Raw genomic sequence first — 72,089 nt, forward strand, 5'->3', positions numbered from 1 at the left:
ACAGGCCTATCTCAAGAAACAAGAAAACTCCCAAATAAATAACCTCATGTTACACCTTAAAGAACTAGAAAAAGAAGAACAAGTAAAACCCAAGGTCAGCAGAAGAAAGGAAATAACAAAAATTAGAGCAGAACTAAATGAAATAGAGAACAAAAAGACAATAGAAAAAATTAATGTGACAAAGAGCTGGTTCAGGGCCTGACTCCAGTGTCGCCTCCCCAGTGAGGTCCTCAGGAGCAACGCGTGGGGATTGTCAGCTCCCCTCCTCTTACTCCTTGGCTCACCATCCTATTTTTTATAGCACTTATCACCATCTGCAGTGATCTTATTCATTAATTCACGTATTGATTTTCCATCTGCTCCCAAAGAATATGTTTGAGTCGGGCAGAGGTTGTGCCTTTCTTGCTTACCCCTCTATCACCAGAATCTTCCAATCCACCCATCACTTCATCAGAGGTCTCCATAAAGATTTATGGATGAAATTATTGAATACGTTCAGCTAAGAGTATGTGCTTTTTAAAATAGTTAGATTGATACGGCTTTCAGTCTGCTGTTCTGCCACTTACTTGATCCGAGACCCTTACTTTTAGCCAATGACTTAACTTCTCTGTGACTCAGTTTCTTATATTTAAAATGAGGACAAGTGCTGCTGTGCATCTTTAAAAACTTATTTACTTTTCTGTTGTGCACTTTAAAAGGAACAGTGTGCTGGAAAGTGCTTCGTACTGCATCTAGCAAGGAGTAAACCTTCAATAGGAGTTATATATACAGTAAATAGCATTGTCATTATGTCATCTCCTTATAACTCTCAGCTGTGATCAATGGGACATCTTGTTCAGCGTTGTAAACAACCATAGTTGACATACAACGTATAATTTTGCCAAATGTCCATCTAAAGGCTTGTAAACATGATTCGATGATTAAATCAAATGCATATTGAACTATTAGATTGTGTGTTTACTAATTGGCTTTATCGAACTTTTTTAACACTTAAAATTTTTCAGCTTGGAATAAATCTCTGAGATCAGACCCATGCAAAGATAGTGATAAATACCTTTTAACATATGGTTGTTTAGTTGTACATAGTTTTAATACTTGAAATATTCCTTGGAAGGAAATGTGATATGGGAGACAGAAATTCACATTAGCACTTGCATTAATCATTTCCCTCTAATAAATAACGGAGAGGAGGTAATATATGCGCAGAAGAGAATCAAGTTGCTGCGAATAAAAAAAGGAAATGAAAGAGACGACAAGTGGGACCTACCCAGGAGATTTGTCTGGGTGGAATCAGATTCACGTTCAACACCAGGGAGACCTATAGGTTGCTGAAAGGAGAATAGACAGGATATCAAAGGACGTGTATCTGCTTTGTTACCAGCTGGCTTGTGACCTTGGGCACTAAATAACTTCTCTGTCATAGTTTTCTCATATTAAATAGGCTCAATGCTACCTACTTTATCTACTTCATGGGGTTGTGATGATAAAATAGTAATTAAAGGACTTGAGAAAAGGTAATGCACTTCATAGATACAAAATACACCTACTACAGGTTCTAATATTTGGAATGAAACTAACATTTATTGATTTAAAGTTGATTTATGCTAATTTAATCTCTATACAATCCTGTGAGATAGGCGTGATTGTTTCCCTTTTACAGATGGCAAAACTGAGGCCAGGCTGAAAAAGCAACCTTTAGCAGCTACTAAATGGCTGAGTCAGAGTTTAAGCCTAGATCTGTCTGAGCTCAAGGCCCGTGCACTTTCCATATCAGTCAGCCTTACAAAAGGAAACATCAGTGATGTGGAGTTGTACCATCTGTCTCAGATCTCCAGTCCTGCGTGGGTGGGCATCACGGCCACGTTCTTCAGGGAACGTACATTCTCCTCGTTATGAATTTATTTTCCACATGGATATTTAAAAAAACATTAGCATCAATGATCTGATTATTGACAATTTAATAAAATTACCTTCTAGTTTTCTCAGGGCTCATACCAAATGTAGCTGGATTCTGGGGGATTGTATCAAGGGGGGATAATATCACGCCTTTATTTCTAAACACCTTTATTTCTAAACGCCTTGTGATGCTGCCTAGAAATTGCCCACCTTTTGGGCTTTGTTGGTAATTTTTTTTTTTTTTCCTACACGATGATGAAAGCATCTTCCATTTCTCAGGTGTTACATTTGTGCCTCTCCTCTGAGCTTCTTTCCCTAAGTTATTCAAGAATCTATGGATCGTGGTTATGCTTTGTACTTGGATAAAGAATCCTATATTGAGTGACAGTACCCTCAGGCGAGGAGGTCCTACTTCACCCAGCAGGGAGTAAATGTTAAGAATTCAATAACAAGGCCACACAAAAATAGAAATGTGGGAAATTCTTGAATGCAGATATGGGAAACATGTTATTAACAGAACACTAAGGAAAAGGAGAGATACCGGAGATGTGCCCAGCTCAGGTGGCTGTCAAGGGAACATAACACCTTTATTCAGAGGTTGCAAACCTATTGGGCCCAGAGTAGAATTTCTTACTCTCTTTACTAATCACAGTGAGTGCAAGAATAAATATGAATCAGCAAGGCAGCGTGTGTGTAAAAGCCCGCAGGAACTTGGGTAGGAAATAGAAGGTATAGAGATATGATGGGAAATGTCCTGTATTTGGAATCAAAAGACAGGGTTTAAGCCTTTGTTGCTGCCTATTGATCTTGGCAGGTTACTTAATTTCTCCAAGTTCTCATTTGTAAAATAAATGTGATAAGAACTCTCCTTTATGTAGTCCTTACTATACGGTAGGTACTGTGCAAAGTTCTCATAAGAGCCCTATGAAGCCAATACTATTATCATCCCCATTTTACAGATGGAGAAAATGAGGCTCGGAGAGGTTAAGTACTTTCAGTAAGATACTCAGTTCATAGGCAGGCACGCAAAGAATCTAGCCCAGCTTTTATTTTTGCTCTTTTTACTTTACTATTCTACCCTGCCCCACAGGGTTGAAGACAAATTTTTATAATTGTATATGAAAGATGTTTAGATCTGAAATTCAAACTCTTATTCACTTTAGTGCCCAACCCCATATGAGTAAAAATTGTGAAAGTATTAAGAAATAAAGTTCCCAATCAGTAACTTCTGGTATTGGTTTGAATGGCATCAGCTTGCAGGAAAGAAAACTCTCCAGGGAGGGGACAGAGCCTTTGTAAATGGGCATCATGCTCAGGTCAAACCGCTCCCCATGGGTGCTTGGTAAATAGGAATCATAAATATTCATGGCACCGGGAACCTCAGCGTGTCCGGGGCGGTGTGGCTCACTCAGTGCAGGACCGTAAGGCACAGCGGCCTCTTTCAAGGGCAGACTGCAGCTTCTGCAGCCACGGGCAGGCAGCCACCAGAGCGTGCACACCCACAAGAGACCACACTGCTTTCCACCTTTTCCTCTGTGCAAGGCGCACACGCACAGAGGAGACAACTGGCGTTGTATTTGTAGAGTGAGAAGGTGACCCTGATTTTATTTCTCACCACTCTCTTTTCCTCTTGTGTTGGTGTACAACCTTCTTCTCTGACCAGCTATTCCATTCAACCCTGGGCCCAACACTTAACCCAATTTACATAGGAGCCAGCTGAACGGCAGGGAAAGATCAAGCCACACAGATAATGGGTCTCACCATTCAGATGATGCATTATCCTTAAAAAAGTCACTGAATTTATCCGAACCCCAGTTTTCTCGTCTGTAACATGGGCATTATAATACCTCGTCTTCTCGGGTGGTTGTGAGACTAGAGTGAAATGAGACACGCAAAGTATCTGGCACATGGGCCACACCCAATAGCTAGTCACAGGAGAGAATTGATATTTTTGGCCACTCAGAATTTTGTCCTTCTTTCAATTTTGGGAAATACCCCACCTACTTTATCTCTGTTCATGGAATCTAGAGGGAAAACTGTCCCTCTTTCCACCACCTGGTAGCCAGGGCTTGGGAAGGTAACCTAGTCTGAGCCACTCAGATGCTTCTGTCCAGTACTTTGAATTTGGAGCAAGGTCTATAAAGACCAGCACTTGGGGGCGACATCCAGGCTGTCATCACCATGAGTGGGAGAACAGACGATTCTTGCTGAGAGGTGTTTGTGTTCTTGATTCTGTGAAGCCTCCTTGTTTTCACAGGTTCAAGAAAAATTGTCCTGACACTTGTTGAAAGGAGAAGGAAGACGTTATTCAAGATTACTGCAATAGGGGTCGTGCCTATCACAACAGAAGAGATAATGCTCAGCCACGGATTGTAAGGACAGCTGGCGATTTACAGCCAAGAGCAGGGTCAGTGCGAGTCAGTGGGTAGAGACCTACTAAGAGGTGACATCAAGGGTAGGGAGTTTCTTGCTAAACTGACCTAATAGGGTTCTCGCTAACGGCGGCCAAAGGCGTAGTCATCAAAGGTGAGGGGTGAAGAACTTGGGGCATCCTCACAACCTGCCTTAGCAGGATTCTTGCCCACACTGGGCTAAGCAGGCCAAAGGCAGGCCAGGGACCAAGGTCCAGGCCTAGCTCATGAGCAGGCTCAGAGGGGCCGTAGAAAAGCTTGGTCAAGGAGAGCGTCTTTGTCACCTGCCACATCTGAAGTGTGGTTTTTAAGCCACTTTTCAATTCTGGGTTCCCCTGATAAACTTCTGATACATCAGTTTCTTTTGAAGCAGGCCAGTTGCTTCTGCTAAAAACGCAGATTCCGTGCACTCTACTCTCTTACAGTGTTATATTATGAGAGTGAACTGCAGCCCAACTAATGGCGATATTTAACGAATCAAAAAAATGTATTTTCTCCACTCTGTAGTCTGGTGCATTTTGAGGAAAGGATTAACTGATGATACAAGAATCCCTTTCCTTGATTTTCACTTAATCATTATTGTTATTTTTAATGAACTACCTTGGGGTAATGTTGATTTGAGCAGCCATTCAATGAAACAGCTCTTTGCTTGATATCTTCCAGTGTGTTTGCAATACACGTCTTAGGCTGAGGCCTATCCCAATTACATGAGATGTGTCCTCCCCTGATTATCTCGTTGTTGAGAGATGAGGTTCCAGAGCTCGAGTGATGGGTCCAGAATCAGGCAGTTTGTGGTGGAGCTAGGATTCAAGCCCAGGTTTCCCGATGGCAAAGTCCAACACTTCTAGTAATAGTTTTAATGCCAAATCTAGGCCTCTGCAAAATTGAAAACATAGCTTGAAATTTTAGAACATCACGACCATTCGTACCCCTCAGGAAGCTGGTTCATGGATATCCCTGTTTGTTTAATACTGTCTATGAGGAGTGTGTCTAGTGAATTATAAAGATTGCATGGAGGCTCAGATAAGAACCCCCAAAGACTGGAGTTCGGATGGGGTCCTTGTTCTATGCTGGGCCTGTCAGCTTAGACAAAATGAATCAGACCAGTGAGATGCCTGCTGAAGCTAATAGTTGACTGATGGCTTTCCACCCCACTTCCCCAACCATTAACCCTGCCTAGGGGAATTTGCTCATGAAGCTACGGATGAGAGGCAGGCCCAGGAATAAAATGGAGACATCCACAGAACCAGGCACCACCAGGTAATTTTTTCTCATCACGATAGGGCTCTGTGACAGGTGCAGAGTGGATATGTTTTTGTCTCAATAATTTCCTAGTGACATTCTGCTCTACAGAGGGAAAATGCCAGGCGTACACACTGCTCCTGTGGCAGGCATGCAGGGTTGTAAAACCAGGTTAACTGTTTCTGAGATTTTGGTATGAGGGTAACTCTGCTGTTCGGATCGATCTGGAAAGAAGTCCCTAGTGGTGCCCTTGTTAATTCCAGCTAATCCCTCTCCAGCAGGAGAACCAGAGGCAGGTTTGTTCCCTCGGTGGGTCTTGGATCCTTAAATGCTTGTGACTTCAAGTACTAATGAGCTAAAGGCAATCTTCCCCACACAGTTTAACCCACTGCTTCTTAAATTACAATCCTCAGGGTCTTTCCTTCACGTTCAATCTCTGATAAGCTATTTTATAATTTCCCGATGACAGTTAAATTGACTCTCCTCGTTAGTGTAGTTACCCAATTTGCTTCCAATAATTCTGCCTTAAGAAACTTCTGATGAGGAGGTTGCATCAGGCATGCCCCCTCCAGCAATTCCTTATGGGGAAGGTGTGTGTGTGTGTGCAAATGAAATAGTTTTTAAAACGAAAAGGAAAGAAGGAGGGAAATCATTTTTTCAAAGCCTGTCTGTAAGTGCAGGGACCCAGGATTTGATATGGTTAATAAAAAGTCAGACAGCAGATGACATTTACCCTGCTAAATGTTGATGATTAAGAAGGAAAAGGTTATACCCTGCTTTTTTCCTCTGGAGCTTCTGCACGAGGGGGTCAACACGAAAGTCTGCACAAAAGGAATTGCCTGTTTGTGAACAACCAGAGCCCAATTCCAGTGTTGTTGCAATTGCTCTTGATGATGGTAATTACATTGTGTCCCCCCACTACCCCCCCATTCCCTTTTCTGAATCTGGCCTGTTGAAAGCCTTACTCCGGCCTCCCAGCCTCCGATGGCCAGCTCCCTCCTGGACACATGCCAGCAGCCCATAATTAAAGTGTTTCTGGAGGGAGCGTCTCTGTGTACTACCCATTGTGAATGACGTCCTTGGAGTCTGATTATAGTAACTGAAAAGAAATGAGACTTTCCAATGTGTCCCTCTTTCTGCAGCCCCTGCCCCGCCCCTTTCCCAGGACACAAACGTTGTGAAATGCCACACAAGACAGAGGAATCCATTTCTGTGAATTTGAAAGCCAAAGCATAATACATCCCCTTCCTCCACCCCCAGGAGGGGATGTTTCAAATGTAACCTTCTTATTACAATTATTCTTGCATGATTCAATAGAAACTGTCCTCCTATTATGCTCTTTGTTGATAGATTAAATGTTCCAATGAGACATTAGGCTGTATTGTAATGAAGCATTTCTGGAACGTCAAATTATAAATTAGGTATGTCTTTGAAGATTAGTTTCAATGAGTCTTGATTATGTGACTGTTAATTCTAAATAGTAAATATTATCAGCATTTTTATATATATTATCTCATTTGATATTGTTAATAATTTTATGAGATAGTTAGCACTGGTATTATACATCCATTTTTCACTCTTGATAAAACTACAGCTCAGAGAAAAATAGCTTCCCCTAGGTCCTCCAGCTTGTCAGTGGAACTGAGACATGGATTTGTTCATTTCCAAAGTGAGGTGGTGCTTTCACCATACCATACAATTATTTATAAAGTCAACGTACGGAAAGTATATTTTGATTTTCACAAAATTCTACAAATGTATCTCCAAATGCTAAGGACATAAAATTGAAAAATTATAATGTTTTGCAGAAGATAGTTTTGATTGAGTTGTACTCTCTCCTGCCAAGTGGCCCAAATTCACAGTGGGAGAACAATTATATTACCAAACCCCATTCTGAACAATGCAACTCATATACAAAACTTGGAAGGAAATTAAAGAGGCTTGTTGGCTTCTGTTCCACAATAAACATGGGAAAAGCGATCAGTGTTTGCTTAATGGAAACCTTCATTCAAATTTCTAATTGGATATAATGAACAAAGGAGACTGTCCCAAATGCTTGAGAGCTGTAAACAGTACAGTAATCTTTGAATGATCATACAATGATTATCGTGGTGAATCTGAGTTACATGGGTTAAAATGCTGCTGTGGGAGGCATTGCTCCTTCTTTGTGATTCCAATAAACTCTGGGTTGTTTGGGGGAGGTAATGGGGGATGGGTGGTTCTTGCTGACTGGCATCGTGATAGAGTTGCCAGATAAGAGGACAATCATTTTGCAAAGAATTATAATACAGGAAAACCTGAGCCATGGCTTTGATTTAAGGATATAGGCTTTTGAAACTTGTATACTGGAAATAAGTATAGTTCATGTTTAAGCAAATTGTTTCTAGAGACTAAGCTACCAGTTCTAAAGATGCTCAAGATTATTTTTGGAACCTATACTAGGGATTGTGTTTAGAATTTATATCAACTTCCTTTAACTTCCTCAGTAGTTATAAATCATTGTCCATAGGACACAACTTGATTTTGGAAAAAAACACACAAAACAATGGTGGACTCAGACTAGGTCTGCAGAATTAAATGAAGGGTTAAATAGGGGACAAGGCCATTTTGGGCCAAAATAAAGTGTGACAGATTTAGGTGGCAGAGTTGGATGACTTAGGTTCAAATCCCAATTTTGCAATTTTCTGGCTCTGTGATTTTGGCTAAATTACCCAAACTCTCTCAATCTCTTGTTTTCTCATCTATAAAATGGAATTAAGAGTTGTACTAACCTAATTGGGTTGTTGCTCATTTATTTATTCAGTTGTACAAATGTTTCTTGAGCACCTATTACATACCTGGCTCTGTTTTAAGTCCTGGGAACAAAAAAGGAGTGAACACAGTAGGAATATACTAGAAAGGCGATGTAGACAAAAACCTTATAAATAATGAAAATATGTAATATATAAGGTGCTTGCGTGAGTCCCCGAGCCTTACTTCTTACAGGGCAATGTCAAGAGGGTCACATAATACCTGCACACAGTAGCTTTCATTATAAGAGAAATAGCATGAAGATGTCTGGGGAAATCCTAATCTTTTATAATGGACAGTAAGTTTGCCTGAACTTTCCTCTGGAGAGACACATTATCTTTCTTACCTTATGCAGGACAGTAAATAAACCTGCCTTTTCTAAAGCTTTGCACTATATAAACATCCTTGAACATTTGTGCAGAATCCAGGAAACCAGTGTCTCTACTTGCAAGGTGTGGAGAAATGCAAGAGACTCCTGGAGAGTTATCTCACAACACTTGTCACAAATGCAAATTCTTAGGCCCCATCCAGACCTACTGAATCTGAAACTCTGGGGGCAGAGCTGAGCAACTTGTGCTTTCATAGGCCGCTGGGTGATTCTGGTGTAGCTAAAGTTAGAGATCCACTGTCTGGGAACTGTCTGAAGACTGACTGAGGAATTGGGGTAGAATGGATGGAAAGTCAATGGGGCTGTCTCTGAGGGCAGTGCCTGCAGGTGACATACCAGGATGTACCTGGGCTCCTGGTCATGACACTACCAAAGGTGTAGAAGGGTTGGGGTAAGACCTAGAGGGATGGTATCAATAAATACAAACTGGTCTAGAAATCAGGATACTGGGTTTCCACCATTATCTTTGCCATGTAAATCTGAACAAAAAATCTACTTTTAAAGAATTTTGTAAACCTGAAAAAGATTTTAAATGTCCCCTAGTCCTGGGATTCTAATAGGAATTTCCTCTTGTTGACAACTCTAATCCTCTGATACACAGGCTTTAGAGGGTTGGCAGGAATCAGCCATGTGAAGAATGGGGACACCGTGACAGGTGACGTCCCTAATCTGCCCAAATGCCTACCTTTCCTTTAGGATGAGGGAGGACAAGTTACCTATCCTTTCATTTTGCTAGCCCTCTGTGCTCCGTGTTCTTTTCAGGAACCACCCCTCACCCCGAGCTCACTTTCATGTACAAGCTTAATTTCTGTCACAATTTTGCATGGCTTGGGTGAATCATCACTGAGGTGGCTGGAAAAGTGTGGAGCATTTGGATTCTTAGGCTGTGGCTTTGTACTAAAAATCAGCTCAGATGAACAACTTCAGAGGCAAAAGTCTTTCTCAGGTTACTTTCTTTGAAGTGTTGCTTGTTCCAAAACCAAATGGATGTTTTAGTGTGCCAGCAATCAGCAAAAACTAGAGAAAGGGAGAGAGAGAGAGAGAGAAACGTATTTTGAAGTACTTTCTTGGAAATCAGTTCAAAGGCTTTAGCAAGTCAGATATATTATTAACCACCATGTGAATTCTCAAAAACAGCTCTGGAACTCTTAGAATTTTTGCCTATTTTTACATGTTTTTAAATTAAATATTTTTAGTCAGCCAACCACATTGGAAAAAATAAAATTTGGATTTGAATAATAACAAGTTATTCAAGGTGAATCTTTAATTTTAAGTGCGACTAATACTCCAAAATGGAATTAAGCAACATTCATGGGTAATGATTTTGAGCTGTTTCCAAGAAAAAATAATTCACAGCTACAGATTTGTTATAGGATTAATTAGTTCTTGCACAAGAAAGCACAATATTCAGAAGCATGAGAAAATATGAAACAGTAATTGCAGTAGAGTAGGGAAGAAGAATAGAAAAGAGTAGATAGGACAGAAGAAGGAGGAGAAAAAAAGGAGTAAGGAGAGAAAAAGGAGAGAGGATGAGAGCAAGAGGGAGAGAGAGGAAGGAGAGTGAGGAAGAGATTGTGAAAAGCAGTTGTCAGCCTCTGCCCCCTTACCCCACCCTTGTTAAAATTACGTCATTTCAAGGGATGAGCGGCTACTTTTCAGTTTTAAGCTAATGCTTTCCCAGAAAATGTTTTCTTTGCTCCCTAAATTATTGATTGGGCTATTAAGGGTCTAAAATGAAATTTTAATTCATGGGTAGTCTTCCCAAAGTGTGACCTCCTGGAACATACTGATTGAGTTGCTAACCTGCCATCTGACTAATTGAAGAGAAGGGGAAGGTGCCTGAGAGCAGAAGTGTGTGCCCGTGGACCTCTGCAGGGTCCCCTCTGCTGGCCTGGTGCCATGGGGTTGGGGGAAACCAGTGGGAGGTTGGGAACTGTTCTTTATCGTCTTTCCTGAGAAAGAGTATAGGATCTTCCTGCCCGTCCCCATTGGCAAAGTTGACAGTTGTCACTGGACTCTGCCCAGGGGTCAATAACATCTTCCCCAACACATCTGTCACATCCGACCACCGAGGAACTGCTGACTCAGAGGCAGAGGGGACCCAGTCACGACCCATCAAGGCATGGAAACATTCTGAGAATCTGGGAGGCACAGGCACATAGCTATGGAGAGGCAGTATTTGGCATCACAGATCCCTGGATTTCAATTCTTTCACTGCCTCTTAAAGGCAGTAATCTTGGAAAAGATAATCAATGTCTCTACTTCTCAGTGTTTTCATCTGTCAAATGGAGATGATGATCAAACAGGGGCCAATATGTGGACAAAAGGATGTAATGTAAATAAAATGCTTCGCATCATGCCTAGTAAGCGTCTCCATATATCTTAACTGTCTCCATATGTTAACTGTCATTATTTAAATATCTCCATTTAAGGTTTTAAAAATTTTAATTGTCATTATTTTTACAATTACCTTCATGTTATCATCATTTCTCTCATTGTCAGAAACAAGATGGTAAGAGTCAGACAGGGGTGTTAGTTTGCTAGACCAGGAAAAAGTCAGAGGATCTGGGAACAGGATGGGTCTAAGGAGGAGAGAAATCAACCAGATCTCAGGAAAAAGGCAGGCAGAGTGTGAAGACCAGAAACTTAAGCTAACATTTAAATAGTATGTTACTAATATTAGTACCTGTCATTTACTACTTATCCCCCAAGTGCTGTTTTCTTCTATTACATGATTCTTTCTAATTCTCATATCTGCTCTATAAAAATGTGAGTATGATTTTCTGGTATTAACTGGTGAGTTAAAAAGAGCTCAGAACATTGACACAGCAATTGAGAACCCAAGTTCCCATTCCAAGGTCTATTGTCTTTCCATTGCACCCGCGCTTCAGCTGAATACCCTGTGAGCCATTGGAAATTTCTGTGGGTTCTCTTCTCTTTTCTGCTTTTCCCCTTCTGTGTTGTGATCGCTAAGGTTTTTGGCCCCAGAGAAAAATTCAAAGGTCTCCTTCTCACCCATATCTTTCTCCTCTCATTTCCCTCTAATTTCCTGGCTCCTGTTTTACTTTGTGTTGTTGGTGAGTCTTACTGTACCTCTGATTTTATTACAAACAAAACATTTTGAAGTAGAGACTGTATCAGTTAGATATTGTGCATAACAAGACAATCCAATTCAACCACCATTTATTGTTTATCTCAGTCTATGAGTTGACTGGGGGTCAGTTGGTCCAGGCTGGGTTTGGCTGCAGGTGACTCTGCTCCATGTATCTCTCATCTCCCTGCTAGGACCATCAGGCCAGCCCAGGTCTGTTGGTGGCCAGGCAATGACAGAGGTGCCAGAAAGCATGTGGAAACACACAGACTTCTTAAAGCCTACACTGGCGTACCTCATCTCCATCTCGTTCTGTTGGTCAAAGCAATCACATGGCTGAACCCAAAGTCAGGAAGTGGGGAGTCCCCTCCCCTATGGTGGATGACACTACAGAAGTGTACAGAGAGAGGGAGGGGGTGGGGAGTTGGGGGCCAGTGATGCAATTTCTCAGAGTTGTGTCAACTAAGCAATCATTTTGTGATCTACTGTTGCCTGTTCGTTTTTCTTCCTCTGTCTGACTCTCACTTGAGGGTTAGCTTTTTTCCAAGTCCTGACAACCATGCGAATCAGTTCCCTCCCTTGGGGGTGATTGACACTGAGTGTTGCTTTTTCCAGTGTCTCATTCTGCTCCCTCTCCCCTGTGCAATTGTAAGCTCCACAGAAGGAACAGTATCTTCAAACTCTTGTCTCACCAAGGAGGACACATTTGTGAAGTAACTTAGGTTTTATTTTTTTCTTTGAATCCCCAAACATCTTCCTTAAAAGCCTCTATTTCCTTCGATGAGTTTAGAGACAACACAAGTGGGTATATTCACACTATGGTCTGGTATTCTTGTATTTTAACTTGTATTATACCTTTGTAACCCTTTTACTAGGGTTATTCTTGTTTTTATGAAATTTTGAAGACACAATACCTTCTGCTTGATAGTGGTAGAATTTTAAGCAAGAAATATGCTGATTTGGCACTAGAATCGTAATTACCTCCTGTACTTGGGCATGAATCCTGATTATTGCACACAGTGGGAGCTCAAACGTGATACTGGTGAATAAAACTCTTAGTTTTGCTCTTCAAAATTCTATGCTTCTGAAGAAGGAATCTGATTTTTTTGACCTGGATCTTGGGGAGGGTTATAAGAGGACATTTAATTCAATATTAGCCTGGCCTCCAAGGTCGTGTAATCTGGGTCTTTCATTCTTAGCCTCTTGAACTCTTCTCCCTTTCTGACAACATTCTTACCACACAACTCTTTTTTACCCTCTTAAATACCAAGCTACTTCATGCCTCAGGCCTTTTCATCATCCCATTTCCTCTGCCTGGAATGTTCTCCCCTCGGCCATCTATCCAGCCCTCTATCTGTTACTTTACCTGGCTAACTTCCTGCATCTCCTTTGGGATGTAGTTAAATCCTAACTTATTTGAGAAGCCGTCCTTACCTCACAGTTAAGATTACCAAATCTGTCACCATATGTCCTAGCACTCTCCATCTTTCCTCCAAGGATTTTGACTGAGAATGAATCATTGTATAGTTTTTATTCCATGTGTACTTTCCTCTCCAGTCTTGTAGTTCCTTGAGGATAAGGACTATGTCAGTATCATACCCTCTTTCTCCCCAGCCCCCAGCCTAGAGTGTTTGGCACAGAGTAGGTGGTCATTTCCTACTTGTTGAATCAATGAACAAATGAAGCCTTGTAGAATTTGAGTAGAATCTAAAAACCAGCTCCTATCATATGGGTTCCACAACAGCCCTTTCAGTCTCCATGTAGCTATTCATAATTATTTCTGCTTGAGCTCCTCTCCCAATGGGCAACTCACTCTGCTTCATGTTATCAATTCCATCTTTCTAACAGTTAAAACATTTCCATGTTTATTAAACTAAAGTTTGTCATTCCATTACTTTTTTCCAATGATTTTACAAAACAACCTAATCTACCTTTTATTTGGCAATATTTTGGATATTTGGAGAACATTGATTGTAACCCCCAAGCATTCTTTATTGAATACCCACTGTTTGATATGCACCCTTTATCCACATTATCTCATTTAATTTTCAACACCATCCTCAGTGGGTTACTGTTATTATTCTCATTTTTCAGATGAGGATACTGAGGCTGAAAGAGTTTAAACAATTACCCAAGGGAAGGAAGTCAGTAAGTGGAAGAACCTGGGTTTGAAACCAGGAGCCATAATTTGTGTAACCCAGATTCTTGTATGCCCAGAGGATTAATATAGGTAATATATTCAATGAAGGTGAAGGACTCTACAGAATTTAACACATTTGATGGCTTTTCCTCTCTTATTTTTTAACCTTTATACGATTGTGCATAGAGCTACAAAATGTTTATGTCTGTACTTCCTTAGTATAGGTGATCTTTGATCTCTTTCCCTGTTCATCTAATTCACAACCATATGTGTAGGGCTGTGTCTTTAACTAGACCATCCATCCCAGTACAATGCATCTGGCTCCCTAAATCTTGATAATGGCAATGACAGGCATTTTAACCCTATGTCATTTTTTCAATCTGTTTCTCCATTTATTTTTTTCTTCCCTGTACTTGACCTCTGGCTTTACCCAAATGTCCCAAGCCCTGTTCTTGGTCCCTCCTTTCTATAGTACCTCACACTACTTTTGTACTGATGTTGCTCTGCCTTGACACTGCTGTTTCACTCCTACCTTCTGCAGCATTCATCTCATGCAGCCCTCGGAGACAACCTGAAATCATCTCTGGATCAGTTTAGCTACGTTTTGCTGCTATAATGAAGAATGCCCAAATCTTAGTGACTTACACAGCAAAAGCTTGATTGCTAACTCACGCTAAAGGTCTTTCCTGGGTTAATAAGCAGGCTACTCGTCACAGTGCCACAGAGACCCAGGCTAATGGAGCAACCAATATCTGGAACATGGCCTGTTGTGTGACAGGAAAAAAAAGAAAGAGCTCTGATGTCTCTCAGCTTGGCTTGTAATTGACAGTAGTCACGAGTCCCCACTCAGTCACAAGGGAGCCAGAGTACAGTCCTGCCGTGTGTGCAGACACTGGGGGACTAAGAAATATGTGGTTTATATTTGATAACTTAGTCCATATGACGAAGATCTAGCTTAGGGATAATTTGATTATATTAAATAGAAACCTACTTACTATAGCTCAAATAAATGGAAATTATTGTAAAGAATCAAAGAAGTTTAATGGAATCCAAAGATTATGGTATAGTAACTATGTACTTTTTAAACTATGAAGTACATAAACTGTGGCTATTGAGAACTAGGAGGCTTAAAAAACTAGCCAACAGCTTCTCTTTGTCTTTAGAAACCAAGGCCACACATCTTGATTTATTCTCCTTTCCTCCCCTGCAGACTAGCCTTCCATGTTTATGTGTTAGCACATGTGGTCCTAAAATTGACAAAATGGGAGGCTTAACTCTTGACTCTGTCTGATTTTATAATTTGCGGGTGTGTAGCTGGCTAACGCAGACTCTATCTGATCCTTGGTTGGTATCCTTCCGTAGTCCAATTAATAATGACTATTGGCAGGGCGAGGATGATATCATATGGCTATAAGTAGTCCTGCCTCTAGGGAGCACGGAGAGGGGCACTGATAGGCATCTTTATCCCATTAGCCTTTCCTAGCACCAGCTTAAATGACCAATAATACAATTCCTGAGAAAAAGAATTAGACGTCATCTTCCCAAATAGTGTGGGATATCAGGAAAGCCCCAATGTTCTTTTGTCTTCTCTTTTCCAGCTGACTTCTGAATTCTACCTTGTAATTTTATCTTTTCAATATTAAGACTTAAAACAGTTACATTTAACATTCTTTCCCCTAACCACTCCATATATTCTTGTCAATGAATGAACTAATGAATTAGTTAAACACATGATTATTGAGTGTCTATTATGTAGGGGGTACATTTTTGCATTGGATATAACCAAAAGGAATTGCCTTCAAATTGCTTACAGTCAAGTGTTGACAGGTTTATGTACATTGAGATTCTAAGCTCAGCTTTCCAAGGGCACAAGATCACAGGCCCTGGAAAACAGAAGAAAGAGAACTGATTTCCATGTGTCGGGCCCTCTATGAATAATTTCTCATAAATCCTTACATTACACCAACAGAGACAGCATTATTATTCTAATTTAAAGAGAAGCAAGATTTCAAGTCAGCCCTTTTAGATTCCAAAGTCTGCCTCTAAGAATGAGGGGTGATGTTGGCCAGAGTTGGCTAAATTGGGCAAGTCTTTGACTGTTTATTCTCTTTCTGGCTTGTAGCACTGCCTTTATTATCTCTCTTCTGAATCACTTCATGAGAAAGCTTGCTTCCTGTAGTCAATAAATAACTGGGTGGTTTTTTATTTGGGTTCTTTGTTAATTATTATATTTATGTTCAAATCCGAGTAAAGCTTCATGAGAAGATGAAGAGGCTGAATGAGTGTAGGTTGATCATTAAAGCTGGATGTGATGATTTCTGACACCGTCACGGTGGGAAATAAATTCTTATCACAAACTGAGTTAACAATTGACCAGGTTGTCCCTGTATGAATGCTTCTCTTCATGAGGAAGCTGACCCTCTGGGAGAGTATAAGACCTGTTCACACTGTTTTCATCTCTCAGAGTTGATAATTGTCTTTTCCATTTCAGAGGCGAGTCCAGCAGTTTATTAAATGTTGCCCCCCGGCCTCAAAGAGTTCTGTCTTCTTCTATGAGTTCCCATTTCATTCCGGGAAAATTGCTTAAGTCCTGGTGGAATAGTGCAAACGGTAAAAGCTTCTCAGCTTCCTCTCTGCTTTAAAACACATCACTAATAGTCAATAAATTAGGGAGAAACACAGTAGAATGGTGGAAAAAGCATGAAGCAAGGCAGACTTGGGTTTGAATCCTGGCTCCTCTGCTCAGTAATTATGTAGACATGGGTAACTTTTTTCACCTCACTGGTAGTTTCCAAAGCTCAAAAAAATAGGATAACCAAATGTACTTCAGAGGCTTGTTGCAGACTAGTTGAGGTCACGTGTGTAGAAAATAGAGAACGCACTAATGCATGTAGAGGCCTGCCGTGAATGCCTATGTAGATTGAGTGCTGCATGACTGTAGGGAGTGCCATATCCATGTGGGCAGGACTGTGCGGTGAACAGACAACACACCACCCTACTGAAGCACTTCGCATACTGCCCAGTGCAAAGGAAGCATTTAAAGAGGCAGTCATTATCATTACTCTTACTACCGCTGTGGAATTTTCATACAGGGTACTTTCTCTTGACTTCTTGGATTATTGGTTCTACTGAACAGTCTACCTAGCTTCAGTTTGTTTTCACTTCAGCTGGACATTGACTCTTCAGTAACCCACTTCCATTTTGGAAAGCTCAGGCAGTAGGCAAATTCTGACCTGGAATCTTGGAATACTTTTCTCCATCCTGGAACTAGAGCTTTGCTTTTCTGTTGGCCTGGTGGGTAGACTCAGAGACCATGGGGATAGCAAAGCACGAGTTGGATTGAGGAGACAGATAACGTGTGTTTGCGGGATCAGACTGTTAGAACTTGAACTTGAAAACTGTGGTGATCTTTTTGAACATCTGTTTTACAATCACAGAAACACAAAAAGGGTTTTGGAAGTTGTGGCAAAAAGAGCTAAAGGAGCAACAGAACTCTGTGGTGAGGGAATCTGGCATTGCTTGAGAGAGTATCTGTGGGAGAGACAATCTATAATTGGATTAACAAGCATTAATACCAATCTATGAATGCTGAACCTTAGGTGCAACTAAATTCCATTATTAACTGGAGGGGAAGCATTTTGTGAAACTTAAACTGCATTGATTTTGAATAACTTGGCACAACACCTGCATTTTTAACATGCTGATTTGCTCTCACATTATAAGGAGGTGTCTTACCCAAACTGACAGAGGTGCTGTTTGCTCCATTCCTTCAGGCATGTATCAGGAGAAAGGAAAGGGAAGAAAAAAATGGGAAATCACACCCATTTGGGAATCATAAAAAGACTTGTTTTTTGTCTTTCAGTGAATTTGTTTGAAATCAATATTTTGTATGTTGAAATTGTACCACTCCAGAGAAGGGGTTGGGGTAGGTTGTAAATGGAGGGTGACGGATGAAGAATGTAACAATATTTGTGAGGTCTATTCTAAGTTCTTTGTATATTTGTTTAACTCTTGTAATCTTTCCACAAGGCTCAGGTTATTGATTTCATTTAACAATGAGAAAAGCCAGGCTCGGAGAAGATAATTAATTTCTTCAATACCACACCTTTCCTTTTGTCAGAGATTGGGTTCTAACCCATATCTGCTGACCCCAAGCCAATCTTGTTTCCTTTAGACCAGGGTCAGTAAACATTTTTGAGAAAGAACTGTAGTTAATAGGCTTTGTGGACTATGTGGCCTCTGTCACAAGTAGTCAATGTGCGTAGGTAGTGCAAAACCAGCTATCGACGATATATAAACGCGCAAGCACTGCTGTGTTCCAATAAAACTTTATTTATAAAAACTAGCATCAGGTGGGATTTGGTCTGCAAGCCTAGTTTGCCAAGCCTTGCAAGCTTCAGAATAAAAAACAACCAAACAAACAAATCCCCAACCAAAAGAAAATAAAAATGCTAAATTAAGATAAAGTTTGGATAGGGACACACCGCTTTGTAAAGGGCACAATAAAAACAAACAAACATATATATATATTCCTCATATATTGAGAGGGAAGGCCATCTTATACACACTGTTAGAATGTATCATTTGTATGTGTCAGTCCCTGGAAGGAAACCAAACTCTTCTTTAAATGTATACATGCCTAATGTTTCAAATATTACATCTTAGTTAACCATTAGTTAGCAAAAGACAGGTAGGAGCATGAAATTGTTGAGTCCCTCTCCAGTTAGGTTGCTTGTTCCTTCTCTTCTTGTCATTGACTAAATTTTAATGTAATCCTTAAAGTCCCTTAGAAACAGATTACCACATTGTTGGAACAATTCCAATATCATAAAGCTGAACAGATAAAATTTACTTTTCAGGTAAAACTATAATGTTATTTTCTCTACTGAAGATATCATGAGTGATACATTTCCAAAAAAAAAATTTCTTTGCCATTTGTTTATTTACTTATTTGTTACATGCTATATAGATAGACTGGGAGGCCTAAAACAGAATGCTAACTAAGAAATGGTGGAACATGTATTTCTTTACAAAAATTGCTATAAGTATGCAAAAGGTGAAACAGCACCTTAACTCTCACTAAATTCCATAAAAACTCGCCAACTTGTTCCCCCCTAAAAAGGTGTGGGGCACCTGATAGTTAGAAATCACCAAGTGCAATAACTAGGCCAAATACTGTACCTGAGGACTACTAAAGACTTTGGCAGTGGGGTTCAGGACAGGTGGCTTCATATTCCAGTTCAGAAGTCCTGTTGTAATGCTTCAGCCTAGAAAGGATGAAAGTCCAAACTAAGGCAGTAACTGTGACTCACAAGGATGAATATGAGAAATTTTTGTATGCAGAATTGACAAAATGTGGTGTATTATAAATGATGATGATGATGATTGTTTTTGGTGGCAGGTAACAGAAACTGGCTGGTAAACTTAAGCAGAGATGGTTATTTATTGGTAGGATTCTGGGGTAGCACACATAATTGATTACATCTTAGGAAGGCAGAAATCAGGGAATCTCCATGGACATTAGCATGGAGCCTCCATATATCTGCTTTCTGGGGTGTTGACATAGGGTTACTGACTTTCAATCTGTGGTTGGTTAGTTGCATTAATGGTCCCAATTTAATACCTCATTGCAATGCCTTCTGCTCTATAATTCTATAGTCCCATATCATTCTGATTCTGAAATGGGTCCTGGAACAGCAGCAAATCTGATGCAATCAGAAGCTTGATTTGTACTTGCAGGTTTCTGCTTTCTTGTTTGTTCCTTGTCTTTGCCATGAGCATGTGCCCAGGCTTGCCTACTGGATGATGTGGGATATGGAGAGGATCTGGGTGATCCCCGCTGTCTGAACTGAGCCCCACCTCTGCGAGAAGGCTCATTTGAGGACTACCTATCCCACATGCAGCTGACTGAGACACAGGAGGAAGCCTCACCAAACCAACCTCAGCTCAGCAGAACGGTCTCCTCCACTGATCCATAGACTCACGAGAAACAACATACGCTTGGTTTAATTAAATTTTGTGGGTGTTTGTTATGCAGCAGCAGCTAACTGAAACACCACCTCTGTGTCTCTTGATTCAAGCCCCACTTTCTTGAATAAGAGGATCTACTTGATTCAGCTTGGTCTTGTGTTCTACCCTGCATCATTTTGCTGTGACCAAGGGGTAGGTACTACAGTTAAAAGGAGACACACTGTGACCCAGCTGCTAATTTACACATGGCAGAGGAATGGGGATAAAGGTGGAGAGTCAAAGACTCCTGGAATACTTCTAAATATCTCAGAGTTTCACCAAACTCCAGAGAAGAAGAGCTTTTAGTGTTCACTGATGGCAGCTTTGCATCAGTATTGGGTAAATTGCCCACCATAAGAAGGACTTATTTTTCATCTCTGGATCCTCAGTGCTTAGCAAAGTATGGCACATAGAAATAAACACTTTTTTTTTTTTTTTTTTTAAGAAAGAGAGGGGCTAGGCATCAAAAGAATTATCCAGAATAACATGTCAATTGTTGATAATGAAAATAGAGTGGCCAAATTTTGTTGGTTTTTTAGATACATCAATATATGATAATTCAGTGCCTGCGTAATATTAGTTATAAAAAAGTAATTTGAGCCAGAAACCAAAACGTTGATGTTATCATATAATACAAATGGGTTTTTCAGGCAACCAACTCATCAGCTGCCTCTTTGTGGTGTTTATGGCTGTGCTTTCCTTCCTTGCATAATCAGAATTCTAGATCTGGATGGGAACTGAGACCCTCTGGTCTAGAGAGCTGGTGGCACATTCTCTTCAGTGTCTTCCCACTGCCCACAGGTTCTTCCTTCACTGAAGGTTCTCGTTGCCTTGTCGGAACCCCATTCACTAAGTCACTCGTTCATCCTCTACTCAGTCAGCACCTAGTTACTGAGCTCCAGCCATGTGCTTGTCCACACGGAAGGTCCTTGTGACTGCAAAGCCTGGTGTCATTTCTCTGCTTGCAAGCAAATCGTCCAGTAGCCAGTTCTTCCAACTGCTGCTCAGTCTGGGATAAACATTATCCTACCACAAGCAAGGCAGTCATCTCCCCACTCTTACTTCTCATACTTTATAACCCTCTGCATGCACTTCTGTGCTAAGTCTCTGCCCCCTAACATCTGAGCTCAGAGAAATGTGTTGAGAAGACTGGCGTGTGGGAGCACTTTTCCTTACGTGAGCTCTTGAGGTTAGTTGCATTTTAATTTCTTTCCTTCCTTGCTTCCTTCCTTCCTTCCTGTTTTCCCCATTTTTTTTATTTTCCTTCCCCCACCCTTGAACAAATGCTGATTAATCCTGGTGTTCAAAAAATGGCATGTAGAAGTAAAGACACATTTGCTAACCTCAGGTGGCCCACAATCTAGCATCTGTTGTGGGGAAAAAAGAGGTTTTCCTCAGATCTAAGAAGGAAACTAACATTGTGGGCAATCATAATTACTATTTTGTTCTGGTTGTTAACATACAATACCCCTGTAAGTCACACAGCTACTATATAAACTAGGTTTTAATATCCCTATTAGTAGATTAAAAAAATGAAGGCCCAGACTGTTAGGTAATTTTCTCAAAGTCACATAGCTGAGGCATGGCAGAACTGGGACGTGAATCCTAGTCCTTAGAGTTGTGACTGCAAAGCCTGGTGTCATTTCTCTGCTTGTTGTGACAGCTCCATCACCTTTCAGTCAAATGCCCTCTCAGAAAGTCCCTGTATCATTTATTTTTTTTATTTTTTATTTATTTTTTATTTTTATATTTTTTTATTGGGGAATATTGGGAAACAGTGTGTTTCTCCAGGGCTCATCAGCTCCAAGTCGTTGTCCTTCAATCTAGTTGTGGAGGGCGCCGCTCACTCTCCCATGTGGGAATCGAACTGGCAACCCTGTTGTTCAGAGCTTGCGCTCTAACCAACTGAGCCATCCGGCTGCCCCTGGATCATTTAGTTTTTATTGTAATAATGCTGTAATACCAACAAGTCCAAAACTCACTGGCTTACAGCAACGAGCGTTTATTGTTTTTTCCCCCGCATGGGTCTGCAAGTTGGCTGGCCTTTGGCTGGTCTTAGGTAGATCTAGACGGATTGATCTGGGTTTGGCTCCCCCGTGCAGGCTGGACGCAGGCTACTCCAAATGTCTTCTCACACTCCTCCTCCCAGGTCCTTGGGCCTCTTCTCAAGGTCAATGATGGGAGTACAAGAGAGCCATTCCAGTCGTGCAAAACTTCTGAAGCTACGCTCACATCATTCACATTTCATTGGCCAAAGCAAGTTACATGGTCAGCCAGACATCTAGGAGGCGGGGGATTATGGCTCACCCATAGTGGGAGAAACAAAGTTATATGGCAGAGTGTTCAGATGCGTAATCCTATAGCAGAGAGCAGCTATAACATTGCGAACAATAATTCCATCTACTATAGTCCTAAAGAAGCAAGGTGGCCAAGGAGGTGTATGTCAGCGATCTATTCTTTAGTGGTATTTAGAGTCTGCGGTCCTGGCTTTGTCACTTCCTGACCATGAAGCCTTTGGCCTATCACCCAACCCTTCTGAGCCCTCACCTGTGGTGGAATCGTCATGCTAATCCCTGTTCCTTATCCTTCATAGACTTATTGTATCTATGCAAGATCTAAGAGAGCAAATCTGAACTTCATAAATGTCACTGTAGTATTCAAAGTTAATTGTTCATATTGTTATTTATTGTTTTTTCACTATTATTTCCACCTTAATTATTCTTGAAGTCTTTTTGGGGGACCACTTGGTAATCCACAGTTGGAGAACCAGGTGCTCTGTGGGCTGTGCCATTAGTGCTTGCTTATTTTATTATTATTATATCTATGGTTTGGTTTCTGGTGTTATTAAGTCGTTTGTTTATAATATTTAATAAAAGCAGACATTGTTTCATCTGCAGCCCATCAGAGGCAGGACCAGCCTTTTCTTTCCTGGGGTGTGGTTTTCATTTGGGGCAGCCCCCAGTGGGAATGAGGGTGGTTGGTGGTTCGTGGTCATTCTCCGTTTCGCCAAAGTGGTCTGCAGTCGGCAGGAGCTTGAGAGCTCCACTTCCCATAAGTGCCCTGACTCTTAAGCTGAAAGCATTCACACCATTTCTATTGCTTTGTAATGGGCTGAATTCTTTCTCTGTCAAACACAAATAGTGCTTGAGGTGAGCAAAAAAAGGCAGGAGGTAACGTCTGCCAGAACCAACTAGCTGTACGTGTGCAATATAATATTTCCCTGAAGAAAGAAACCATAGCAATGAAGGGAGGAGCAGGAAGAGGCAAAAGTTGCCATTATAAACCAAATATAAAGTTCCTAAGATAAACCTAAGCGTATTTTCACAAGGCTTGCATGTTTACTCAGTTCAGCTCAAATCTATGAAATTCAATTCTCTACAACTCAAGTCAATCAATATTTCTAGACACTGTAGTACTAACTCAGACATGAATAAAATATAAACTCTGCCCTTAAACTCCAGCTTGTGGTGAACACACACACACACACACACACACACACACACACACACACACGAAAAGTTAGGGGGGAGGAGCTAGGGTTTGGGAGTCCGGCAGACTGGGGTGAGAATCCTGAACAAGGTCTTGACCTGGATGAGTATCAGCTTCTTCATCTGTGAAATGGAGACAATAATGTATGTAGCATAGAGTTCATCTAATATTCATTTGCTTGTTTACAAATATTAATTAAGCCTCTGTTTTGAGTCAGGGGATATGGCAGCCTTCAAGGAGCCGACAGACTTACGGGGAGGCATGAAACAGAGCAGCGATGTAATGATAATTTGAAAAAGTTCTGCCAAAATTAAATTCAGGATGTGGGGCATGGGGGAGTAGAGGAATAGGGTGTAGGGTATGAGGTGTTTAGGGGTAACTTAGCTAGCCAGTCATGGACTGTTCCCTTTTAAACAGGAGCAGGAAGGATACTTATGACAGCCAGGCACACGTGTGTGTGTGTGTGTGTGTGTGTGTGTGTGCGCGCGCGCGCAAGCTCGTGTGTTAGGGTTGGGGAAGCAGGACGTTTTAGGGAGAGGGAATGACATTGAAAACTATCTTTTGGTGGGAGGGAGAATAGCACCCCAGGAAGTAAGAGAAGGCCATATGGTGGGAGTGGAGTGAGAGAGTTGAAGAGACAGAGGCCATGCGTGTAGAAATCACATTAAGGGTTTGGACTTTGTTCTAAGAGTAATGTGAAGCTATTAGAGGGATTTAAATGGGGTGGTGACAGTGGTTAGGGTTAGATGTGCATCAGACTGGGCAGTGGTTGGGAAGAAGCCAAAGGTAAATCTGGAGGCCAGTTGTAGGTTTATTGCAATCTTCCAGGAGAGAGGTGATGTTGGCCTCCGAGGTGGTGGGAGTAGAGAGGAATAAAAAGACAGTGTAGACACAATGTTAGGAGGTCACCAATGTCAAGTTCACTAATGATTTCCATGTTGCCAAATTCAATGGTCAGTACTCTGTTCTCATCTTGTTCTCTGTTTGACACAAATTGATGATACCCTTCTTGTATCATCTTCTTCCCTTTGTTTCTGCGATACCGCCCTCTCTTGGCTCCACCTAATGCACTAGTCGCTTCTTAGTCTGCTTTGCTGCATCTCTCTAATCTTCAAGGCTTATAAATTTCCTCTCCTGCAATGCACTTAATGGTTGTGTCCCCCCTCCCTCCAATTCATATATTGAAACCCTACCCCCCAGTGTGATGATATTAGGAGATGATTAAATCACGAAAGTTGATCCCTTATGAATGGGATTAATACTCTTATGAAAGGGAACCCAGAAATTTCTCTCACCCTCTTTCTGCCATGTGAAGATATAATGAGAAACATGCAAACCAGGAAGAGGGCCCTTACCAGAACCCAGCCATGCTGGCACCTTGATCTCAGACTTCCAGTCTCCAGGACTGTGAGAAGTAAGTTTCTGTTGTTTATAAGCCACCCCCATACAGTACTTTACTATCTAGTAGCCTGAGCTGACTAGGGTACCTCCTTTTAGTCACTGTCTTCCAAATTATGATTTCCAGCTTTACTCCCCCCGACTTGTATATCCAGTGGATATCACCACTTGGATGTCTAATAGTCTTGCAAGGTATCAAACACAAAATGGAAATAATTCTACCCCTTGTCTTCTCTACTTTATGACTCTTCTACTAGTTACTTAAGCAAAAGCACTTGGCGTCATCCTTGAGTCCTCTCTTTTCTTGTAATTCACATCCAGTCCCTTAGCACATCCTGGACACTTATTGGTTGACTGCCACAATGAACTCAATGAATGACACCCTGTGTCCACATCATTTGCAATGCAGCTTTGCAGCTTCTCCCACAGAGTCTATTTACCCACCCCTGAATATAGGCTAATTTTGTGACTTGTTTTGTCAACAAAATGAGAGACTGAATATAAGTGGACCATGGCCAGACTATATATAAAAACAGAACTCTGATCTACAACCTGCAGCCACCAGCGCAGGATGCCAATCTACTACCTATGCTAACCAGGAAGTCAAAGCACTATCTGGAACAGCAAGTCCAGGAAACCAAACAATAACCTCTGTAACAATTGGACCCAAATGGCCAAGACTTGATTAATAGGCTTTCCTAATGTTTGTTCCCACTTCCAAATTAGGACCAACCTGAGAAAGCTAAATAGGCACCCCTAACCAATCACATACAAGGATGCCTCCTTCTAGTTTGCCCACCTACAGCTTTCCCATGCCAACTGCCTCCAATCAGGACATACCTGAAACCATCCCGTTTATTCCCACTGTAAAGTTCTTCTGCCTGCCTTTGAGTTTCTGCCAAATGCAAGTGATGGTGGCTGACTCCCTTGTTTTATCAATCTCTGAATCAATAGCCTTCACTTACTCCCATTTGGTACATGAATATGGTAGAAGTAACAATGTGGCAATTCTGTGTCTATGTCTCAAGAGGCCTTTGACAATTCCACTCTTTCTTGCTGTTGTGTGGGGCGGCCTGCGGGGCCTCTGGTCCCGCTCCCAACATAAGAATTCAGGATATGGCTAGGCCAAAAAGGAACACCCACGGAGCCATAGGTAGGGGAGTGATACCACTATAGTCTCATGTAGGCTGGATTCACACGACGTGCGACCTGCTGTCCACTTTCTGCCAACAGACCGACTCTCTCCTTGGCTTCACTCCCTAACGCAGCCGCGGCAGTTATATTAGTGGCCAATAGCTCACTGGTTACAGCTGACGGCCAACTAGCCACAGATGATGGCCATCCAATCACAGTTGATGGCCATTTACTACCTGAGCCATCACCTTTCCACGTGAGGCCGAAAGCCTGGAAACTGCACTCCTGACTCTGTCCCCACACTTGCCTTTCTGCTATCACCATGAGACCAAGCCTGGGCTAGCCTCCTGGGAGTTCAAGGGCCTACTACTATGTGAAAGACTTTGTAGAGCAGAGCTCAGGTGTCCTTTTGAAAAAAAAAAAAGAAAAAAAGGATACTTTGCAATGGAGCTGCTTAAAAGTAAGAAGCCAAAATAAGTAAGCAGAGAAATTTAGTGATTTGGGACTTATTTGGATGATAGGGGGAGAGACAAAGGATTTAGCTTTCCAATCAAGTAGCAAACAAGATGGCTGGGAATAGTGCTAACCTGGATTATTCTTGGGTGAGTACCGGAAGTTAATTGGAAGAGGCGGGCTCATTCCAGGAAGCTAAGCTGTGACACTGCTCTCAGTTACCCACTGGGCCGGAGCTGCTGCTGAAGCTCCAAGCCCATCAGCTTCCACTTCACACTGACCTTTCCAGGGTGGAAACTGAGAGAGTAGCATAAGCAAAGCTTCTGTATTTCCTGGGGCGTTTACAAACATGGCTTAAATAAGAAATATCTTAAACAAGAGCTGTGAGTGAAGACTTTATATGTTTATTAATTCTTAACAAGTGCTATGAAAAAGAAAAACAGATACATATTTAGCCTGGAAAATCTGCGAGGCAGAGTGAGCTCAACCACCTCCCTCGGTGGAGGTTCTACTGTGGGGAGGGAATGCGCATGAGCCCTCCCGAGCACTCTCAAAAGGTTTGCAACTATGGCCACAATTTGCATTAACTAGACCACAGCTTACACCTTACAGGGAACAACCAAGGAAGGAAATATTAATGAAATGGAATTCGAACCACATGGCCTAGGCTTTCAGCTGCCCACGTTTTTCTTTCCTTTTTTGCCTCCTTTGTATTTTACTTTCTTCCATGATATTTCTTTTTCTTTGCAATTTGCCTCAAATATAGGCACCATGTACATGTCCTCTCTCTGGGGTCCCCAAGTTTCTATCTCCTTACAAGCCAGACCCCAAGGACAGCACAGCGAGGCCCCAGTGAGTGCAGGAGCTTTATCCCCCTAGGAAGTCTGCTAAGCAGTACCCAAGGGGCTGTCTGCAGTTCATTATTACCCAAGAGGGTCTGGGTGGTGCCCTTTGCCTCTGGCCTGTGGGTCCAACTCCAGTGTTGTGTATACTGAGTTGACAACAACTTGGTGATCCTTGGAACTTTGCTTTTAGTTTCCTCTCTAGCAACTGAACACACAAGAGAGAATCTTGGTGTTGTATGAAGGGTTCTGTGCCAGTTTTTATTGTTTCATTATTGAATATCTACGTCTAAGATTCTGTGGGGTCATATAAACATAACCAGGTGTAGCAAAAAATATATCAGGAATTCCAAGTTCAAATCCAAGCTGGGTGACTTGGGACAAGTCATTTGCTGGGCTACAGTTTCTTCAGCTATGAAGAGATGTGGTGTCCAAAGTCTTGCCACTTCTACCACTGGATAATTTGAACTATACACAGATTCTGAGCTCTGAATTCTGAATAAATTCTAAGTTCCATTTCTTATGTACTTATTACATTGTCAAGTAATTTCAAGACACTCATTTCACAAGCACTAATTTCTCCCTCCTGTGCACCAGCCATCCTTCCAGCTGCTGGAATGGAGCAGAAAGCAAGGCAGAAAACAGTTCCTGCAGTCCTGGAACAGATGTCCTGGTGATAAGACTGGCCGAAGTTCCCACCATGATGCAGTGCTGAAGTCAGGGTTAGTCTTTGTGGCTCCAACATGCATGTTTTGATTCCCTAAACTTTCTGGTCTCCTGACAATAAAAAGAGCCAGACTTTGGCTCCTGGCTTTGTCTTGTAGCGACACACAAGTGGCAGTGGTGGTAGGGTTAGAGGGGCTTTGTCATTTTAGAAGTTCAGTCCAACAGGAATCCAATATACTCACTGAAAGAATCATTCTGGGAAAATGGCAAATGGTAGCGTGTCCCTTTGTATTTCTCCTCTCACCTACCTCATAAAGGTGCAGAGTTAATATAGAGCTCTGTGCTCCCAAATTTTAAGGCACTTCTGCACTTCACCTCTGTGATGAGTTTGCTGTGAGGATTAAGTGAGAACAGGAAGAATTCCCCTGAAAGAACAGACTGTATAAAATTAAATATTTCTTCTACTAAGTATCAGGTCAGCCTGGACTTTAGCAAAGACTTTAAACTCAGAATCAGACAGCAAAAACAACAAATACACAGAACTCAGCACTAAATTTACGAGCTGTGTGACTTTGGCTCACTTGACTTCTCTCATCTTCCATCAGAAGATTTTATCTGCATCTACCTCAAATGAGACATAATCTGTTAACTGCTTAGCATAATCTCCAAAACCATTATAGGTGTTCAGTAAGTATTACCTCCTTTCTTCTTCTAGAAGTGAATACATGTCTACACATGTTATCATTGCCAGCCTGGCCCCAGCACCCAGAGACCTAGCATCCTTGGGGAATAGCTAGGTAAAATGAAAGTAGTTTTAACTTCAGGGTGATGGTCTTCTATTCATTTATTCACATCTTTATGTTATACCCATTCTATAGATGGGGAAAACTAAGGAACAGGAACTTCATTTATCTAGCGTTTTCCTGCATAGGACTAGAGTTATTAAGCTCTAGATTGATGAATTGGATGAAAGGTTTTATAGCCATCACTGTTGCTTTCTTCATTGTAGGCAGACATACTCAAAAGGGAAAATGTGTTTATCATAAGCTGTCCATTTCCTTTCTCTCATGTCACTGGAGAGGATAGCCGTAAGGTTCTGGACATTTCCTTAGAATCAAGTTCTAACAGAGCAGGGCCAAGTATATTTTTAGTTGGTCAAAGGTCAGAGGGCAAGTGTTATCTGTGATCCAGACACCTAGGAAAGGAACCAGGTAAATGTTCTAGGCAGAGGCCATGAGACCATTTGATTCCTCTCCACACTATTGGTAAGCATCCTTTAGTTATTATTTTTTTGTAAGCAGCCTTATTGAGGTATAATTGATATACAAAAAAAAGTTGCACGTATTTAATGTACACAGTATGATGGGTCTGAACATATGCAGACACCTGTGAAACTCACCACAGTCAAGACAATAAACATATCAAGAATGGTTTACATTGTGGAGGAAGGACATTTGCTGAAACAGACACCAGCCCCCAGCAGATGTCATCTATGTTCATTCATTCCTCCATTCATTCAAACATTTAGACAAAGTTTGAACACTAGGTTTGGGCCAGGCACTATCCTAGATACCAAATGGGACACTTGCCCCATTCTCACAGAGCTAAGAGTTTAGCAGAGAAACAAAGCTCTCAGATAAAGTAATTCGTGACAAGTGTGTCAAAGGAGGAGCAGCATCGTGAGCTGTGGGAATCATGGACTAAAAGGACGAGGCAGGACTGAGAAATGTCAAACGTTTCAGCTTGGCTGGGGCAGAAGGTGCTTCCGTAATATTACTAACTACCAATTATCAAACATTAACATGTCCCAAACAACATGTTGTACGTTATATGCTCCAGTCCATTCAGTCAGAACAACTATGTAGTAGGTATTAATAATCTCTTTTGCAAATAAGCAAGCTCTAATGACGAGAGGTCAATTAATAGTGTAAGGTCAAACAGACAATGAGTGGTAGGCATTCTTTAATTCATTAATTCAGTGAGTATTGATGGCTCACTGGCTATGTGTCAGGCTCTCTTCTAGGTTCTGGGGAGACACAGCTTCTTCTAATCTGGAAGCCTGTGCTGTCAATTGCTGCTTCATGCTGACTCTCCCACGCTGAGCGTGTGAGGGAGGCCAGGTTGTCAGTGATCTCTTAGGCCCATCCGCTAGGCAATAGGGAGCCAAAGCAGATGGAGAGAGAATGTAATCTTTCTGGTCAGCATTCGACTTTGGTAAAGGATGGAATTTATGAGGGATTTGAAAGAGGCAAAATTATAAGAAGGAGGCTTGCATCTTACCAAATAAAAGGTGAGTGAAGAGGGGAGTGGATACATAAGCATAAGAGATCAGTTGAAATTTCTTGTAAACACAGCATTTCTATAGCTGACAGGCTGTGGTTGGGAAGGAGTGTCTGCACTGGCCACAGTGCTGTCAGTCAGCTCAAGCAGCTATGACAAAATACCAGACTGGGCAGCTTAAATAACACACATTATTTCTCACAGTTGTAGAGGCTGGGAACGGCAAGGTTAGGGTGCAAGCTGATTCACTTCTTGGTGAGGGCCATCTTTCCGGCTTGTAGACAGACACCTTCTCTCTGTGTCCTCACATGGCAGAGAGTGGAAGCTCCGGTGTCTTCCTCTTCTTACAGGGCACGCATCCCATCATGGGCCCTACCCTCATGACCTCACCTAACCCCGATTACTTCTCAAAAGTCCCACCTCTGAATACCATCACATTGGGGGTTAGGGCTTCAATAAACATTCAGTCCATAACAGTGGCTTACTTGGCTTTTGAGATTTGAAGGAACACCAGGCAAGGGTGTTTGGCTTACACTTTGTTAGGAGTTGGTTTATTATTGATTTGGATTTTTGTTAGGTTGTGATGACTGATTCAGATTGCAATTCAGCCAAGATGGTCCTAAGTAGTTTATGTTAATTTAGTTCTTTATGCCTAGTAAAGCACTTTTACATGTGATATTTAAGATCCATTTTACAGATGAGAAAGCTGAGGCTCTGAGAGGTTATGTAAATTTCCCAAGGTCACAAAGTTACTAAGAAGCTGGAAAGGACACTGAATTCAGATCTTATAGCTGAATCCTGCATTCTTTCTAGGCTACCAGAAATTTCTCTAGTAACCCAAAAGTCCAAATGGAATAACCATAAAATATTTGAGCTACACAAAATGTAAGGACCATCCATCTATTCCCAGCTTTTTGTTTTGAGGCCCAGAGAAATGAAGTGGTTTGATGGATCCCAAATTTAGGACATGAGATAAAACTTGTCTTTCAGTTGTGATCCAAGAATAAATATGTTTACCCATTTTCAATTTTCCAAGTGCCTTCCCTTACATTACTACCTTTACTTATCAAAACAGTCCTCGTAAGGAAAAGGGCAGGAGTCAGCCCATTTTACTGATGAGAAAACAGAGGCTTGAAAGATTAGGTACCTTGTCCCATATTGTCTGAGCTGGGTATAACCTCCTTTTAATTAATTAACTAATTTCAGAGAAGTTAAGCAATGTGTCCATGAAGCCAGACCTAGAGATTGCAAATCAAGTGCAATTGTATCCCTTTCGCTCAGTGCCCTTCTTTTTCCCTAAGGCAGAGAGAGGGTGTTCTCTCCAGGTTTTGCCTGTCATTGTCCTAGTCTGATCACTTCCTTGGAGTTGCCATGACAGCTGTAGCTACAAGCCTGCTCTGCTCCCCCTCAGATACCTGTTAACCCTCTGAACTCCCCACAGATTTGCTCCAGGGATCCCCTGCTATGCAGAAAAGGCATTTATAGAGGGAGAGCATCTCCTTATTGTTTGCGTCAAGAACTGCTGGCCATGTCCCATCTTCCCTCACGTCTCATCTGTCATGTAGGCTTGTGTCAGAAGCAGGGTTGATTAACTTCCTACAGAGATGTTAACTTGGCAGACACAACTTGATTGATTTGTTTTAATCTGACCCATTTTTTCAATGAGCATCCCAGGTAGGAGGGATAGCTAAGCCTAGTTGCTGGGGTGAATGTCAAGATTGATTGCTCTTTTATTTTAGAAGAAAAACAAAGTAAATAGTAGATGTGGGCAGATGGCAGATTTGTCTGATAAATTGGTGTTATCAGGAGCCTGAATGGCTTGCTTTCTCGTGTAGTGTTCCTGCTTTACAACATCAACCTCCTCTTCTCCATGTCGTCATCTTTCTCTTTCAATAGTGTCTGCTCTATCTTGGTTGCTGTCCTCACTCTTCATCTAATGGTTCCATCCAGAAACTAATACTCACCCTTATTAACCTCCTGGTCCTCACCTAATCTCGATGATCATTACATCATGTTGGTTCTGCCTTTGAAATACTCTCCATTCCACAGCTTCTGCTACCTCCTAACCCATTTAATCTTACTTCAGGGTACCATCTTTTCTCCAGTAATCATTGCCATCACCTCCTAAGAGGACCTTCAGTCTTAACTTCACCAATCCATTCTCCAGTATTGTCCTTCATTGGAGAGCAAATTTGGTCGTGTTACTTCCCTGCTTAAAAGTTTCAGTGGCCCTCACTGCCTACATAATGAAATCACAACATGCATGCGTTTAATGTCAAGCTCTCCATTGTATGTCCCCTACGAACTTCTCCAGTCTTATGTCCAATCATTCCCTTCTTAAACAATGCTGAAGTCTGCTTTTCCAGAGTTTGTTGTAATGTTTCATATAATTGAATTTTTTGCACAAGCTCCCTTTCTCTGAAAGAATCTTTTTTGTCCCATGGACAACGCTCACTCATCTTCACGACTCAGTTCAAATATAACATCTTTAGACTAGTCTTCCCTTATCCCTAGATTGAATTGAATGGCTCGACTGTTCCTTATGTCATATACCTCTGTTCTAGCAAGTGTCCCAATGACCGACAATTCTTTACTCATATTTTTCTTTCTGCTACTAGCTTTGAACTTCTCAGGAAGAGGAACCTGTCTTAGGCATCATTGTATCCTTATCACTTTGCAAAGTGATGGTGCATAATAAATTCTTGGTAAATGTTTTGGAATTATATGCAATGCTTGGCCCCCAAATCCCACTGCCAGCAACGACTTAATGAGAGCTCTTTAGATGCAGAGCAGTTACTCCTGCCCGCTATGAGATTTTATAACTTTGATCCTTTGCACGTTTCATGGACTTGAAGAAGAGGCATTGACACATTGTTACCTACAAAAACCGTATGTACTCCTTAACTCTCAGCTCAGGCGTCACTGCCTCCTTGAAACTGTTCCTTACTTATCCAAGTAAAAATTCATCACTCCTTCCTCGGAATTCTCAGTTAGAACTATACACTCGTCTTTATTTCATTCTTTTCTTTATTGTAGTTAGCAGAATGTTTTTCTAAAAATCCTTTGAAAAATTATTAATAATCAAGTAAATACCCATCCCTCCACCCTATCAGAATTAGCCGTGGCTTCTTTTATATTTTCATAACGTGTGTTTCTAATTCTAGCACATAGTTATTTGTTTATGTCTTGAGATTTTCAGCTCTGCGAGGGGAGGATTGTTCTTTATCTTGTTTTCCCTATTGCCCTGCAGAGAACCTGGCCCACAGGTGCTAAAGAATTGTTTACTAAATTGAGTTGAAATGAACCAAAATGTAAGCTTTTTGAGGATAGTGATTTCTGTTTTACTTCTTGATTTTATCATAGTAGCAACTGGGGGAAAATGAAATAAAACGCACTTTTGCTTGTACCTACATACTATGCAAAACATTTCTGAAAGAAAGCAAAACCTGTATTACTGTTTATTTGTCCCTAGAATTCCCCAACGTTTTAACAAATAAATTTCCTTGCAATATGGCTGCTGTGCCAGAGCTCTCTATATGTGGTGGGAGCAGATAGACCTTACTTATACATATCTTGTAAAGCGCGTTGATGGTGATGAAAATGTAAGGTTGAATTCAGATATTCAAGCTGATTCCCCAGATTGCAGTATGTATCGAAACTACCCTGTGTCTCTTTTTACTTCAGAATAGTCCCAAACATTTCACTATCCCATCAAAACCCAGCATAATTTAGGGTCAAGCATAATTCAGAAAGTGTAATCTTGGCAGATTATTGCCACAAAGAGACAGCATAGTGTAGTGTTGGGAGGATGGTCCCTGGGAGCAGAGGCTCTGGGTTCAAATCTCAGTGCTGCTGCTGTCTAGCAGACTAAGCTTTGCAAGTCACTTAATCTAAACTTTTCCTCATCTGCAAGAAATGGGCCACTTAGTGGGTTAGCATGAACCTTACCTGAGTGAACCTTTGAATAGAGCCTTGCACATACTGAGTGCTATGTGGATACCTATTAAATAATATCCTGCCTTCGTTTTTTTTTTTTTCCTACTTCTTCTGTCTGAAATGTTCTTTTTCATCCTCTTTCTCTACTTAAGTGTTTATTTCTAGTTCCACTTCTATTTTAACCTTGCAGACTGGTGACCAGCCCTGCCCTCAGTCACATCTCCCCCGTCTGAACGGTGCTCTAAATCCTTGGTAAACAACTTCAGGTTCTCCATCCCATACCTGTCCGTTCAGGGCCCAATGATAAGTCAGGGCATCACATCGGATGCTTCGCTGTGTGTCAGGTCGAACATACGGAATTTTCTAACTTAAAGTCTTAGGTGCAGAGAAGTTCTGTAGGCAGTTGGTTCATTCACAAGACAGAACTTAAACATTTCCACGGGAGAGGTTCAAATCACATATTGTGGATATCGGTGTGTGTTCAGTCTTCCCCCACCCAGGAAGTGGCAGGCTGTGGAAGCACAATGATACTGACGGTACAGCCAAAGGTAACTCTGGGTTAAAAAAGGAGCTTTGTTCACTAGTCTCGCGTGGACTCTGTCTAAGGCAGTGAAGATCTAAAATAGCCATGAACCTCAAAAGATGGCGAAAGGTCCCACTGACTTGGTGGGGACAGTAGGGCTGTGGTGTGAATGCAGTGGAGGGACTCAGGCTACTTGGACTGTTTGACTGACCTCCACAGAGCAGAGTGGCTGACATCCCGTTTAGTTTTGTGTTTACAGCTTACACTCCTTCCGACTGCAGTGTCCCCTACAGGAGCCGCTAACCACGGTGACGAGTGAGCGCTTGGCATGTGGCCTTTTGCAGTTGAGATATGTTGTAAGTGTAAAAGATACACTGGATTTCAAAGACTGAGCTGAAAAAGGAAGGCAGAATACCTCATGAACATTTTTATAGTGATTGCGCGTTACAATAATAGTGCAGGTACAGTGGGTTAAACAAAATGTTAAAATAAATTGTACCTCTTCAGTTTTATCCTTTTTAGGTGGCTACTGGAAAATTTACAATTGCCCACGTGGCTCACATTATATTTCTGTTGGACAGCTCTGCCTTAGAACATGATTTTGAAAAGTCATATGTACTTATTGAGCACATGTGTTGTGCTGGGCTTTGTGCAAGTTGCTGGTGATTAAAAGATGAATGAGATGAAACTCACGGTCTAGAGAGAAACAGCTGTATAAGCACCCATCTTTGATATGGAGTAATGAGTCCTGTGCTTGGGAGGCAATATTGTGTGGGGAAAAGATAATAGGTTTGGGTCATATTGGGCTGAATTCGAATTTGAATTCTATCTGCTGGTTGAATAAGTTCACTTGCATCTCTTATTCTCAGTCTTCTTATCTGTATAATGGTGATTATTATCTCTATTTTATTTGTAGTCAGCATTTGCATTGCTCATAGCAGGCATTCAATACAATGAGAGCTGATATCATTTGATTATATGATCAAAGCACTATGATGCTGGGGGTGGAAGTGGGAATCAAGTATCTATTATACCTACCAGTGATACATAAAGTGGGAGATGTGAGGGTTATAGAAAAATGTCACTTGACAAGAGTCACTGTGATCGCTAAGAGTTTGCCAAGTGGGGAAGGGATGGCAAATGTCAGTGACAATGATAAAAACGAATACATATATCTCACTATGTACCAGGCGCTGTTCTAAGCATTGTACCTATGGTACCTCATTTATGGCTTTCAGAAATGCTGTGTGGTAGACACTTTAATTATATTCCTATTTTAAAGAAGAGAAGAGTTGGCACAAAGAAGTTAGGTAACTACTCTAAGGTCACCTATGAGTAGCTAAGAAGAGGCACAGCTGAGGTGGGACCTACGCCCTTAACTCCAGAGTCCATAATTTTAAGCACTCTATTCTGCTGCCAACAGAGAACCCATCAAGAGCAGGGCTGCGGGAGAGTTTGGTGCACTATCATGGCTGGAATACGGGTAGCATGGCTGGAATATCGTGGTAGCATACGGGAGAGTAGAGGCGGGAAGAGTGAGGGTAGCGATTGTCTAGAGGTGAGACTGAAGGTTCATGAGGATTTACTAGTGAAGGACTTTCATTGTCATGGTAAGGAACCTGGAATTTATTCTACAAAGGATTTCTAAGTTGGGAATTGATACCATCAGACTTTTACTTTAGAAAGGGAATACTAGTGGTAGGGTGGAAAGTTCCCAGGAGCAGGTAGAGGCTGGAAGCAAGGATACCATGTAGGAGAATACAAAAGTACTGCACAAGTCCCAGCAGAACCTGTTGATGGCTTGAGCTAGGACAGCAGCAGTGGGGATGGACCCAAGAGGTAGAGTCCATGGACGTAGTAGGAATTACATTGTATATATAGGTCATTAAAATATTTTATTATTTCCTTCTCCCCAGTTGCCCGTGCTTATTTCCAGCTGGTATATACTCCTAGTTGGTCCATATTGAGTTTTTTTATTTCCCCCCCTTTCCCACCTCTCTCTCAAATAGACTTCACACTGTTATTTATATTCTGGAGATTATAGCCCATGATAATTATTATGCTTCAGGTTACAGCTCCATGTAAAATACAGTGTGATAATTGTGCATCTGTATTTTTTCCTTAATGCTTAATAGTACATTTTTACTGGGCACCAATAATCATCTAATTGCTATGTAGTTATTGAAATCAGATACAATGCTCTGTTGAAGATGACTCTAATTGTGAGCCAAGGTTATTAGATCCTCTCTCTACCTGTACTAGATACTCTCTCAGTTTTAGGCATGTAGAATTTTCAAAAAAGAAAAGGTTGAATAGACATTGAAATCCTAATACTCCGTTATTTAGAGGTCCTCTCATTTGGCTGTTAGGGAAACCTTTGTAAACAAACAGTCTGACCCTGGTCACACTTCTGCTTTGATGAGATTGGGAGCCTGCAGTCATACTCTGAGGCATGCTGGGAAAAATCATTGTTGTCTAAAATGAGAACTGTCTGATAGGATATAAGACACTTGTACTTTTGTTTCTAGTTAGATTTTCAACCATAAAAAACATTTCCCTTCATCTGTTCACTATTTCTAAGTTCTTATTCAAATGTACACCCATGGATTTCTTTTGTGTTTTTTTTAAAGAAATTTTTACTTAGTCAGATTTTGCTAGTGTTTCTGGCACTAGAAATGATAGCAGCAGTTTAACCTTACATTTATTAAGTGGAAATTTGAATGTAACTTCATCAGTGGAAAATGTAGCTGTCCAGAAGAACAAATTTGAAAATAGGTAAAGAATTACAATACAGTTTGTGTGTATGGGGTAAGGTGTATTCAAAATCTGTGTTACATTGTACGCTTTACCCGTTCCCATTCACCTCCAAAGTCATGATCCCATGGAAGGCATGCATTATAAAGTCACAGATCACACACAGCTGAAAGGAAAAGGGAATATGTGAACTGTCAGATTAAGGATCCCAAAAGATCTTGATAAGTTGAGGCAATGGCTTCAAACTAAGATGTCATTTTAAGATGCTTTTTTTGGTTCCAAAAAACCAATCACACAAGTACACATTTGGAGAGAAGAGTCTTAGATGCCATGTGCTAGAGAAAGATACAAACCTAAACCTTAGAGTTATAGTGGAGATAAGAACTTTAGTTGTCTAGTTGACAAGTTTTTTAATGTACTGCTTGGTAAGGGATGAGAAAAAGAAGAGTGTGGTAGCTCAAGGGAAGGTATTCTCCTGCCAACCCCACCTCCCCTGGAAGCATAGAGCTGTAGCTGCAGGCTAAGGAGAGAGAGCTGTTGGGTACTGTGAGATCTAAGATGCTGGAAGAAGAGAATCTGACTACCCTGTTCCAGTGGGTGGTGGTAAAGACGCCTGGGAATGAAATAAGGTGGAATTAAGACCATAGTGGGAAGGACTAGCCTGGGAAGAGACAAGGATACATACTCTTCTGCGATAAAAGGGGAGGAGGTAAGCCTGAGTAAACACAAGACCATCTTAAAGTTATGAGGATCGTGTGGTGTTAGAGGCAGAGGGGATGAAGATATAATGAAGCTGGGAAGCTCCGACCGTCTTAGAAATAGTAGGTGAAGTCATCTGCTAAGTGTAAAAAGGAGCCATTTGGAGCTGGAGAACTGTATATAAAAAAAGGAACTGCATATCTGGTAAATGTCAATGCAGGATGAGGGATAACTTGAAGTTTAAAGGCGTGAGTTGTCAGTGTGACCTTGTTAAATAAAAATCGGGTCCTGTCACTCTTCTGATTTAAATTCTACAGCGGGCTGCCATTGCTCTTTGGGATGAAGATTAAAATTCTTAATGTGGTGCTCAGTCCCTGCATGGCCCTGCCTGCCTTCCTCGGAAGCCTCACCTTGTTCGGGTCTCCACGGTGTTAAATGCCCTTTGCTAACTCACCATGTACTTCATGCTTCAGGGCTCTGCCTGGGATGTGCAGCTCCCAGCTCGTGGCCTTGGTCGTCTCCACTCAACCTTTAGAACCCAGAGGAAATCGGACTTTCTTAGGAAGGCTTCCCTAGCACCTCTAACCACACATTCCCACAGCACTCCTCTTTTCCTTTATAATATCTTCTCCCAAATGTAGTTAAATAAATCCTTGTAAAAATAAGTCAAGAGAAAGCTGGTTCAAAATTAGAAAGAATTTACGTGAGTTTAGGACTTTTCAGTATGATTTGTGGGGCCCAGTGCTAAATAAACATGCAGGCACCTTATTCAAAAATTATTAAGAATTTCAAGAAAGCGCAGAGCCCCTTGGCACATAGGCCCCTGTGTGACCACATAAATCATCCAACCCTGAAACTGTCTTGCGTGTTCCTCCTGCAGAGGCATGGACTATGAAGTCTGGATTTATTAGTCCAATAGAAGTATGAGTGGTGACACTCTCCAGGGCTGGCAGTGTTGAAATGATGAAACCCTGTGTTTAGAACAGAATGGGCTCCAAAAAGAAGTCAGAACGAGGCTGATAGACCGGCTAAGTAGGGGGCAGCACAATGTCAGTGCAGTGGGATTTCGGAGTGATGGACGACATAACAGAATGTCCGTAAATTATTTAGTAATTCATTGCGTCAACATTTAATTGTCTAGCTCCTACTTTGTGTTCATGGGCGTAGTCATTGAAATTTTCACTCTCCCCAAAAGGAAGACTTTGAGAAATTTTAGAGGGGAAGACATGGAGTCTGAATGATTTGAAGAACAGGTTCTAGATCCAGACACCCTATGTTTCAAGCTCAAGTGTACCAGTTATGCGCTCTGTGATCTTGATAGGTACTAACTTCTCTGTGCTTTAGTTTTGTTTGTTTTCTGAGGGGGGTATAAAATTAGGATAATGTTAATATCTCCCGTGATTGTTTAAAGGAACAAAATGAGTGAATGAATAGTGTCTGATTCATAGTAGTTCTTACTGTGTCACACTAGTGAACTCTTAGTTTTCTTTTCAATGCTATTTTCTTTCAGTAAGGTAGTGGAACTCAATCATAGTATTGTCATATATCATAATCAGCTAAACTTCATTATTGAACTTAGGTGGATGCAAAGAATGTGCTAACATGCTTTGTGAACTGTGTAATGGGATCCATTTAAGGAGATGGAACCTAATATATAAGCTCACTCATCTTCATTAAAGTGCAGTAGGTGCCAAATACATGTCTAGAACACATTAGCATATTAATGTGTAATATATTTCAATGAACTTCCAGAATTTTATATCTGTAGCTCTAGAGTCAGAGAACCTTTTGGCCACCTGAAGATGATGGCCAAGTGTTAGAAATGGTGAACAACAATCAACTTTAATGAATTATGATCTTCTGTTTTGGTAATAAAGAAATTAAGTCTGTACTATTGTTCATTGAGCATATAATATTTTTTTAACTGTTAGGGTGCCATTTTATTTTAAATTGCTCTGCCCTGGAGAATATTCTGATCAGTTCCTTAGTCATTATCCTTGATATTTTCATTTAGGCAGGGCTACCAACAAGGTCATCTGTGGGTGGACCGTATAATAAACAATGCCTTCTCAATCTACTTCTCCAGATCATGAGTTATAGAGCTAAATCTACAATTATTAACTTACCATTTTTACCTGGAAATCCCATAACACTTTAAACTCCACTTGTCCCAAGCCAAATCTGTGAGCGTTACTGGAAATCCAGCTGCTTCTCATAAACAACTTAATTTTTGGCTCACTCCTATAAAAAGATCCTCTTGTTTTTATAGAATCCACCTGTTCTGTAATTCCCGAATCCATATTCATCTTTATTGCGTTTGCCATTGACCTACTTCAGATTCTTATCATGTTTGTCTTTGACCACTGTGGAACCCTGCCAGCCACTTCTTAGTTTCCAGTCTTCCTTTCCTTGAATCTATTCTACACAGATTAATCAGAACAAATTTGCTGAACTAAATATCTGACCATTCTTTCACTTATTTCTCTGTTGTTCACTAGCTAAGTTCCAAATGTTTCAGCATGAAATGTAAATACTTGCACTAGTAACTATGGCTTTTTGTCACCCATATCTCTTGCCACTCACTGATCTTAGAGGGATACATAGGATATTACCAGAACAAATGGAAAAGGTACTTTACACCAGTGGAGTCTACTTGGAGGAGATGACATCTGTGTTGAGTTAGCCAGGTGAATACGAGAGAACCCTTCTTATGAGATATATACAACTTATTATGATCATTTATTTACATGGACAAATAGAATCCATACTAGGAAGCTTCAATTTTTTTCCCAGCTCTACTGAGGCATAATTGGTATACAAAACAAACAAATAAACAAAAAACCAAAAACAAACCAAAACTGCATATAATTAATGTATACAGTTTGGTGAGTTTGGACATGAGTATATACTCATGTTGCCATCACCATAATCAAGGTAATAAATATATCCATCACCTCCCAAAGTTTCCCTGTGTCCCTTTGTTTTAGGAGTTTTTGTTTGTTTGTTTGTTTGTTTTTTGGTAAGAACATTTAACATGAGATCTAGCTTCGTAACAAATTTTGAACTGCACAATACCTTATTGTTACCTGTGGTACAGTGTTGGACAGCAGATCTCTGGAACCTATTTACCTGGTATAACTGTAACTTTATATCCATTGAATAACAACTTATACACCTTATACACTTTCCCCCATCCCTTGGTAACTACCATTTGTTGTCTACTTCCATACATTTGACTTCCATATATATAGGCCTCGTATAAGAGGAATCATGCAGTGTTTGCTCTTCTGTGACTGACTTGGGTAGAAATTAGAACCCTTGCACACTGGTGGTAAGAATGTAAAATGGTACAGCCATTACAGAAAACAGTATGGAGGTTCCTAAAACAATTATATATATATATATATATATATATATATATATATATATATATATGTGTGTGTATATATATATATGTGTGTGTGTGTGTGTGTGTGTGTGTGTGTGTATCTACCATATGATTTGGCAATCTGACTTCTGAGTACATATTCAAAAAATCAAAATCAAGATCTCAAAGTGATATCTGCATTTCCACGTTCATTGCAGTAGTACTTGCTATGGCCAAGATATGGAAAGAAACCAAATGTCAACCAACAGATGAATGGATAAAGAACATATGGTATATATATATATTTAAAAAGAAGAAATTCTACCATTTGTAACAACATGGGTGATCCTGGAGGGAAGCCTCCTTGCTTTTCTGATATTTCCCGTTTCATACATACTCATTATAGTTGCTCTTTCTCTCTGGCTGTCAGACTGTCCCCATATGATCTGCCTTGGAAATTCTCTCGAGTGGAACTCCCTTCATGGGACACAGGTCTTTAGCGTTAGCACCTTGTCTTTTGTGTTATCTATGCATTAATCCCATAGTTGCACAGTATTTAAAAGTCTCAAACACCATGCTATTTGCTAAGGATATAGTGGAGAAAAATCCTGACATGGTCCCTGCCCTAATGGCTCTGTTCCATGTGGGGAGGCCCACTGGAAAGAATGCTAGGAGATAACAAACTTTACCTAACATGGTGGAAACAGGAGGCTTCTCTGAAGAGGAGACATTGAACTTGAGATCTGAAGAATGAGAATGATGTGTGGGGGAAGAACATTCCAACTGGAGGACTGAACATATTAAGGTTTTGGGGAAGGAAAGAATATGGTGTGTTTGAAGATGAATGGAAGGAGTCAGCATGACTGGAATATAGTTAGCAAAAGAAAGAGAGGCAGAAAAGTGAGGTTTGGGAGAAAAATCCAGGTCTGTAGGTGATTGCATGGTAAGGAATTTGGACTTGGTTCTCTGAGCAATGGAAAGCCAATGAGAAGTTTTAAGCAAGCACGATGGAGAAGGGCGGGGTGGAAGAGGGAGGTGCAGTGATCTTCAGTTTTAGAAGCTCTCTCTGGGTGCTGTATTCAGAATAGCTGAGTGGAAGGGAAGCATGGTAACAGGGAGGTCAGTTAGATGTTTGTTGAAATTGCCTGTGTTAGAGTTGAACTGGATTGGATTATTTAGTCATTAATTGTTGCCACGCAGCAGCCTGCCCATCTGTCTCCTCGTACCTGCCCCTAAAGAAAGGAGAGTCTGTGAGACGGATCCTTCAGGGACTTTGCTTCACTTTTGTGCTTGCACCTTATGTCTCCCTGTTTGGCCCCAGAAAGATGGCTGGTCAGCCAATGACGAGTAAGCTTCCCCATGGGGGAGGGGCGACTCAAGCCAGGCGCAGTCGAGTGGGGACCAACAGGAGAACCCACGGGGTTCACAGTCTCCCACCTTACCCCTGCTAAGGAGAGCCTCTGCGGCTGCATTCCTTCCCACAACCTGCAGGGGAAGAGATTCAGTGATGTGCTCTCCATCTATTCATATGCATAAAGGTTTTGTCCCTTGGGGGAGTACATACGCTCTGAGACGCTCTGAGACCTTATGGTTCAGCTGCCTGCAGGCAAGGGTGATTGGCTTAAATTAGTTTCCTATTATGGTGTATGAGATTCACAGATCTTGAGATTGACAAGCTTTATCTCCTTTACTTCCCCACCTGACTAATAAAAGCTGTGCTAGGCCCGATTAGGGGCTCAGTCCTTGAGGCTGGAGTCTCTTGGCTCCACTTGCACTCTATTCTTGGCTACTGTCTTTCTGAACCCTGCACTGCCCTCCTCACTCCCCACAACCCTTATCGCATGGGATGTGACAATGAATAAAACAATCAGCACCTACTCTGTCCAGGCCTTTTGCTAGGTAAGGATTGAAATATGATAAGGTACCATCTATAAAGAACAAATTATTTAGTAGAAGAGAAAGATCAAAAGTCATCTCTTATAGGATTGACACACGCTATGTGAACAGCATGAAAATGAACTGAGGCAACTCAGAGAAGGGGCTGATGACCCTGCTGTAGCTACAATCGGCGGGCTTCACAGAGGAGAGCGCAGTAGCTGGGTCGTAGTCTCCAAAGGCTGACAAAAGTTCACAGTTGGTGAAGGTGTCTGCAGAACATTTCCTGCTGGTGTCGCTGAGGGTAGGTGACTGGAATGGAGGGTCAGTTCTCAGATCTTGGTTCTGGACTGGAGAACTGGAAATGGAACAAAATGCAGCCGTGTGTACGTCTTTCACAGTCCAGTTCCAATCAACTTCAGGAGTACCAATTTTTGCCGGCATTCAGATCTTTTCCATTTTCCTTACTTGACATAGTCATTGTCAAAGACATTATGGCTAATGAAATGGAGCTGCCTTCACGACCCCTGCTGACTGGGCGTGCCGCCTTAATGGCAGAGTTTCTACTTGGATTGGATGAAACCCAAAACACAATGTTGACTACTTCTGGTGATTAAAAGCTCCCTTGATGATTTTTAAAAGGGATTGTTCAAAGCTTTTAGTTCCACTAAGTAGGGAATTACACTTTGCTTCCCTAAAATTCGTGGAGCGGTTGCACATGTACATGGCCGTCTTTCTTTCCTGCTACTCAACACTACCGAGAATTTCCTTTTTAGAGTAGCAGCCTTTTAGTAGGAGGTTAAGTGATCCCTGTATATATAATTGATAAGGCACTTGGAGCTTTTTGTATGAAAGCACATTGGAAAAGTGAAATTATTATTACTTGTATTGTAATTAGCTTATTTTCTTCTGTTCTTATATGAGACGTTAGTTTCTGAAGTAAGGATGTAGAGAATAACTGTTGATCATAAAGATAAAAAGGAATAGATTGGATAACCACAAAAATGTGGGACAAGCTTCCAAATTAGATAAGAATGAGTGGTGTATGACGTTTATTTTTCCTTAAATGATGTGTTTTTGATGTGTTGTGTAAACATTTTTCGTAGTTTTTAAATAGAAAGGATCCTGAAAATGGTGATTTACATGTGGAGACACACACACACACACACACACACACACACACACACACACCCCTAAACCTATAAATTATTTGAAACATTTGTTTCATTTCTGCCTCCATAGATCAGACAAATAAATAGCTGAATTGCATAATTGGAATTGTGATGCTTTCAGATTAAGAGACAGAAGATAAAATAATGAACTTTTGCCTCTGTGCCTCCCATTAAAGAGCTTGTCCTAGATATTGGCACCTTGTTGGGCTTTAGACATTTAATATACCCAGGGGGTAGGAATGGAAATGGGAGCGTAATATAAAGTTTGATTAATGTTTCAATCCCTCCAGGATAAAAAAATCACAGATTAAATCAATCTTTTTTTTCCATTATTAAGTCACATTAATTAAAATATTCTAAAAAAATATTCTAAGGTCTCCTAGATATATACTTTATATTTTTATATTAGGTATGGTTAGACTTGGCTGCATACAACAGAAAACACCAAAACATCAGAGGCTTAAGTAAGAAGAAAGTTTCTTTCTCAATTTAAGTGTGGTTGGATGTAGGTAGGGCTACATCCCTACCTGCTTATTAAGGCTCCCTGATTATTAGGAACTCAGGATCCTTATATCTTGTTGCCTGCCATTCATACCAGGTTGCCTCTTGGTCTAAAATGGCCATTATGGTTTCAGCCAATACATTAGCATCCCTGACAACAGGAAAGAGGAAGGGAAGAAGACAAGTGCACATCTTCCCTTTTAAGGAGACTTCATAGAATTTGGTTGGTTGGTTCTATTGTGTGTAGAGGGTGTGGCAGTGAAAGGAGTACTGGAGTAGTAGATTCTAATTCCAGCTTAATACTATGTCAGGCTTCAGTCTCTCACTCTGAAGAAGCAGTTGGTGTTACAGGGCCTCTAGGAATTCTTTCAATTCTTATTCCCTTTTCTGGTTTCTGAGGTTTTCCAACAAAGGCAGGCATGTATGTTTAAATACACACATATGTAATTATATGATACATAATTTAAAAACCTATTTCGATAGAAATAAAAGATGTACACATTTGACCCTGTTAACAGAGTGACTTGATGAATATGTTTCAATTTTCGAGTCCTTACTCTTAATGAAAAGAACTGATCCTTGCCTGGAAATTGAAATGCTGAGAGACTGACGATGGGATATAATAGTTCTCTTTCAAATTGGAAGTCAACTTTTCGCCCCAAAAGAACAGGCCCTTCTCCCATTTTCCTGGTTTCCATTACTGTTATGCTTAACTCATCACTTTTTGTAGAAAGCCATGACCTGACAGAATTAAAATTTGTGTCCTTAAATGTGTGATGTGACAGAGTCCTTGGCACTCTGGACTCCTGGGCATGTTCCACTGGTCTTCCTGGGAAATAGTGATGGGGATAATTGTGTTCTCTGTCTCCCGTTTCCTACTCAGTTTCAGTTGATTGTGGTTCTTTGTCTGGTGGCAGCTGTTATGCAGTAGTAGGTAAAGTTCTTTCAATTTTTCTTTTCAATTCAGGGGGAATTGCTTTGTGCTACTTGGTGGCTACACAAGCCACTCAAAGTGTCTCCCTTCGGGGCACCGGGAAGCTATGTCCTTTCTTAAATGTCCCAGTATGTTTTTAACAGATAGAATGATTCTGCAGACACTAATGATTCCAAAGAGAACTAAAAGAAAAAAAAGAAAAACAAAGCAACAATAACAAGAGACTATTACTAGCATTTTCTTCTCAACTGTTATAAGTTTTTAATCTTAAGGAAGGGAAAAAAAACCTATAAAATGCCATCACCCCTTTCACATTCTAAAGTGAAAGTACAAACAAACAACATGAATAAAACCACCTTTATACGTTGTTGAAGCAGAAAGATTATTGACCAATTAGGTGGTTTAGGTTGGTCCATTTGAAACTGTTGTGTTTGCAGATCAAAAGGGGTCACATATAGGCAATATCTAATGGTTAAACCTAACAGTGGTTTCTATTCTGACTACACAATAGAAATTGTTGACTTTACAACTAACATGATTTGAAGTTACTCTTTAGCTCCATGTTTCGATTATAAAAGTATTTGGACATTAGGTGATATTTTTGAATTCAAGGAAGTGTATATTTAGTATTGGTATTAAAGCAATATAATTAGAAAAATTCCATCCATGATCCCACTGTTCTTATATAACTATTTTATTCTCTGTTTCTTTCTCAACATTACCCATATATTTTCCAAGGTGAAAAATCAAAAAGTATAAATCATACTTTCAAAAACACTGCATAGATTTAAAAAAAAAATTCAAAGAAAGCTCCCCTGGTACTTGAATTTCTGAATCCATAAATGAATACACAGTGCAATGGAGCTAAAACAAAACCTTTGCATAATGAAACCTGTGAGGAACTTTATTGTGGAGAATGACGCTTTCTGATAGCTTCCAGTACTCTCCAAAGGCAAAAATACACTTTTACAAATTACTTTAATGAGCTGAGGGACATATGTTGCCATCAGGAATGATTTAGCATCCACACTGTCAAGCCTGAGCAATTCAGGAGGAAACAAGATTCCTTCCCCCTCTCTGCTTGGAGATGACACCCTCCAGGGCCCTTGTCCATGGTCTAGAAATCCCCAAGTAATTCTTCAGCTTGGGTCAACTCTCTCCAGGCTCAAAGAAGATAAGAAGCACAGTACAAAAAATGACAGGCAGGGCCGGGATGGAATACTTGTGGGGCTCATTGTGACTTATTATTTCGTGACACTCCAGGGAACATGGTGTGTCTGCTTTGGACGATCCTGATTTCTTTTGGCCATAGAAGTCTGAAACCCCCAGCTTGCTGCCAGCTGGCTCCAGAGGGCTGAAACCTTATATGGCAAATGCCAAGTGCCTCAAGTAGCCAAGGCCTGACCTGCCTGGTTACTAAGGAAACATTTGCCCAGCTGGTTACTAAGACAGGAAGGAGGTAGAGGGAGAAAACCCAGTACAGGACACAGAGCCCCTCCCCCTTCACTCTGGCTTCATTATGCTTTCACATTTTAGATTCTGACCTGAAAAGAGAAACAATTCCCTAAAAACTAGGAATCCTCTGGATATAAATGAAAGGTCCTGAATGGCATTTTAGTTTTTTTTCCCCAAATTGATATGCAAATTTCTAATTTACTTAAAGCACACTGTCATGCATTATAATAAAGTCTAATACACGCTTCCATGTAATTATGCATAATAACTAGCGATCAGTGGGAGGAGGGAAGAGGAGAAGGGAATTGTGTTTCCAGCTGGCCCTCCACACCTGCAAATAACAGACAACTGCTTTCAGTGTAGAGGAAACAAGGTAATGACAGTATGATATTAAATACAAACATTAATTCTTGAGAACAAAACATAAGGAAGAGGTCTATCAATTAAGATGTGTGATAGAGAGCAACTTAAATTACATTCCACACCGTTTTAAAAAAATAAGGACCAAACATAATGAAAACCTTAATTTGCTATTTACTGTGATATTCCTGATGCCATTAGTTTTCTTTTTTAAAGAAAGATTTATCTGGGTCACTGAAATCCTATGTTGGGAGCCACTTTTCACATGCATTTGGTTTGATTTAAGAATCAATTTGCAATAACATATTCTCTCTCTCTCTCTTTCTCTCTCTTTCTCCCTCCCTCCCCCACCACCTCCAAAAGAACCAGTCAGATCTTTAAAGAGAAAAGCTGAAGAGCCCAATGGGGCTTCCAGGTGTAAGGAAACAAAACCATATAAGAAAATGCTTTGTGAACAGGAAACTGTAATCCTCACATAAGGATTGTTATTGCCCTGACTGCTGTCATTGCAAGTTTTGTTATATGAGAGGTATGTTCCTGTGAAGTCATCAGCAGAAAGAATTTCTTGAATTTAAGCATGCATTTCCATATGTGAGGCAGTTTCACACAGGGACGAGGCTCTTTGGAATCTTTCTGACCTGGTTTTGCTTTCCAGCTCTATCGATTGTTAGCTATGTGATCTTAGGCATGTTATGAAGCTTATCCAAGTGTCAGTTTTCTCTTCTGTGAAATGGGGATAAAAATAAGTACATTGCCTTGATAGCATTTTTGTGAGAAGCAAATGAAATAGCATACCTGTTGTGTACCAGGCTTACTTACTGGGGTCCATAGATAGGGCTTGTAAATAAATAATTTATTTGTCAATAAAGAATCTTTTTACAACAGTAATTATTTATATCAAAATATAAGTTCTTCACATTGGTTTATATACTTCAAATGAAATGGTGGACTATAAATCAACAGAATCCATGGACAGCAAAAGTTTCTGCTGATTGCTTTGTATGTATTGTAGTGTAGAGTAGTCAAGCATGGGTGTCACATAGGAGCAGCAGGATCTTTTGTGTCTCTGTCCGGGAAGACATTAAGCTCCATTGGGGGAGAAATGTGAACCCCTTGGAAGTGTAAGGTCTGTAAGAGGGGGAAGATCCATGAAAGAGGAACACAATATAAGAAGGTAAAGGGAAGAATGGAGATTTAGAAACTAGAACTCCATAGAACCAAGTCTCCTAAAGTGCTGAGGCCAGTGGTTCGGGGATAGTGCTAGCTGCAATGAGCTTTGGGAAGTTCCAGAAATGACTGGAATTCTGAATGCTTCCCAACACCACAGCCCAGGGAACAGGTCGTTTAAGGGGTAGAATCCTTGCACTGTTTTAAGGATTCCACTATTAATGCCTTGACTTCTGTCCAAATTTAATCTGTTCTGTGGTTGTGCTTCAAGTACTATCTCATAAGCTGTTGATGACTGAATGAGGAAACATCTCAGCACCCAGGACACTGGACAGCTCCTGGACATTTGGATACTGAAAGGGATGGGAAAGATTCACTGCAGCAAAATTAGCTCTAGATTAATGGCTTCTTCAGTGTTGCTAAATACGATTTAAAGTCAGGTTTGAAAGGATCAAAGAATTTCAGTGTAACTGGACTGTCCCAGAACAAGCCTCAAGAATTAAAAAATAATAATAATATAACAGAATGTCTGTTACCCAACAATGCGAAATTCACATTCTGGCATCCAAAAAAAATTGCATGGTGTATAAAGGACTAAGAAATACAAACCGAAATGAAGATAAAAATCAATGAACTATAACTTACCCCCAAATTATATGGATGACAAGATTAGTAAATAAGGACATTAGAACAGAACTATATCTTTATGTTCAAGAAGGTTAATAACCCTGAGCATATTAAGGAGGGACCTGGGTGATATTAAAATGAAAAAATAAAACTTCTAGAGGTGATAAAATGATTTTTGAGGTGAAAAATACACTGAATGGAATTAACAGATTAAAGTTCACTAAATATTTATTCTGTAGATTACGAACTACAGAATAAATATTTAGTGAACTTAAAGCCAGTAATTAAAACTATCCAAAATAAAGCACAGAGAAAAAAATATACTCTAAAAAAATCAACAGAGCACTGGTAAACCGAGGGAAAAATTCAAATAGACTAATACATATAAACTTGAGTCCCCAAAGAAGAGGAGAGAAAGAAACGTGAAGGCAGAAATCTTTTTTTTTTTTTTTTTAAAGCCAGGAATATTTCTGAATGTGATGAAAAGTAAACACAGATATAAGAATCTTAACAAACATCAGGCAAAACCATAAGGCACATTAGAATCAAATTGCTTAGAGCCAATGATAAAGAGAAAAATTTAAAGCAGCCAAAGAAAAGAAGGACACATTATGTACAGAAGAACAACTGTAAGAAAAACTGCACACTCTGCACTCTTCATTGGAAACAATACAGGCATGAAGACAGTGGAACTGCATCTTTAAGTACTAGAAAAACCCAAACAACAACAGCAACAACAAAAAACTATTAACCTAGAATTCGTACCTAGTGAAAGTATATTTCAAAAGAGAAGGGGAAAAAAAAAGACTTTTCAGACATACAAAAAAATGAAAGATTTTTATCACCAGCAGTCCTATACATAAGAAATAATAAAGAAAATCTTTCACACAGAAGGAAAATAACATCATCAGGAATCTAGATCTATAAAATGTAATGAAGTGTAGCAGAATTGGTAAATACAAAATATTTCCTTCTTATATTTTAAATCACTCTAAAAGGTAATTGACCATTTGAAGGAAGGTAATACATAAAATAAAGATAAATAAAAATAAAAGAATCAATAAATAATTACCTACGGGTAATAATATATTTTATGTAGAAAGACTTGTTTTTCCTCTGTGATCAAGAAAGACTGCATGCTTTTTCTGTATGATCAAGAGCAAACAACGATATGCACTCTTACTGCTATTATTCCGCATGGTACTGGAAGTCTTAGTATAATAAGGCAAGAGAAAGACATATAATGCATAGAGATTGGATAGGCAGATCGACAGTCTCTATTTGCAGATAACATGATTATCTAAATAGAAAATCCCAAAGAATCTTTATAAAAGCTTTCTATAGATCTAATAAATGAGTTTAGCAAGGTCACAGGATATAAAGGCAATATACAAAGTCAGTTGCATTTCTGCATATCAGTAATAGACAATTGAAATATAAATAGAAAAAGAAATTTAAAAATCAGTTCCACTTAAAATAGCACCAAAAAACTCAGGAAATACTCAGGTGCACGTCTAACAAATTATATGCAAGATCTTATGTTTAAAGCCAGCAAACACTAAGAATTGTTAAGCTGATTCCCAAAGTTATACAGAAAGCTAAAGAAACTAGAATAGCAAAAACAGTACTGAAAAAGAACAAAGTTGGGGGATTAACACCAACTGATTTAATGACTTAGTATAAAATTACAATAATCAATAAGGTGTGGATATTTTGCAAAATGATAGAGATGTTGATTAGTTGAACAGAATAGATGCTACAGAAATAGACCCATGAATATATGCTCAATTGATTTTCATCGCAGGTATAAAGACAATTCAATAATAAAGAATAATCTTGTGAATGAATGATGCTGGAACCATTGAACATACACATGCAAAAATAGTGAACTTGATCTTTATTTATCACCACATACAAAACTTAACTCAAATGGATATCATGCCAAAATGCATATATATATGTATGTATATAATGTAAAATTGTTTACTTGTAGAGGAAAACATAGGGGGAAATTCTCTGGGTCTTGAGTTAAGCAAAGATTGCTTAAATAAGACATCAAAAGTATTATCTATAAAAGAAAATCTTTTTACATTAGATTTCATTAAAATTAAGATGTCTGCTCCCATAAAACATTTTAAGATGATGACTTAAACAGCAACTGACTGGGAAAAAATATTTGAAAATACTATATTTGATAAAGTTACCTCTGTTGAGAATATATAAAGAACTCTAAAAATTCAATAATAAGAAAACGGACACTTCGCTAAAAAAAGGTATGTGGATATAAAATAAACTTATGAAAGCTTCTCGACACCATTAGTCATTAGGGAAATACTAATTAAAACCACAATGTGATACCACTATACACCTATTAGAATAGATACAATTTCAAAAGGAAAACTGAAAATGCCAAGTACTGGTGAGGATTCACTGTTGGTGGGATTGCAGAATAGTACAGCCGCTTTGGAAAATAGTTCAGCAGTTTCTCATTAAATTAAATTTACACTTATGTAATTCAGAGATCCCATTCTTAGGGGTTTACCCAACTGAAATGAAAAACTATACGAAAACTTATACACAGAAGTTTATAGCCTCTTTATTTGTAGTTGCCTCAAACTGGAAATAACCCAGATATCTCAAGTGGAGAATGGATATAAACAAATTGTGTTACCTACATCAAATGAAATGGTGCCCTGTGATAAACAGGAAAGAACTAATGATACGATATGAATGAATCTCAAATGTGTTATGTTCAGTGAAGAAAACCTGACTCAAAAGGCTAAATATACTGTAGAATTCCACTTATGTGACATTTTTGTTAAAAAGCAGAATCATAAGAACAGAAAACAGATCTCTGGTTTCTAAGGGTGATGGGTGATGCAGGGTTGGCAGCAAAAGGTCACGGGGATATTTTGGGGGCATGACAGAACTGTTTTATAGCCTGCTTGTGGTGGTGGTCACATGACTCTATACGCTCATCAAAACATGCCGAGCTATACTTTCAAAAGGGTAAGTTTTACTGTAGATAAATCACACCTTAATTTTAAAAAATGAAAAAAAAAAATACTTAATTCTAAAATGGAGGTTGTACAGATGATTAGATAATTCCCTCTTTATTAAGAGAGGGAAAGAGAAACCATAACTAAATAGTTGTGTTTCACAAATACGGACGTGACAGGGCACAGGAATGGGTCCCAACCCTCCTGAGCAAAGCAAGAGTGGGTATCTTGAAGGTTTTCTGGTGGAAAAGATGGTATCTAGCATGACTTGCGTTTATTAGAAATCTTTCCACATCCTTCAGTTCTTTAAAATGCCATGGCTCATTCTTCACCATTAGCCTGAAAGGAAATAAATCTCCCACTACCTTTTTCAATGACAAAAATGGACTTTCTTTTTTGTCCTTTCATGAAGGTTTCTGTTTCGATTCCATCCAGTCTGTTTCAATATTTTCATAAGGGAAGTTGCCAGAACCTGGAAGGATCCTGAAACAGTATGTTGACATTGGTAAAGACTGATTTTGACATATTCTTCTGACAACCTTTTGATTAATTTTCTGCTTCATTAAAACCCTTAATTAAATTAACATGGGTGTAGCAATATTCTTGACAGATTTTGTGTATTAGCAAAATCTGATTTCCAAGACAGTGGCAGAGTAAGGCTCCTGAAGCCAGGTTAGTAGTTTCTTGGGAGCATGTGGTCATGGAGAAACGGAACTTCCTGCTTTTCCGAAAGCCGGGTTGGATTTGCTTTGGGCAGCAAAGGTGATGAGAACACAGAGATGTCCCCTGTCCCCTGGCTTCACCGTGCTGAGACCGCAGCTTTCCACACTGCATGTCCTCCATCCTCCCTCCCTTGCCGTAATATGTTCTGCTTCAGACAAGACATCACAATTGAAAATCGTTAAACTCCTGAGCAGTGAATTCACCCTCCCGTGTTTCATCCTTGATGTGTCCCCTTAACACTTAAAGGTGTAGCTTTGTAGTTGTGCTTTTTATGTGAGGGTTGGAAAATGAGGGGCCAGGATTCATATCTTAAAAATTTCTAAAAGTGGTAAATTGATCATTTTTATAGTTCCTGTTTCACCTTTCCCCATATGTTCGATTTAGCATCACATATGCTACTGTTAGCATGATATCTATTCCTGCATGATGTAGAGCTTCAAACATGAGGGTGGGGGAAGGTAATAGAAAAATCCAAGATTCATAAAAGTAGAAAAATGATTGACACTTATAAATCCATAAATGTATTGCTTTAAGTCAAATTATTTTTTAAAATGAAATAAAAATTTAGAAATAAAAAAATGCAAATTTCATAGAAAAAAATTAATTTTCCACCAGGTTCTTTTCTAATATAACAACCTGACAGAGGCAGGTTGTTGGTTGCTTATGGTCTCCTGTATTGGTGTGTGCATAGAACTAACACCGTTTCTACCATCGCAATCACTGGCACATGTCAGATGCGGCTTATAGAAGTTTTGATAAACAAGAGAAGTTTACCACTTTTTGTTACTTGGTAGCATGAAAATCCAATGCTGTGCTTCTTACCTTTTGGAGGAGTGTCATGTGGGTTAGTTTACGAATTGCCATGAGAACTTACCTGTTTCAAATGAGTTCATTTACGTTTCATCCATTTGTTCATTCATTCGGCATGAGAGAATTTAGTGCCTACTATGTGCCAAGCATGACCTGGAAACACAGAGATGAAAAACACAGTTTCTGTACTCAGAGATGTCACAGGGCAGTGCACCAAGTGCAGTGACTGAGGTTGGTACATGGGGATACGAGCATGTTTAGGAGACCAGATTTAACAGGCCAGGGGAGGTGGCCAAGAAAGTCATCCTGGTCCCCAGTGCTGATGCTGAGTTTTGATGGAGGAGAAGATATTCAAGTTAAAGGGCTACGGTGAAGTGTTTGGGAAGCATCAGAAAGAAGAGCCTCTTGCAAAGATGTAGCTGTACATGCAAAGCCCAGAGATGCAAAGCAGCAAGTGAGGGTGTGGGGGTGAAGGGCACACAATTTTTTGGGGTCAAGCCCTGCAGATTAGGACACTGGTTCAAGGTGAGGCTAGAGGGGGAGAGCAAACAACGTTCATGAACATTAGTGTGTAGCAAACCAAGCAATGTGAAGTTACCCTGGGACCTTTGAGGAGTTACTGGAATATTTTGGGGAATGATCTGATCTGGTTGGCTTTTGCTTGTCATAAAGGTATCACCTTTATACACTAGTGGCCATGGAGATAAATTTGGGGACAGAGAGTTAGGAGGCAGCGGACTAAGGCAGAAAGAGAATGAAAAAAAAGATCCAAAAACAAGAGCTGGAACTAGGAGGAAAGAGAAGAGGGTGATGCTCGATACAAGCTGTTGAATTTAATAGAATGAGCAAAAGGAGAGCTGCCGTCAGCACTAGTCAATGATACACACCTCGTGGAAAGGCTTTTAGAAAACTATGTCTCCTAAAGATAAAATATAAAACCATCTCTATGGTTACGGCACATAGCCTTGTATTGGGCGATCCGTATGGCTGAGTGTATTGTTTTACCTTGAACACTTTGTTTTCACACAGACTTGAGTTGTTTAGTAGGAGAGAGAGCAGCAGTATCTACTGAAGGGATTTAAAAAATGTTTGGTTCCTGTGTGGGGGATGTTAGGTGCCATGCTAAGAATGGGGCACTGGACATTAACTCTTTTCTTCTGACAGTCCTCTGAAATAGTACTTTTGTTAATGCCACGTAATGGTTAACGACACTCAGGCACAGAGAGATTAAATAACCTCACTGAGACACACAGCTAGGGAGGGGAAGAACCCGAGTTCCATCTCAAATCCTTTTCTCCTCTTTTCTCTCACCTTCTCTCATGATGCTTTGCTATATTAGTATTTCTCTCATGTTCTTCCACTTGCCTCCTGATTTCATAATGCTGTCTACAACCTAAATAATAAAACATATGTAAAAACTTCAAGAAGATCTTTGAAGAATCAGCATGACGTAGTGATTCTGAGTAAGGGCCCTGAAGCCTGAATTTTTGCCTCCAGCTCTTATTAGCTGGACAATTCATCTTAAGTGTAAAGAACAGTGTCCTCATTTTAGACTTTCGGGGAAGATTAAATGAGTTTATAGATGTGAGGCATGTACAACAGTGCCTGATGCATAGTAGGTACTTTAATAAATATTAGCCTTCATTATTCTTTCATTATTATTCAGCCATCGTGTGCTGAATCTAATGAAGTAAAGAGTCTCCGGGTTGACACCAGAGAAGACAACTATTTCTTTCTGAAAAGATGCCTTGAGTTTCAGTGGGGTAAACTTGTGCGCTGCTGTACCTCGCCATCCAAAGCTCAGTTTCGTGCAGTGGGAAGATCAGGGAAATGGAAGCAGCAATCATAACTCCACCCTTTAGGTGCCAGGGAAGGTGCTGAGCCTCTCTGAGCCTCGGTTACCTTGCCCTGCAAATGATATATGGATATACCTTCAGTAGCAATAATGAAGATTCAAAAATAGCCAATAAGCCTTTTCTATAGAAGTTCCAGAGACACAAGGGATTTCAGATGTCCTGAGGTGCAGTGATTTTTCATTCGGGGTCCGGGGACAGAGATTTAGAAATGACTTGGGGAGTTTTTCAAAGCTCAGAGATTGTTTCCCCTTTCTCTTTGTGTCTCCTCTATCCCCACAGGATCGCTCTCATAATGAGCCATTGTTTCTGGTAAGAGAGTTGTAACTCTCATGTATGTAGGATTGGAACAGAGGTTGAAAGCACTGTTTTAGTCCAACACCTTCTGCTTACAGATGGGACAAGAGACCCAGAGTGTTTTAGGAGATGACACACGGTCACAGAGCAAGTAGATGACAGAACCTGGGTTGGTAACTAGGTTTCTTTAAACCTTTTAAACCTGGTTAATGTTCCTCTCACAATATCACGCTGCTCTCTCCTGACTAGCAATCTCTCTAAAATATCTAAATTTGGTTGCCTAACTTTAAAAAAGGAAGATAATGTAGCTAAATCGCTTTTGAGACGTGTGACTGAGAACAAAACATTATAGCCAAATACAAAACCTTAGATGACTCAAGCTCTGAACTGGTTATGCTGCCAACTTCTCCCTCTAGAGAACTCAGAAAGAAAATCAATATCAAACCGTCATATAAACGTACAGAAATCCCTAAAAGGTGTAATTTCTGATGATGAATGACTTCCATACCATTTTTCAAACTCCCTTTTACAAAATTCTTTAAAAACAAACAAATCAGGATGCCCCAGATGTATCATTGCTCTAAGTATGTTTACAGTTGCTGACTAGACCTTATCTTTGCCAAATGAAAGAGACACGGTAGAGGGTCACCTGAACCCATGACATCGCCTGGAGAGCATATATGAATTCATCCTGCCTATGTTTACTTGTTTCAATGTCTTTCTCTGAAAATATAGCACACCAAAATCATCCAGTCGCAGAGATTCTGACCCGTACTGTACTAAGAAACCCATTACAATTGGCGATCTGTTTCCTTGACTAAAAGTAACTGGGTAGATGTTATTCTCATTGGCAGTCAGGTTGTATTGCTCAGGGTCAGGAATACGAATAGCTGAACAGAGGAACAGTCGGTTCCATGAGACTTCTATTTTAAGTTCTGCGTTTTGGAAATCTATTTATTATTCCGAAAAAGAGAGCTATAGCCGCGTGCTTTGAACTTTGGAAAACATTTAGAAATAGTTTTTGTCCTGAATTAATGGCCTGATCTCTCTATAAGTTGATCTATCTTTATAATTTGTTTCTGGAAGTTTGCTATAATTCAAATTTTAATCAAACAGAATAAGTTTTTAAGTGATCATTATTACATTATTTAAAATGGAAACATGCAGATTGTCACAAGATAGATTAAGCATGGGGGTTGGAAGAATTTACCATTCAAAGCAATGTTGTGGTCAAGTCATTGATAATGTGACAAAAACTTCACTATTATAAATATTTATTCTCTACTTAGGTAGAGAGAACTGAATGCTGACTCAGAAGACCCCAGCCCCCAGCTAGCCAGATCAATACAAGTTATGGGCAAGTGATGACCATTTAATCTAATAAAGGTTGCAGGGCTAGATTCTATAACAAATCACCCCTAGCACCCCAACAAAACTCTGATCAGAATAAAGAACAAAAACATATTGTTCAATAAAATCATTTAAAGAATGGTCATTAAGGGGTAGGGGATGATAGTAAAATGGAAAGAACCAGACAAATATACTTTCAAAGTCTATGCTATGTAGTAGCTCTGTGGATTGAGACATGGTTCATTTATGTAATCTCTAAACCTCAGCACAGGATTCTCTCCCTTAAAACACCAACAAATCTGTATTATTTCCATACAGATTTTAGAGTTGAATCTCAGAAAGGTTGCATAAGTTGCCCCAGTGACGTATAGCTAGTAAACAGCAGGTTGAGAGTTTAGATTCAGGTCTGCTTGATTCTAAAGATTATGATTCCTCTTGATCATTCCTTTCTTTTTCTTGTAAGGAATGAAAGCAACTCACATTTATAAACGTTTTCAAGATGAAAACACATACATAGGATCATCTCACAAGGGATATGAGGGTGGTAGCACAAGCCACTGATTCACTTCATGGGAGCCGAGGGAAGTCAGACTGCACAGAACACAAAGTGACCTCACACATGTGGGAACCACTTAAGAATCTATAAATGCAGAGATTTCATGTCCTGGGGAAGGGTGGTTTGTTTGTTGCTTTGAAGAAGGTGTTGACCTTTTAAGGATAGGCCAAAGAAATGAGCCATCCAACAGACAGGCACAGACTCCAATATCTTTCTTTAGTAGAAATTCATTTCATTTGCTCAGTTAACAAACTCTTTTGGTCCTATTCTATCTTAACAGGATTCTGAAATTTTCAATCACAGTGTTATCACACATGGAGCATCGTATCCTAGAAATTGAACTGAGAAAGGCATGTAGTAATCATCGGATTTAATATTCTCATTTTGTTGATTAGGACGTTGAGGTTCAGAAAGATTAAGGGACTCATCTTGACTTACGCACACAGTTAATTATATTTATTTTTGGCTCAAGTGGCCTAGTTACGGATACCATCTAATACCTCCTGCCCCTTATGAGCTGACAAACTACTTGAGGACAGAGACTACACCTTAGGCTTTGTTTTAATCTCACACTCTTGGGCATAGGACGGGACTCATGGAAGACATGAGACATGGAGTAGTGGACTCAAATAGAAGATATGTCATAGTGAGCGCTTCAGGTCCTCTTTCTGGATGATGCAAGGGACAAGAAAAATATACTGCTAGACACGAAAGTTACTGCCCCCGCCAAAGCATATCAGATAGGGTCCTGGTTTAGAGATTAAATGGAGCACACTGGGTAGTCACCCTAAAAAATCAGCAATCATTATTAAGAGAAGCTATTTTGACTCGATTACGAGTATGTTCTTATTCTAGTAAATGTCCTGTACCTTTCCTTTCATTCCTTCCTTTTTTTGACATCAGAATGATTCTATGATTCCATAGATTCATCACTTCTACGATGTAGCCGATCAGAATGTTCTCTGATATAAAAGAATACTTCACCCTTTGTTCCAGCCTGTGTTCTCATCAACTGCTGATGCTTCACTCTACCCTACATTTCTGGCTATTGCTTTGTTTCTGACTTGACTTTGACAACTTACTCCAGCTCTGCTTCATAGATTAGCCAAGGAGAAGGGGCAGCCATTGTCCCAGGCTGAGCACTTGAGACAGAAACCTTTGCTATGTTAAGCTGTACTTGAGAAGGCTGTAATTAGGAAGGAATGTTTTCTGTTAAAACAAACCAAAAACAAATTCCCCAAGATTTTAGCAAGGAACAGCTTAGAAAGTAGACTTACCAGATGGGAAGAGATACATGTAGGGGTGGTTTTTGTTATTAATTTATTCAACAAATATTTATTGGCACCTACAATTATTGTTGGTGGGATTGATAAGAAAGTCCTGTCTACAAGGAGCTCAGAGTAGAGTGAGCAAAACAGCCTCTATAACCCGGATTAGCTAGATGTTCAACAATTCCGTGTCTGTTCCCTGGAAACTCAAGAAAACTACACATCTCAGCTCCCTCTACACTGCTGAGTTGGGACTATTTGTCTAGTTCTGGCCAATGGAGTGTTGGCAGAAGTTATTTCTAGGCCTGGTCTTAAAATACAGCTTTCTCTTTACAGTTCATCTGTTTGATGATATGATTACATGATCATGTGATGATGAACTCACATGATAAGAGGTACCTGGATCTCTAAGTCATTGCTTGGAAGTGAGCTGCCCAAGAGAGCCGTTCAGCTTGTACTGGATTGTGACTTGAGTGAGACAGAAACCTTTGCTATGTTAAGCCATTGGAATTTGTGTTTATTTGTTATTGCAGCATAATCTAGTCTATACTGCTGTACGTGATTATAAAGCAATGAAATTGCTTACCATTGAGTGCTTTTCTAATTAATATACTATCACCAAGCAGAGCACCTCTGCTATTCTAGGGAATTATGAAATGCTTCCTATAAAACGAAATGCATAAGATAAGTCTTTTTTATTTATTTATTTATTATTTTTTTATTTTTATTAAATTTCTTAAGTGATTCCATCCCCTTCCATTTTGCCTTTTTCTTTTGGAGTTTTTCTTTACATATCCTTATTCCTCTAATTGAAATAGAAAGAAGAATATAAAAACTAGGAAATACCCTGAGATGTACTAATTAGTATTATTCTCATTTTAAAAATGAGGAAACTGAGACATAAAGAGCTTAAGATGACATGTTTCCCCAAATTCCATATCTAGCAAGTGGTGGAATCAGGATTTGAACCCAAGTTGTGTAGTTCTGGATCCCAAATATATCACTGGTTTGCTATGTTGCATTGCTTTTGCTAATTAATAATAACATCAACCAACAAGTACCATTTATTGAGCTTACAATGCTAGGCACTGGTCTAAACTAACTGCATGTATTGTCTTTTCAGTACCCCAAACCGTGCTATGAGTGGGTACTATTACTCTCATCATACAGATGAGGGCACAGGAAGCAAGAGAAAAATAGCCAAGAGGTGTTTAATAATAAGGAGAGGCAGCAGCTGTGCTGGAATTTAGGCAGACTTGGGTCCAGCTCCTGCATACTTCGCTGCTACAACACATGTCCTCTCAGTAATTGGGGGGCAGGATTTTTCTGGCCATGGATGCTAGAAAATTCTCTTGAAACCAAGAACTAGGTGTCTCCTGCCCTTCCTTCTTCCTCCTCCTAGGTCAGTTAAGAAGCGGGGAGTCTTGGCTATTTTCTTGGTCTGGAGTAATTTTCTCTCCTCCTTTACTCATCGAAGCTATTGACAATTACTAGACTATCAATACAAGTCCACCTGAGGAGCCAGCTTTGTCAGTGAAAACATCTTCATTCCCCTAAGTTATAACATAATGCATTTCTCTTTTCTCTGAGGTTTTGTTGGAAATATAACGTTGAAAAATTATCAACAATCTATTCTTATAGATGCTTTACTGGAACAAACATTTAATAGCTACATGACATCTCCTTTATCTTTTGCTTTGTTGTCTTGTTTCCTGGGTTTTAGCTTTAGCCACAGGAGACAACTTTAAACTGCTTGCATTTCATAGTAAACATCTGATAATATGTGCAAAACAGAAGTCTCTGGTACTCTGGTAGTGACTTTTAACCTAGAGATAGGAAGAAAATATTAGAAGTATTATGTATTTAAAATTGATTAATATTAAGTTATAGCAGATAGCACATTCATTACGTTGCAGTACAGTAAATAATTTTTCCTTAGAAATTAGCTAATTGTGTGTATCAATTTTTATAATTTTAACACAGTTTCTTTCTTGGAATTTAATAAGATTTTTGAAAAACATATAGCCTCATTACATATGATAATTGCTTAAAACAAGCTAAGTCCAACAGCCAAACAACACACACAATGAAAATTCAAAACACAGCTTTCCTTTGAGGAAAACTTGTAGAAACATCTATGGAATCATTAATCTCATTCTAACTCTGGATAATTCATTCAACCTTTCCTAGCCTGTTTTTTTTCTTCTGTAAAATGGAGGAAATAATACCCATTTAACAGAGATTAGATAGACTTATTTATTTGAAAATACTAAACACAGTGGATGACAAAACAGTAGCTTTATTCAGCTTTCCTCTTTCCTCCTTCTGTTCTTTCATTTCCCCTTTTGTCCTTTCTTTTTTATTCTTTTCTTTCTTTTTGTGCCTTCAAGAAATCTTCAGGGTACACTGTGGAGCAGGGAGAAAGAAAACACACACACACAAAAAAAACAGAGGAGAAAGTGAAATGAGGCTTGTTTCAATGACTGGAATTACGTTGGGGAATGGACGCCTTTTATTATTATTATTAGTTTCAGGTGCTCAAAACAATGTAATAGTTAGACATTTATCATTTATATCCCTCACACAGTGACAACCCACCTACCCCCATCCACTATTCCTCTGACATCACACACAGCCATTACATTTCCACTGTCTCTATTCCTAATGCTGTACTCCGCTTCTTGTAAATATACATATTATATCTCTATCTATCTATCTATCTATCTATCTATCTATCTATCTATCTATCTATCTATCTATACATATATATATAGTTGTAGTTCACATTCATTATTGTTCAGCTCCAGCTTCCGGTGTACAGTGCAGTGATCAGGCATCTACATCATCCCTGAGGTGGTCTCCCTAATGAGACAATTGTCCATTGGATACTCTGCAAAATCTTTACAACATTATTGATTACATTCCCCAAATTGACTTTTGTATCCTCGTGGCAATCTTGTAATGACTGACTGTGCTTTCTAATCCCCTCCCCTCCCTCCTTTATCCCCACCCCCCTCCCATCTAACAACCCTCAGTTTTTCCTCTATGTCTCTGAGACTGTTTCTGATTAGTTCATTCATTTATTCTTTTCTTTAGATTCCACATATAAGGGAGATCATATGGTATTTGTCTTTCTCTCTCTGACTTATTTCATTTAACATAATGTTCCCTAGGTCCATCCATGTTGTTGCAAATGGTAAGATTTCTTTCTTCTTTATGGCTGCATAATACTCCTTTATATAAATGTACCACAGTTTCTTAATCCAGTGGTCTACCGATGGGCATTTTGGTTGTTTCCATGTCTTGGCTATTGTTTATAGTGCTGCAATAAACATACGGGTACATAAATTTTTTTGAATTAGAGTTTTGGATTTCTCCGGATAGATACCTAGGAGTGAAACTGCTGGATCATAAGGTAGTTCCATTTTCAGATTTTTGAGATACCTCCATAATGCTTTCCATAGTGGCTGCACCAATCTGCAATCCCACCAACAGTGCACAAGGGTTCCCTTTTCTCTACATCCTAGCCAGCACTGTTGTTTGTTGATTTACTGATGATAGCCATTTTAACTGGGGTGAGGTGGTATCTCATTGTGGTTTTTATTTGCAATTCTCTAATAATTAGTGAGGTTGAGCATTTTTTCATATGTCTGTCTGCCATCTGTAAGTCCTTTTTAGAAAAATGTCTCTTCATGTCCTCTGCCCTTTTTTAAATTGGGTTGTTTGTTTGTTTGGAGTTGAGTTGAGTGAGTTTTTTATAAATTTGGGATATTAACCCCTTATCTGATATATCATTGGCAAATATCTTCTCCCATTCAGTAGGATCCCTTTTTGTTTTATTGATGGTTTCCTTTGCTGTGAAAAACTTTTTAGTTTGATGTAATCCCACATGTTTATTTTTTCTCAAACTTCCCTTGCTCAAGGGGATATATCAGTAAAAATCTTACTCTGGGTAATGCCTGTAAAGTTTCTTCCTATATTTTCTTCTAGGAATTTTATGGTTTCAGATCTTACATTTAAGTCTTTAATCCTTTTTTAATTTATTCTTGTATATGGTGTAAGGAGGTGGTCCAACTTCATTGTTTTGCATGTGTCTGTCCAGGTTTCCCAGCACCATTTATTGAATAACTGTCTTTACTGCACCGTAAATTCTTGCTTCCATTGTCGTAGATTAAATGGCCATATAGACATGAATTTATTTCTGGCCTCACTATTCTGTTCCATTGATCTATGTGTCTGTTTTTATGCCAGTACCATGCTGTTTTGATTACAGTGGACTTGTAGTATAATTTGATGTCAGGTATTGTTATACCTCCCACTTTGTTCTTATTTCTCCAGATTGCCAATGCTATCTGGGGTCTTTTATGGTCCCACATAAATTTAAGGATTATATGTTCTATTTCTGTGAAAACATTGTTGGTAGTTTGATAGGAATTGCGTTGAATATGTATATTGCCTTAGGCAGTATGGACATTTTAACTATATTAATTCTTCCTATCCATGAACATAGTATGTGTTTCCATCTATTTGTATCTTCTTTAATTTCTCTCTTCAGTGTCTTATAATTTTCTGAGTACAGGTCTTTTATGTCTTTGGTTAAATTTATTCCCAGGTATTTTATAGTCTTTGAAGCAATTATAAATGGGATTGTTTTCTTAATTTCTCTTTCTGATATTTTATTATTGGTATATACAAATGCAACTGATTTCTGAATGTTAATTTTGTATCTTGCTACTTTACTAAATTCATTTATCAGCTCTAATAGTTTCTTGGTGGACTCTTTAGGGTTCTCTATATATAGTATCATATCATCTGCATATAATGACAATTTTACTTCCTCCTTACCAATTTGGATGCCTTTTATTTCTTTTTCTTGTCTGATTCCAGCACTATGTTGAACAGAAGTGGAGAAAGTGGGCAACCTTGCCTTGTTCCTGATCTTAGGGGGAATGATTTTAGCTTTTCCCCATTGAGTATAATGTTAGCTGTGGGTTTATCATATATGGCCTTTATTATGTTGAGATATGATCCCTTTATTCTCACTTTCTTAAGGGTTTTTATTATAAATGGCTGCTGGATTTTATCAAACGTTTTTCCTGCATCTATTGATATGATCATATGATTTTTATTTTTCATTTTGTTAATGTGGTGTATCACATTAATTGATTTGTAGATATTGAACCACACTTGCATACCAGGAATGAATCCCACTTGATCATTGTGTATGATATTTTTAATGTATTGCTGAATTCTGTTCGCTAATATTTTGTTGAGGATTTTTGCATCTATGTTCATTAGAGATATCGACCGGTAGTTTTCTTTTTTTGTGGTGTCTTTGTCTGATTTTGGGATCAGGGTGATAGTGGCCACATAAAAAGTATTTGGGAGCCTTCCCTCCTTCTGGATTTTTTGGAATAGCTTGAGGAGAATAGGTGATAATTCTTTTTTGAATGTTTTGTGAAATTCTGCTGTAAAGCCATCTGGTCCAGGGCTTTTGTTTGTTGGGAACTTGTTGAGTACTGATTCAATTTCCCTGGTGGTAATCAGTCTATTCAGGTTTTCCATTTCTTCTTCAGTTAGCCTTGGAAGATTGTATGCTTCTAGAAAATTGTCCATTTCTTCCAGGTTGTCTCATTTGTTGGCATACAATTGCCAATAGTTATTTCTTAATTTTTTTTTGTATTTCTGTGGTGTCTGTTGTCACTTCTCCTCTTTCATTTCTGATTTTGTTTATATGGGTCCTCTCTCTCTCTTTTTTTTTTTTTTTTTTTGATGAGTCTGGCTAAAGGTTTGTTGATTTTGTTTATCTTCTCTAAAAACCAACTCTTGGGTTCATTGATCTTTTGTATTGTTTTTCTGGTTTCTATTTCATTTATTTCCGCTCTGATCTTTATTATCTCCTTCCTTGTACTCCCTTTGGGCTTATTTTGCTGTTCTTTTTCCAGATCCCTTAAGTGTGAAGATAAACTGTTGGTTAGTGATTTTTATTTTTATTTAGGTAGGCCTGCAATGCTATGAATTTCCCTCTTAGGACTGCTTTCGTGGCATCCCATAGATTTTGGGTCATCATGTTTTCATTTTCGCTTGTCTTGAGGTATCTTTTGATTTCTTCCTTGATCTCATGGTTGACCCATTCATTATTTAGTAACATGTTATTCAGCCTCCATGAATTTGTGTGTCTTCCAGTTTTTTTCCTGTAGTTGATTTCTAATTTCATAGCACTGTGGTCAGAGAAGACAATTGGTATGATTTCAGTTTTCTTAAATTTATCAAGATTGTTTTGTGGTCTAACATGTGGTCTATCTTGGAAAATGTTCCATGTGTGCTTGAGAAGAATGTGTACTCTGCAGCTTTGGGGTGAAATGATCTGAAAATATCGATTAAATCCAAGTGGTCCAATGTGTCATTTAAGGCTCTTGTTTCCATTTTGATTTTCTGCCTGGAAGACCTGTCTCTTGTTGTCAGAGGTGTGTTGAAGTCCCCTACTATGATAGTGTTACTGTTGATCTCTGTCTTTATGTCAGTCAATATCTGTTTTATATATTTAGGTGCTCCTATGTTGGGTGCATAGATGTTTACTAGGGTTATGTCCTCTTGTCGGATTGATCCCTTTATTATTATATAGTGCCCATCTTTGTCTTTTAATATATTCTTCATTTTAAAGTCTATTTTGTCAGATATAAGTATTGCAACTCCAGCTTTTTTCTCATTTCCATTTGCATGAAATATCTTACTCCAACCCTTCACTTTCAGCCTGTGTGTGTCTTTTGATCTGAGGTGAGTCTCTTGTATACAGCATATACAAGGGTCTTGCTTTCTTATCCACTCAGCCACCCTCTGTCTTTTGATTGGAGTATTTAATCCATTTACATTTAAAGTGATTATTGATAGGTACATAGTTATGCCATTCTTTAAATTTGTAGCTAGATTGTTTTCATCTTTCTTCTGTTTATAGAAGTCCTTTTAGTATTTATTGCAATGCTGGCTTTTTGGTAAGAAATTCCTTTAGCTTATTCTTTTTTGGGAAACTGTTTATCTCTCCTTCAATTTTAAATGATAGCCTTGTTGGATAAAGCAATCTAGGTTGTAGGCCTTTGTTTTCCATCACTTTAAGTACCTCCTGCCACTCCCTCCTGGCCTGAAATGTTTCTGTAGAAAAGTAATTTGATAGTCTTATAGGAGTTTCCTTGTATGTAACCCTCTGTCTTCCTCTTGCTGCTTTTAGGATTCTCTCTTTGTCTTTAACCTTTGCCATTTTAACTATAATGTGTCTTGATGTGAACCTGTTCGGGTTTATCCTGGTTAGAACTCTGTGCACTTCCTGGGCTTGTATGTCGGTTTCCTTCACCAGGTTAGGGAAGTTTTCAGACATTATTATTTGAAATATGTTCTCGATTCCTTGCTCCCTCTCTTCACCTTCTGGTATTCCTATGATGCACATGTTGTTGCGCTTGAAGTTATTCCAGAGGTCTCTTAAACCATCTTCATTGTTTTTTATTCTTTTTTCTTTCTGTTGTTCTGTTTGGGTGACCTCTGCTAACTTGTCTTCTCAGTCACTGATTCGATCCTCTGCTTCATCTAACCTGTTGTTAATTCCTTCAAGTGAGTTCTTTATTTCAGTAATTGTGTTCTTTAGTTCTAACTGGTTGTTCGTTATGATTTCTACATCCTTCTTTATGTCGTCTCTAAGCACTTAAACATTCTTATCATCAGTGTTCTGAACTCTGTCTCTGATAGGTTGGTTACCTCTATTTCATTTGGTTCCAATTCTGGAGGTTTCTTCTGTTCTTTTATTTGGGACATGTGTCTTTGTTTCCCCATTCTGGCTGACTCTCGGTGTTTGCTTCGATGTATTAGGTAGATCCCCTAGTGTTCTTGCTTTTTGCTGGGTTATCTTATGTAGTATGTGTCCTTTATATTTGACTTGCACCACTTCCTTCTTCTCCTGTGCGTGTGTTCCAAAGGTGACTCTTGTGTTGTGTCGGGGAATGGACTTCTTAAATGGAGATGCCCCTTAGCTATTTCAGCACCAGAAAGAAGAGCGAGAAATCTTACAGAGAAAGCATCATAGTTCTAAGGAATGTGTGCAATTGTGGATTATTCTCAATTTAGGCTCCCAACAGGAAGTAACTCTTCCTGGCAAGGGGCATTTGCCAGGGAGAGGAAGGGAGCATTCTTCCTCTAACCACAACAGGTGTATTAATACTGGCAATGCCCCAAAGAAAAAAGATTGAAACAATGTAAATGACTAAGATTAATGAAGTAGAGTACTGGAAACATGAGGGCTGTAAGAGAATCTGTTCACAACAGCCAAATTAATTGATGTTTATTGCTGTTTAAGGGTATTTAGAGATAGGCATAAACATTTCTGTATTCTCTTCACATTTGTGCAACTTCATTCAGTAAACCATGTAACATGAAATTTCACTCAACACACTGTGCCTGGTAAACGTAAAACATAGGCTTGCTTATTACCAAGAAGCCCTTTTCTTCTCTTTATATAGACGTAAGTTAATGGAGCCCATTAAGGATCTGTGTGTATCCATTTATTCATCCATTCAACAATATTTATTGACCACTGACTGTGGTCCAGGCACTATTTAGGTACTAGAAATATTGCAACGAACAAAAAGACTTAAAATAAAACGTACCCTCTAAGCCTTAGAGGAACAGATAGGCAATAAAACAAGATGAATTAGTAAAATGTGCATCATGTTTGGTAGTGGGGAATGCTAAAGAAAGGGGTTGGGTGGGTTGATATTTTGGAGAGTTTGAGCAGGGAAGGTGTCTCTAGGAAGGTAATGTGAGTAAAGACCTCAAGAATTAAGGGATTAAGTCATGTTGGCTTTGAGGGGATGAGTGTTCCAGGCAGGGAGACGTGCACGTGCAAAGGCCTGACATGGAAAATGTGCCCGTGGGTTTGAGGCACAACAAAGGGTTGGAGTTGCTGCAGCTGTGTGAGTCAGAGAGAGACCCAGGCAGTGGTGTGAGAGAGGAAATGGGAGACCAGACCAAGCAGGTTGTGTAGGTCTTTGTAAGGAATTTGTTGTTACTTTGGGATGGGAGCTGCTGGAACATTTTGGGCAGAGTGGCATGGTCTGACTTATATTTTAACAGGGTCACTCTGGCTGCTGTGTGAAGAGGAAGAGAGTCAAGGGTGAAACAGGAAGACCACTAAGTGGACCACTGCAATGATTCAGGTGAGAGATGATGGTGACTTGAACCAGCAATGGAGGTGAAAATGAACTTATCTGAAGGTAAAACTGAAAGAATTTGCTGACACTCCAGATGTAAGTTGTAAGAGAAGGGGATCAGTCAAAAATGACTATCTATATCCACTTCTATATGTATATTTATAGCTTACCAATTAACCACCCAACTACTACACATCCTATGGGAGTGAGTGTATATACATGTGTGTATGTTGTGGGGCTGTATTGAACTTGCTCTAATTTTACCAAACTGTGTTTGGTAACACATATTTTACATACATATTCCTTATCTACATTATATACATTATAAAATACATTATACATTCACATACACAAAGCAATGTATACTGTGCTTTATGGATGATGTAAGAGACTTGTCAAGCATAATTCTTATTACATGCAGTTTTACTTCGCAAGTTGGTTTTAGAATCTCACTCCTGAGAGACAAGTGACTTTAAACCCGAAGTGAGTGGCCCTTCCCTGATTTTAGTGTCTGCAGTTCTGTTGCCCAGGACATACCACAGAGTTGAGTAGCATTTCTTTGCAGATTTGTCTTTGTGGGGCTTGCTTAGCTTCTCTGTGTGTGCTGCAGAAGAGTCTAGAAAGGGGCTGCTTCCCAGGTCTGTCCTTTCTGACCACCATGCTCTGTGCTGCTAATGTCACCGGATCCACTCCATTCTGGTGAGTTAGAGGAAAGTGGATTTTTAAACTCAGGATTTTACAAAGACAATAAAACACCCTAGTTCCAATTCACTGGTTGTACTGCATTTGGGTTATATAAAATTTTATAAATAACCATATTGGTAATAGGAAAACATAAGCATAAATACATATGAATTTATGTGTATTTGATCCCAGGTATCACACCCTTGTACCAGCGGATTGGTCTTGTTGCTAACGCTGGTCTCTCATCACTGGGCAACCATTAGATCCTCTATCATCTCTAGGAGGTGTGGCCTTTTGGGTGTACTAGAGTAACCTACCAGGTGGAGATATTTCAGTTGCGAATGAGAGAACATTTAGCCTAAATGACTTAAATAAGAAAGGGAAATTTACTGGCTTACTTGTATGTAAATGAACAGGGCAGAGGTAGGACTGACCGCAGGCACCATTTGTGTTCTCATTTTTCACTAGGCCCTGCCTTTGGGGATGACCCTGGGCTCTGATTTCCAGCTTGTCCTCAGGTGGCTCCATTCGTAGTAGAAGCAAGAGCTGTGTTTGTTCCAGACTGTGCCCTGTACCAAAGCAACCATAGGAAAAGAAGTCTATAGCCCAGTACATCCAGGAGGAACATTGGGGCATCCTAATTAGATCAACACAGGTCACATGACCTGGATTGGCTCCAGGATAGCCAGGAGGATGCAATGCATTGATTAGCGTAGGCCTAAATCATGCCCATTTATGAAAGAATAATTGTGGCCAAGGAGTTGGGATGGGTTACTAGAATTTGGCAAATTCAGGCCCAGCCTGGAGCTGCTGGGAATGGGGACAATTGCTTACAAACCACATGGTAGAACAAGAATGGGTGATCTGGTACCTGAGTGTAAATCTAACGGAAGCTGTTCAGTCAATGTCTAGGACATGTAAACATTAAAATATTTTACGTCTTGCTTGGCTATGCCCTCAAAGAAGTCTGTTCAGTGAATGGTACAAGGCTTTTGTTCCTAACCACCCCCCTCCTTTCCAACGGACCTTTCTTCTTCCGTTTTATCCCTATGTCCATCACACCATCTACAGCCTAAAACATGTTTACTGCTAATTCCTTCTCTATGTGAAAAACTGCCTGATAATATTCATGAATATTGAGAATAGGGATCTAGGCATGCGTTCTGAGGTTTTGGCTAAGACCTTATACAGGGCTCTGTGTCATTTTTACCAATTAGCCATTTGTAATAAAATTTGGGAGTTTCATTGTTTCGGCAGTTAGTTCTTTTTTTCAAATTCTCTATCTCTAGTATTGGTTTTCTATTGCTGCCATAACAACTTACCCCATATTTAATGGCTTAAAGCAACACCTTACAGGTTTGTTGGTGAGAATTCCATCACCGGTCTCATTGGGCTACCATCAGGTGCTGGCTGGGCTGCATTTCTTTCTGGAAGCTCTAGGGGACAGTCTGTTTTCTTGTTTATTCAGGTTGTGGGCGGAATTTAGTGCCTTACAGCGATGCGACTGAAGTCGCATTTTCTTGCTAGGGTCAAAAAGCTAGGGTCATTCCCAGCTTTTAGAGGCCACTGCATTCCTTGGCTTGTGGCCTTTTCCCTCCATTTCAAAGCCAGCTGCAGCAGGTTGAGTCCTTCTCAGATTACATCTGTCTGACTCGCCATGGAAAAGTTCTCCACTCTGAAGGACCTATGTGCTTAGATAAGACCTACCCAAATAATCCATGAAAATCTTACCTTTTTAATGGCCAGCTGATTAGAAACATTACTTCTATCTGCAACATAACTTTGCCATGCAACATGACATATTCACAAGTTTGGGGGTTAGGAGGTGGACATCTTGGGGGGCTATTATTCTTCCTACCACACATATACACAACTGGCTCACATTAATTTGTTTACCTTTCTCACTTAATTATTAAAAGTATTCATACCAGAGGGTAAGGGGGAAAAAGGGTTTTAGAAGAGGGTAAATGGGGTCACATATATGGTGATGGAAGAACTGACTCTGGATGGTGAACACACAATGTGAGATATAGATGATATATTACAGAATTGTACACCTGAAATCTATGCATCTTTACTAACGATTGTCACCCCAATAAACTTTAATTAAAAAAAAGTATTCATAAACTATTCCTTAAGTTAAAATAGGAGTGAAACTTTCAGCCAGGAGTTGTTCAGGTGAATTTCTGCTTTGGTCCAGTCTCAATGTCTTTTGATTATTATTCTGGATTGATAGCATTGAGATTTACATAAACTTTTGTGGAGCTGGGAATCACATCCTGTTGTAAAAAATCTGGACTATCTTCTCTCTGTAGTGTCATAGTTTTGAGGGTGTGAAAATAAAGTTTACATTAAGTGCTATCTCAAATCATAATAAAAATAAACTCTCCAAAGGTACTTCCTGGTTCATAATATCAACTATTCTTCTACATTTATAGTAATTGATATTTTTTAAAGTATTTTATGCCTATTTGTGTGTGTTCACATTGATCACATCACTTTCCTGCTCGGCTCTAAATTGACTTTGAACTGCATTCTATTCTGTCTACTGACTCTGAGTTACAATGCTTACTCAATTGCTTAAAGGAAAGAAATGATTCTTTGCGCTGCTTGAACCCTAATAATCTTTGGTCAGTAGCCACTATATTTAAAAAGTCTCTACATCCACCTGAAATTCATGTTTAGTCAAGATAATAGTAATGTTTTGGGGGGTGATACCATGTGCCACATACTTTACATGCACCCTCTGCTTGAAT

The sequence above is a fragment of the Rhinolophus sinicus genome, linkage group LG02 (assembly GCF_036562045.2).
Source record: "Rhinolophus sinicus isolate RSC01 linkage group LG02, ASM3656204v1, whole genome shotgun sequence".
In the NCBI taxonomy this organism is placed as follows: Eukaryota; Metazoa; Chordata; class Mammalia; order Chiroptera; family Rhinolophidae; genus Rhinolophus; species Rhinolophus sinicus.